General features: G+C 46.9%; 2 protein-coding genes across 2 annotated transcripts; one reads left to right on the top strand and one right to left on the bottom strand.

Moving 5' to 3' along the window:
- The first annotated feature begins 8,181 nt into the window (after positions 1 to 8,181).
- Positions 8,182 to 51,070, top strand: GYS2 (glycogen synthase 2). The gene is made up of 16 exons (XM_056845922.1): positions 8,182 to 8,302; positions 13,625 to 13,806; positions 23,782 to 23,973; positions 26,104 to 26,289; positions 30,647 to 30,791; positions 36,592 to 36,709; positions 37,663 to 37,783; positions 40,085 to 40,191; positions 41,360 to 41,419; positions 42,029 to 42,107; positions 42,795 to 42,908; positions 45,115 to 45,241; positions 46,534 to 46,629; positions 47,611 to 47,774; positions 49,815 to 49,895; positions 50,852 to 51,070. The coding sequence occupies exons 1-16, from the start codon at positions 8,182 to 8,184 to the stop codon at positions 51,068 to 51,070; spliced, it is 2,112 nt and encodes a 703-aa protein (XP_056701900.1).
- A 5,608-nt stretch (positions 51,071 to 56,678) lies between these two features.
- SPX (spexin hormone) lies at positions 56,679 to 66,019 on the bottom strand. Its single transcript, XM_056846612.1, has 6 exons — positions 66,014 to 66,019; positions 62,404 to 62,484; positions 61,902 to 61,959; positions 59,460 to 59,522; positions 57,644 to 57,730; positions 56,679 to 56,737 (listed from the first exon to the last, which is right to left on the bottom strand). Exons 1-6 carry the CDS (start codon positions 66,017 to 66,019, stop codon positions 56,679 to 56,681), a joined length of 354 nt encoding a protein of 117 aa, XP_056702590.1.
- Between the last annotated feature and the right edge of the window lie 5,419 nt (positions 66,020 to 71,438).

Genomic DNA, 71,438 nt, shown 5'->3' on the forward strand with positions numbered 1-71,438 from the left:
ATCGTGCGGCTAGAGGGGAGGGGAGGCTTTAGCCTCCCAACCATAGAGGGCAAGGGAAAGGGGGACCTGGCCATTCTCCACGGCGAGGGGGGGGGAGAGACAGCACGCCCGCTCGCCTGCTCTCTCGCGCTCGCTCTCTCTCTCATGCGCGCCGGCTCCGCAGCCCGGCTGCCGGCACGAGCGGGCGCGAGAGCAGGGGCTCCGAACCAAGTTCGGAGAGCCGCACTCAACGGGCCAAAGAGCCGCATGCGGCTCGGGAGCCGCAGTTTGCAGACCCCTGCTTTAGGGGAATCAATTTTAGTTGGCTTTGGGCGACCTCTGCTGGTATAAAAGATAAAAACAAGAGTCCAGCATTACCTTAAAGACTAACAACATTTACTTTAGCATGAACTTTGGTAAGTCAGAACTCACCCCATCAGATATATTGAGGAGGAAATATTTTTTCTTAGAATCATAGAGTTGGAAGGGACCACCAGGGTCATCTAGTCCAACCCCCTGCACAATGAAGGAAATCCACAACTACCTCCCCCCCACACCCCCAGTGACCCCCACTCCATGTCCAGAAGATGGCCAAGATGCCATCTTAATGTTTTCATTCACATTTCCCTTCTTTCTTTCAGAGCCAGAAGAGTTCTGGTGAACTCAAAAGCTCACGTACTATCTATTTATTGAAAACATTGATTTGCTGCCTTTCTACCTTACAGAACTCAGAGCAGCTCACAATGTAAATAACAAAAAAAAATGAAAAATACATTAGATACATAAAAAGCCACAAGTTAACATCAGTTTAAAACTGCCAATAGGTGGGGAAAAATAATCAAATGCCGTCCTGAATAAAACCATCTTCACCTGCCTCCCTAAAGACTGAGTGAGAGGATCATTCGCATTTTTCTCCAGCGAGGTGATTCCTATTTTCTCCATGCCAAACTGGGAAGACAAGAAGCATGAGAAATCTGTAACCAGATCATCCATCTCTAGGGTTGCCAGGTCCCTCTTCGCCACCAGTGGGAGGTTTTGGGGGCGGAGCCTGAGGAGGTGGAGGGGAGGGGTTTCAATGCCATACAGTCCAATTGCCAAAGTGGCCAGTTTCTCCAGGTGAACTGATCTCTATCAGCTGGAGATCTCCAGCAGGAGATCTCCAGGTAGTACCTGGAGGTTGGCAACCCTATCCATCTCTAAGCTTCTTTTCATAGCAGTTGATGAGAGGGTGGACAACTGGATCGAGACTACAGTGCTTGAAAAATGAGGAAAATGCTCACCTTTAGCCCTGTATTATTTTCACTCCAGTCATCTTTGGCGGCCCTGCTTCAGGTGCCCTTGCTGTCCGAGGCTAGGCAGGTGGCAACCTGAGAAAGGGCTTTGTTGGTCGTGGCACCAGAACTTTGGAACAGCCTCCCAAGTAGGGTTGCCAGCTCTGGGTTGGGAAATACCTGGAGATTTTTGGGGGCGGAGCCTGAGGAGATCGGGATTTGGGGAGCTGAGGAACTTCAATGCCATAGAGTCCAGGTACCAAAGCAGCCATTTTCTCCAGGGGAACTGATCTCTGTTGGCTGGAGATCAGTTGTAATAGCATATTATAAACAATGAAAATGAATTTATATATAGCAAATTCACAACGGGGATGTTATTATGGTAAATGTTTGTATATTTTGTAGAATAAGCACCAAATTTGCTGGCACAAGAGGATTTCCAAAATTGATGAAGCTATAAGCGAAATGGGATTGTACCGGAAGCCCATCTTCTGTTGAACAGTTGGAATCCAGTGTCTTCATGATTGACAGGGTGGTGCATTATCTGTTTTGATAGCCTTGGAACTTTACATTAACTGGCATAGTACAAGTGACGAGATTATGTATATATGGAACTATAATTTGCAATTCATGCAATTTGAATGTTATTGGAATTGTTCATAATACCCTTGCATTGATAATCTGGTCATATGTGCTGATTTGTGGGCAACCCTACTCCCCAGGGAGATTCATCTGGGTCCCTCTGTAGCGGGTGAATACTTTTTTTGTTTCATTGGGCATACCCCCTATAACTCCTATTGGCCTTCCTCCCTGGTTTTGGTGCTGTGTGTTTATATGTCTTTTACTGAATTGTTTTATATATTATTTGAAATGTTGTTTTATTGTTCCAATGTTGTCATGTTTGCTTTCCTGGGGATCCTATTTGGGTTGGAAGGCGGCATGTAAATAAACATATATAAAATATTATGCAAATATTTAAATAATAAATAAACAAATTCTCCCGTGCAACCAAATTGTCCCCTAAGCACCTATTCACCCTCACAGTAAAAAAAACATGTGGACAATACTTCTGGTGTTTTTTAAAATGTTTTTGGCAGCAGCTGCCACCACAGCACAAGAATCTTCACCATGTGACTGAAGGTAAGCTGCCATTTTGTGGCAGCTATATTGCAGCTATGTCCACTATGCTGTGCCGGAACTGAAAAGCGTGATGCTCGTTTAAATATTTTGGAATTGTATCATTGACAAGAGCAAAAAAAAAAAAGTGGACACGCTTCATTCAATTTTAGAAAAGAACGATCAGACTAGAAAATTTGTGATCAGTAGGGTTGCCAACCTCCAGGTACTAGCTGGAGATCTCCTGCTATTACAACTGATCTCCAGCCGATAGAGATCAGCTCACCTGGAGAAAATGGCCGCTTTGGCAATTGGACTCTATGGCATTGAAGTCCCTCCCCTCTTCAAACGCTGCCCTCCTCAGGCTCCGCCCTCAAAACCTCCTGCCTGTGGCGAAGAAGAACCTAGCAACCCTAGTGATCAGATCAATAGCGTGTCTTTATTTGCAAATAGCAGCCCTGGGGAGCCCTGACTGGGATTGGGACAGTGGTGTGAGCTAAAGGGTGTTAACTAGGGTTGCCAGGTTTCTCTTTGCCACCGGTGGGAGGTTTTTGGGTTGGAATACCAAGGTGCGACGTGGAGGCAGGCAATGGCAAACCACCTCTGAATGCCTCTTGCCTTGAAAATCAGAGAATCATAGAGTTGGAAGGGGCCATAGAGGCCATCTAGTCCAACCCCCTGCTTAATGCCGGATCAGCCTAGAGCATCCCTGACAAGTGTTTGTCCAGCCTCTGCTTAAAGACTGCCAGTGAGGGGGAGCTCACCACCTCCCTAGGTAGTTGTCGAACACTGTAAAAGTTTTTTTCTCTAATAGCCAGCTGGTACCTTTCCTCCCACAATTTAAACCCATTATTGCTAGTTTTGTCCTCTGCTCCCAATAGGAACAGCTCCCTGCCCTCCTCTAAGTGACAGCCCTTCAAATGCTTAAAGAGAGCAATCCTGTCCCCTCTCAAATGAACATAAGAACATAATAAAAGCCATGCTGGATCCATCAAGTCCAGCAGTCTGTTCACACAGTGGCCAACCAGGTGCTTCTAGGAAGCCCACAAACAAGACAACTGCAGCAGCAGCATCCTGCCCGTGTTCCACAGCACCTAAGATAATAGGTATGCTCTTCTGATCCTGGAGATAATAGGTATGCATCATGACTAGTATCCATTTTAACTAGTAGCCATGACTACCCTTTTCCTCCATGAACATGTCCACTCCCCTCTTCAAGCCTTCCAAGTTGGGAGCCATCACCACATCCTGGGGCAGGGAGTCCCACAATTTAACCTTGCGTTGTGTGAAAAAAATACTTCCTTTTATCTGTTTTGAATCTCTCACCCTCCAGCTTCAGCAGATGACCATGTGGTGATAATTTTTCATATTAACAATTAGTTTGGCTTAAGAAGAACCATCTTTATACCTTAACATTATAACCTGTAGTTTAGAAGCCACATGAAGGCCTGACTATGGCTTTTAAGGCGGCAGACCTCTAGCTGTCCCCAGCTTCAACTAGGCCCTTGACCTTAAAGGGTACAGGAGATTGCATTACTAGGAGTCAGTCAACCAAAACACATTAGGTGCCTCAAATTATGTTTAGGGAGAGCAAGGTCATTTAGACAGGCAGCAAGTTGTCTGCTTACGCATGGAGGGAATTAGAAAAGAGCAAGAGTCCAGTAGCACCTTAAAGACTAACAAAAATATTTTCTGGCAGGGTATGAGCTTTCGGGAGCCACAGCTCACTTCTTCAGATATCTGAAGAAGTGAGCTGTGGCTCACGAAAGCTCATGTCTGATATCTGAAGAAGTGAGCTGTGGCTCACGAAAGCTCATATCTGATATCTGAAGAAGTGAGCTGTGGCTCACGAAAGCTCACACCCTGCCAGAAAATATTTTTGTTAGTCTTTAAGGTGCTACTGGACTCTTGCTCTTTTCTACAACTGCAGACAGACTAACACGGCTACCCACTGTGAATGATCTTCATGGAGGGAATGGTTTTTGTACACGGGCTGACGGACCAACAAACAGTTGTCAGGGATCTTGAATCTGGGAAACTTATTTTGGAACAGGCTATTTTCCAAACAAGATTAGCCATGATTTGTGAAAACCCATCTCCTGAAGAATCTGAAAGGAGGTGTCCGGTTGGGACCCCTTTCTCACGGTTCAGCCTATAAAAGGCTAGTCCAGCCACCCAGTCCTTCGTCCTTCTCAAGGAGAGCCCAGGCTCCACAATCTGTGGTTGCCATCTCTGTCTCTTCTTTGGAACGACCCAGAGTACTCTGCTAGCTGTTTGTTGGGATGTCAACTTGCGTGTGGGTCTGTTAATTTCTGTCATATATATTCAGTCAAATATTGCTTCTTCCTTTGCCTTCTATTCTCTTGTAAGACCAATAAAACTGCATGGTTTTCTGTTATACGTTTGGTGTGCTGTATCTTGTGTGCAAGGTCTATTTTCCCTATCAAATCCTCTGGGCTCTGCTTTTGGGAAGTGAGCAGGCAGAGAAATCCAATCACAAAGAACCGGGAGGGGGAAGCAGAAATTCCCCCCGCAGACCCCGCATTCTAGTATTATGGGAGAAAAACGTCTCCCTGTCCACTCTCTCCAAACCATGCATAATTTTATAGACCTCTATCATGTCTCCCCTCAGCCGCCTTCTTTCCAAGCTAAACAGCCCTGTTTTAATCGCTCCTCATAGGGCTGTTGCTCCATTCCCCTGATCATTTTGGTTGCTCTTTTCTGCACCTTCTCAAGCTCTGTAATGTCCTTTTTTAGGTGTGGTGACCAGAGCTATGGGATCACCATTATTCACCTGTGACCTGATGGCAAAATATCAATCAGTAATTTATTTGCGGTGATAGACCATCAAATAAGACAAATTTGGATAGTTCAATAGCACAGGATGATGGCAAAATATATTTTCACCCACGTTCCACTAGAGGGACCCATTGGCATTTAGATCCCCAGTCACAGATGGGATAGGCAATATGGGTGCGTGTGGTGCGGACTTTGGTAGCCGTCAGTTTCATCTCACTTTCCTGGGGAAAAAATCTTTTTGTGTGTTTGACCTTGCAAAAAATTGAGCTTGTTTTGGGATTTTTTTTTAAAAAAAGTTATTTTACAGCCATGTATGTATGTGTGTGTAAAGTTCCGTCAAGTTGCAGCCGACCCTTGGGGGGGGGGATTCATGGCAAGAGACTATCAGAGGTGGTTTGCCAGTGCCTTCCTCTGCACAGCAACCCTGGTATTCCTTGGTGGTCTCCCATCCAAATACTAACCAGGACCGACCCTTTACAGCCATACACACCTTAATAAATATGATCTAGTTTGCCAAAGGAACCAGGAGTATGCGGGATCAGTCGGGTTGCCAGGTCCCTGTTCGCCGCCGTCGGGAAAAAAGTGACTATGGGTCATTCTCATGAACAGCAAGTTTGCTGTCAGAGATATTATCGCACAGTCTGAGGAAGCACATTGCACTTTTATGCGAAACAAGGAGATATAACCGGGAACTTGTCATCATTTATGTGCCATATATATCATAACAACAAAAACACATAGCCACAGAAGCTAGCGTTTAAAATCGGCTCAACCAGCAGTTAAGAAAGCAAAATCATCGGATTGGTCTACGCGGGATCAGCTGACCGCGAATGAGAACACTTTGAATTTGTATTGCTTGACTCGTGGCGAAGCATAATACATCTTAAAGACTTTGTGGACCTTGCTGCTGGTCGTAAGAAATATTCCCCCTGGGGGTATTATGATTTGGGGTGATTGTACCATAAAGAAAAAAACTGTGTAAATGTATAGAAGCCTAATTAACATGATTTCAGGCTTTCTGTAGTTTAGAACTTTGTAATTTATAACTTAGTTACATAGTGTTGAGCATATTGTGCATATTGCAGTAGTATATCAGTAAAGGTGCATATGGTAAAGAAAATCAGTGGCTGTGTACTGAGATCATTTCCTTAGGGATTCACTAACCTTATATCAGTACACCTCCAGTTTATAGTACCTGGAGGTTGGCCACTGTAGTGGTCAGTGGCACCTAATTACAGATGGAAAGACCAGAAGAAAGAAGGAAAGACTCTGCTAACAGATGAGAAGGAACAGGAGATGGTTAGTGGAGGGAAACAGACCAGGGAGTGTGTGATTTATGTTCAGACCACGTGCAAAAAAAAAAAAAAAAAAGATTTCTTCCTCTTTAAGGGGATCCATTATTTTGTGCAGGAAAGTGCAAAAAATGACAAACTTGGATGGATCCGGGTGAAATGTCAGTAGCAGATTGTAGGGAAAACAGTTACTTCAAAGTCTGTCCTTCCACCCAAACTTTTGTCAGAAGAAGTTTGGGGCAGCCCGGTCCTTTCCAAAATTGTATGTGTGTGTAAAGTGCCATCCAGTCGCAGCTGATTTATGGCGGACCCTTAGGGGGTTTTCAAGACCAGAGGCGGGTTGTCTGTGCCTTCCCCTGGAGCATGCATATTAGTCGAGGCATTATACCAGCGTGATGTGGTGGTTAAGAGCAGTGGACTTTAATCTGGAGAACCAGGGTTTGATTCCCCATTCCTCCACATGAACGGTGGACTCTAATCTGGTAAACCGGGTTGGTTTCCCCACTCCTGCACATGAAACCAGCTGGGCGACTAGCTTGGGCTAGTCACAGTTCTCTCCGAACTCTCTCAGCCCCACCTGCCTCACAAGCTGTCTGTTGTGGGGAGAGGAAGGGAAGGAGATTGTAAGCCGGTTTGAGACTCCTTAGAGGTAAAGAAAAGCGGAGTATAAAAACCAACTCTTCTTCTTTTTCTCCTCCAGGTGGGGCCTGGGGATCTCCTGGAATCACTGCTCATCTCCAGACTACAGAGATTTCCTGCATTGTGCAGGGGGTTGGACTAGATGACCCTGGTGGTCCCTTCCAACTCTATGATTCTATGAGATCTGTCTGTCCGTCCGTCTGCCTGTCTGTTGCCTGTCTGTCTGTCTAGCACGATAGATAGATAGATAGATAGATAGATAGATAGATAGATAGATAGATAGATAGATAGATAGATAGATACAAACAGACAGACAGACAGACAGACAGATGATAGATGATAGAGAGATAGAGAGATAGCGAAATAGAGAGACAGACAGACAGACAGACAGACAGATCACGATCGGGAGCTGTGTTAGTCTGTCTGTGGCAGTGGAAAAGAGCAAGAGTCCAGTAGCACCTTAAAGACTAACAAAACAAGATATATTCAGGACTCTTGCTCTTTTCTACTATATAGATGCCGGATATAGATATATTTCAAGTGCAGAGTGCAAAACTCTGGAATTAAGCGGGATCTGTGACCATGACATGTGTTTCACTGGAAAGAGAAAAGGGGCAGGGCTTAAGCCAAGTGGCATCAAGGGTTGGATCCTCCCCCTGAGGTTCGGCTGAAGGCGCTCCAGGGCAGTTTCACTTATTCCTGAGCCTGGGGGCTTTTGAGCGCCGTGCAGTAGGGGCCTGATAAGGATTTTTTTCAGCTGATTCTGGGCCTGTTTTCAGCCAGCTTGGAATTTTGCTCTCTGCCAGCAGCCGCCGCCACCCCTCTTCGCAAGCCTATGGGATTTCGCTGAGCTAATTTAAAGACTGGAGGCCAGACAGTTCTTTAAATCCATTAGCTGTCAAGTGCTCGTGGCAATATTTTTTAAATTTTTTTTAAATTTTGCTCCTGCTTGAAACTTCTCGTTGTTTTTTTTCTGGCAGACTTCTGCAGAGCAAAGCAGCAGTGAAGAAGAATAACTTTGAAAGGAAGACATAAAGATCATAAGACTGAGTGGTGCGGAACAAGCCGAAACACCAGATCTCCAGATGCCTCTGGCGAGATCCCTCTCCGTCACCTCCCTCAATGGGCTGCCCCTGTGGGAAGACGAGGACCTTCCGGTGGAGGATTTATTGCTCTTTGAAGTGTCCTGGGAAGTTACGAATAAAGGTTTGTATCTTGTTTTTTATCTATCAGATACTGGTGGTATTTAATTCTCCTTTGGCTGAAATGCAGAGAAGAGTTCATAAATGTTAAGGACTGAAGAAACAATGGTAGTTAAAGGACAGACAATCATCTTGTATGGGGGGGGTGTTTTGCCGTCAAGTCACAACTGACTTAGGGTGAACCCGTAGGGTTTTCAAGGCGAGAGACATTCGGGGGGGGGGGGCGTTTGCCATTGCCTGCCTCCGCATCACGACCCTGGTATTCCTTGGAGGTCTCCCATCCAAATACTTGCCACTGGGTTGAGGCTGAGAGTGTGTGACCGGCCCAAGTTCACCCAGCAAGCTTCCATGGCGCGAGTGGGGATTCGAACCTGGGTCTCCCAGGTCCTAATTGGACACTTTCCAGTTATGACACTGCTATGACACCAGCGGTGATATTCCCCATATTCTTGAATTGGGGGGAGGGGGGTGGAGAGAAAAGTGAGCTTTTCAGCTGTCTGGAAGAATTATTATCGGGGGGATGGATCCAAGTAGCTGTTTGTTTTTGGAGGAGGCTGACGCTGCCCAACAATGTGGAAACACTGGTTTGGGCGTCTACATTTATCAATCCGCTCCTGGGCCCAATTGGCAATGCCCTACATGGCTTGGGACTGGGGTATCTGAAGAACTGTCTTCTCCTACTGGGAATTAAGTTCATGGGAAGAGGCTTTCCTGACTGTTGAGCGCCAGCGTGACGTAGTTAGGGTTGCCAGCCTCCAGGTACTAACTGGAGATCTGCTGCTATTACAACTGATCTCCAGGTGACAGAGATCAGTTCCCCTGGAGAAAATGGCTGCTTTGGCAATTGGACTCTATGGCATTGAGGTCCCTCCCCTTCCCAAACCCGGCCCTCCTCAGGCTCCGCCCCAAAAACCTCCCGCCGGTGGCGAAGAGGGACCTGACAACCCTAGGCGTAGTGGTTAAGAGTGGCGGACTCTAATCTGGAGATCTGGGTTCGATTCCCCACTCCTCCACATGAAGCCTGCTGGGTGACCTTGGCTACTTACCCATAACCAAGTCTGAGCCTTTAACCACTACACCACTCTGGCTCAGAGAAGGAGCTAAGAAATATTGTACATGTCATAGCTCTTTTTTTGGCATGATATGGACACATGTAGCTTCATAAGGTAGTGATGGCTTTCTATCTCTGCCCTAATCTGCATGGTTCATATACACATACAATGTTTCATCTGTAAGACATAATTGTTCAAACTTCACACCTGTTTGCCCCCGAGGAATTTTCAGCAGGCAGGGAAATATACTGTGCGCTGAGTGCAAAGCTCTTCAGATGTTACAGTTGCGCATACAAAGAGCCTCCCAACTGAACATATCAGGAGCCCATACTTCGTTGGTCCTTCTGAATATCAGTCAATCGACCTTTATTGGCATGTTCTACCTTCTGTACATGTGTAGCTGCCATGTTGTCTGAATGGGGAAACACATGGTTCTTGCATGTACATACAGCCTCTGTGTGCATACAGCCTCTGTGTGCATACAGCCTCTGGGGAGCCAGTGTGGTGTAGTGGTTAGGAGCGGTGGTTTGGAGAGGCAGACTCTGATCTGGAGAACCGATTTGATTCCCCCACTCCTCCACGTGAAGCCAGCAGGGTGATCTTGGTTGGGTTGTCAGGTCCGTCTTTGCCACCGGTGGGAGATTTTTGGGGCAGAGCCTGAGGAGGGCGGGGTTTGGGAGGGGAGGGACTTTGATACTATAGAGTTCAATTGCGAAAGCGGCCATTTTTCTCCAGGTGAACTGCTCTCTGTCGGCTGGAGATCAGTTGTATTAGCAGGAGATCTCCTGCTACTACCTGGCAGTTGGCAACCCTAGATCTTGGGCTAGTCGCAGCCCTCTCAGCCCCACCTACCTCACAGGGTATCTGTGGTGGGTAGGGAAAGGGAAGGCGATTGTAAGCCGGTTTGATTCTTTCTTAAGTGGTAGAGAAAGTCGGCATATAAAAGCCAACTCTTCTTCTTCTTCTTCTTCTTCTTCTCCTTCTCCTTCTTCTTCTATACCAGACCCTGATTTTTCAGGATTCTGGTTTGCAAATACCAAAGCCAAAAATCCGTGTATTGTCTTTCAGACAACATGGCAACCGGCCTCCTGGTTTGTGTGAGCATAATATCTGGAAATGGACTTAGTGACATGACAATTTTGCACAAGCTAGAAATTAAGCAAAATGTAAGAATTCATATTTTTGAAAATAGTTTTTCAAAATTTTGCTTGTAAAATGTTGGCTTGTTGGGGAGTTAAAGACGCGTCAAAATCAAGGCTTGTGCGTTTCCTGACTGTAGCCTCCCAAACTGTATCAAGAATTGTATCAAGAACTGGGTCAAGAATTCTAATATAAATTAAAAAATTCTGCAAGCAAATTTCCAGCTAGAAACATACTGAGAGCCGAACATTACAATGCCGAAAATTCACCCCGCCTACAAATACAACTTGTGACTTTACTAGCTGGAGATCTGCTATTACAACTGATCTCCAGCCGAGAGATCAGTTCAACTGGAGAAAATGGCCACTTTGGCAATTGGATGTTATGGCAATGAAGTCCCCCGCCTCCCCAAACCCCACCCTCCTCAGGTTCCGCCCCAAAAACCTACCACTGGTGGCGAAGAGGGACCAGGCAACCCTACTGATGAACTTCTAATCAATATGGGAATTTGAGCCCTGGGTCTCCCGGATCTTAGCCCAACCACTACTCTGCACTGCTTCTCACCTAGGGTTGCCAGCCTCCAGGTAGTGGCTGGAGATCCCCTGCTATTACAACCGATCTCCACTCGATAGAGATTGGTTCATCTGGAGAAAATGGCTGCTTTGGAAGGTGGACTCCATGGCATTATACCCCAACTGAAGCCCCTCCTCTCTGCAAATCCTGCCCTCCTCAGGCCCCACCCCAAAATCTCCTGGTAAGATGTAATTCTGGGGGGATCCCCAGGTCCCACCTCGAGGCTGGCATCCCTAATTTACAATCTGTTGTGGTACTGCACTGGGACCCATATTTGTACTTTTTACAAAAGCCGCCGATTGAGAAGGAATTATTAATCTTCCACTAAACAGCCAGAGCCAAACTAGGGAATAAAGACCCTTAATGCAGGCGTGTAAATGAGTTACTATGAGTAAATGATTGACCGCAGGTCTCTCGCTCTGTGTGTGGCTAAAGATAAAGAGAAGATTAGTTGAGAACTAATTTGTCGTCAGTGAAAACTTAACCCCAGGAGGACAAGCAGAGGCTGGGCCTTTGAAGCCACCCTTGCTGAGACATTGCAGTGAGGGAAGTCCTAGGGTTGCCAGGTCCCTCTTTACCACCGGCGGGAGGTTTTGGGGGCGGAGCCTGAGGAGGGCAGAGTTTGGGGAGGGGAGGGACTTCAATGCCGTAGGGTCCAATCGCCAAAGCGGCCATTTTCTCCAGGTGAACTGATATCTATCGGCTGGAGATCAGTTGTAATAGCGGGCGATCTCCGGCTAGTACCTGGAGGTTGCTAGAAAAAGAAACCAGTACCACTCAATATATACAAATTCTATTAAATACGAAGTGCAAACATGAAACAACTATCAAAACACAACACAATTACAACAATAAACACATTATATACAAAGTGAGTCAATAAGCAGTAAACTGCAAACGGTGTAATACAAGCATAATAGCTATCTCCAAAGAACTAAACGTCAGTCCAATGTACAAAAGGAAGAAGAACGCGATCTTCTTATCCAAAAGTGGACAGTTGCTCCAAGGTAGGTAGCAGGAAAGTCCAAAGTGAACAGCAAAAAGCTATTATGCTTGTATTACACATTGGTTCTTGTAGGTTATCTGGGCTGTGTGACCGTGGTCTTGGTATTTTCTTTCCTGACGTTTCGCCAGCAGCTGTGGCCGGCATCTTCAGAGGAGTAACACTGAAGGACAGTTTACTGCTTATTGACTCACTTTGTATATAATGTGTTTATTGTTGTAATTTTGTTGTGTTTTGATAGTTGTTTCATGTTTGCACTTAGTATTTAATAGAATTTCTATATATTGAGTGGTACTGGTTTCTTTTTCTAGCAACTTTTATTATCAGTACTGTGAGTTTTTTCATAGTACCTGGAGGTTGGCAACCCTAGGAGGTCCTAAAGCAGTCTTTTACACTTTTCTTTGGGGTGAAGAAATATTAATATTAATGCTAATGATGTCCTTTGTAACAAGCTTCTTATTTTGCACACAAAAAGTGGGGGAGAGATGTACAGGATGAGCATTTTTTGCATTGGATCTTGTTTTAAACCAGAGAACCAGTGCAGTGCATAACTTGCCAGGACTTTGAATATTTTGAGGAGGGGAAATTGTGAGCCTAACCAGATGCGGAGAGATCTTTGATGGGATCCTCCCAGCATTTTTAAAAAGTGAGGTAGCCACTCTGAGGGGGAGCAAAATGTGGATCAGGGCCACAGCGCAAGAAGAAAGGAGGTTTAACTTTTTATTTTGCCCAGATTCAGCAATCAATACAGCAGGGGTCCCCAACATTTTTGAGCCTTTGGCACCTTGGAAAATTTGACACAGGGTGGTAGGGGCAACCACAAAAGGCTGCCTCAGGAGGTGGAGCCACACACACAGAGAGAATGTCCAAGTGCAGTGAAGTAGAGAAGAGCCAGCGTGGTGTAGTGGTTAAGAGCGGTGGTTGGGAGCGGTGGACTCTGACCTGGAGAAACGGGTTTGATTCCCCACTCCTCCACATGAGCGGGTCAGCTGTGACGTGTCACTCCACCACTGGTCAGCTGATCAGTGGCAGGGGAATGGCAATTGTAGGTAGTATGGGGTAGATGTCCTCCTTGGGGAAAACGTAATGTGTAGCTAAGCCCCGTTTGAGTTGTCGTAAGTGATGAGGTCTAATGGGGCTATGACCAGAGATCTGAGTGACAACTGTGTACCTTGAAACACCAATCTACTGCTGTGTGTAAAGTTCCTTCAACAAGGGTGATTGAAATAGGGTTTCCAACTTCCAGGCACTAGCTGGAGATCTCGTACTATTACAACTGATCTCCAGCCGACAGCGATCAGTTCACCTGGAAAAAAATGGCTGCTTCGGCCATTGGACTCCATGGCATTGAAGACCCTCCTCTCCCCAAACCCCGCCCTCCTCAGGTTCCGCCCCCAAAACCTCCTGCTGATGGCGAAGAGGGACCTGGCCACCCTAGCTTGAAAGCCACTAAATTAAGCTACAAAGGACTCTGGCTCCCACAAAGTGCTCTGCAAACTTCAGCCTAATGCTCATCTTGCCTTGGTTTACGGTGGTTCTTTTTTCAATTCCCTTCCAGTGGGTGGCATCTACACCGTGATCCAGACCAAAGCCAAAATCACGTTGGACGAATGGGGGGAGAACTACTTTCTCATTGGCCCTTATTTCGAGCACAACATGAAGACCCAAGTGGAGGTCTGCGAACCTCCCAATGCGGCGGTGAACAAGGCAATGGATATCCTGCGGGGAAACGGGTGTCAGGTAAATAAGATCTTCCTTTTGTTTCCCAAGGCAACTAAGCTGACTCTCGAGGAGATTAACGCGCTCAGATAATGCGCTTGTCATGCCACGCTAGCCTCCAACGGTACTACATACCAGGCCTATAAACCTGTTTGCGCAGGTGTTAGTGCAGCAAATTACTGGTTATTTTTGAGGAAGGCACCTGCTTATCCAATTATACATTTTAAGAGTCATTTATCAGCAAGGCCCTTTAATGGGATTTGAGTATTACGTTTCCAGTCCCCAAATAATACAGTCCGATTTCTGTAGACATATCACGACCTTAGGCTGACTGGACTGTTCCGTAATTCTCACTGTACTCGGACATCTTGAGCTAAAATAGAGAAATCATACACTTTAAAACGTTGGGTGAAAAGGTGAAAGAGTTAAGGGATCTCCCCAACAGGGAATGCCTTTTCAAGTGTCAGCATGGGGAAGGGCAAAATTTGATAATGTCCAAAGGCATTCGTGGATTTGTTTACCAGTTTTGCAAATCTGAACCCTGTATAAATATGGTTGCCAGCTCTGGGTTGGGAAATACCTAGAGATTTTTGGGGCGGAGCCTGAGGAAGGTGGGGTTTGGGGAGGGGAGGGACTTCCATGCCATAGAGTCCAATTGCCAAAGCAGCCATTTTCTCCAGGGGAACTGATCTCTATTGGCTGGAGATCAGTTGTAATAGAGGGAGATCTCCAGCCACCACCTGGAGGTTGGCAACCCTAGCTGGTACACCTGGCCCGGCCTGACCAAATGACATTTATGTCATATCTGGCCCTCGTAACAAATGCATTCGACATCCCCTGGGCTAGAGCATCTGGGAGAGTTGGATTCAATCCCTACTCTGCCATGAAGCTCTCTTGCCGATGTAGGGTTGCCAGGTCCCTCTTCGCCACCGGTGGGGAGCTTTTGGGGCAAAGTCTGAGAAGTGGAGGGTTTGGTCATAGCCCCATTAGACCTCACCACTTGCGATAACTCAAACGGGGCTTAGCTACACATGACGTTTTCCCCAAGGAGGACATCTACCCCATACTACCTACAATTGCCATTCCCATGCCACTGATCAGCTGACCAGTGGTGGAGTGACACGTCACAGCTGACCCGCTCATGTGGAGGAGTGGGGAATCAAACCCGGTTCTCCAGGTCAGAGTCCACCGCTCCCAACCACCGCTCTTAACCACTACACCACGCTGGCTCTCCTCTACTTCACTGCACTTGGACATTCTCTCTGTGTGTGTGGCTCCACCTCCTGAGGCAGCCTTTTGTGGTTGCCCCTACCACCCTGTGTCAAATTTTCCAAGGTGCCAAAGGCTCAAAAATGTTGGGGACCCCTGCTGTATTGATTGCTGAATCTGGGCAAAATAAAAAGTTAAACCTCCTTTCTTCTTGCGCTGTGGCCCTGATCCACATTTTGCTCCCCCTCAAGAGTGGCTACCTCGCTTTTTAAAAATGCTGGGAGGATCCCATCAAAGATCTCTCCACATCTGGTTAGGCTCACAATTTCCCCTCCTCAAAATATTCAAAGTCCTGGCAAGTTATGCACTGCACTGGTTCTCTGGTTTAAAACAAGATCCAATGCAAAAAATGCTTAACCTGTACATCTCCCCCCACTTTTTGTGTGCAAAATAAGAAGCTTGTTACAAAGGACATCGTTAGCATTAATATTAATATTTCTTCACCCCAAAGAAAAGCGTAAAAGACTGCTTTAGGACCTCCTAGGGTTGCCAACCTCCAGGTACTATGGAAAAACTCACAGTACTGATAATAAAAGTTGCTAGAAAAAGAAACCAGTACCACTCAATATATAGAAATTCTATTAAATACTAAGTGCAAACATGAAACAACTATCAAAACACAACAAAAACTCAGCACGGTATAATCCCACAAAGTCTACCCTCCAAACCAGCCATTTCCTCCAGGGAAATTTAATACTCTGGAGATCAGTTGTAATTCCAGGAGATCTCCAGCCCCACCAGGACTCAACGGCATTGTATCCTGCTAAGGTCCCACCCCAAACTCCATTTGTTCTTCTGATTTGTAGCCCTCTCTTCCTCCAAGGAATTCCAAGTGGCATACATGAAGGGATGATCCCATTTCTTTTTCGCAACAACCCTGTGAGATAGGCTAGACTGAGGGAGAAACTGGTCTGAAGTCAGGCAGTGAGCTTCACATAAGGTTGCCTTGCCAGCTTCTGGTTGAGAAATTCCTGGGGATTTGGGGGTGGAGCCTCGGGAGGGTGGGGTTTGGGGAAGAGAGAGACCCTCACTGGGTTGTAATGCCATAGAGACCACCCTGCTAAGCAGCCATTTTAGGGGAACTGATCTGTGGAGTCTGGAACTCAGTTGTAGTTTCAGGAGATCTCCCCACTCCACCTGGTGGTTGGCAACTCTAGCTCCATAGCACAGTCATGTGCAGGTAGGGTTGCCAACCTCCAGGTACTAGCTGGAGATCCTCTATTACAATTGGTCTCCAGCCAATAGACATCAGTTCACCTAGACAAAATGGCCGCTTTGGCAATTGGACTCTATGGCATTGAAGTCCCTCCCCTCCCCAAACCCTGCCCTCTTTAGGCTCCACCCCAAAAACCTCCCACCGGTGGCAAAGAGGGACCTGGCAACCCTATGTGCAGGGGATAGGGTTGCCAACCTCCAGGTAGTAGTGTCGAGATCACGTGAAGTCTAGTGTCCAGATCACGCGAAGTGATGGTATCGCTTTACTCCGCTCTGGTTAGACCCCAACTAGAGTATTGTGTTCAGTTTTGGGCACCACAATTTAAAAAAGATGTAGACAAGCTGGAACGTGTCCAGAGGAGGGCACCAAAGATGGTGAGGGGTCTGGAGACCAAGTCCTATGAGGAAAGGTTGAAGGAGCTGGGTATGTTTAGCCTGAAGAGGAGAAGACTGAGAGGGGATATGATAACCATGTTTAAGTACTTGAGGGGCTGTCATATTGAGGATGGTGCCGAGTTGTTTTCTGTTGCCCAAGAAGGTCGGACCAGAACCAACTGGTTGAAATTAAATCAAAAGAGTTTCCGTCTAGACATTAGGAAGAATTTTCTAACAGTTAGAGCGGTTCCTCGGTGGAACAGGCTTCCTCGGGAGGTGGTAAGCGCTCCTTCCCTGGAGGTTTTTAAGAAGAGGCTAGATGGCCATCTGTCAGCAATGCTGATTCTGTGACCTTAGGCAGATGATGAGAGGGAGGGCATCTTGGCCATCTTCTGGGCATGGAGTAGGGGTCATTGGGAATGTGGGGGGGAGGTAGTTGTGAATTTCCAGCATTGTGCAGGGGGTTGGATTAGATGACCCTTGTGGTCCCTTCCAACTCTATGATTCTATTCTATGATTCTATGGAGATCTCCTGCTATTACAACTGGTCTCCAGCCAATAGAGATCAGTTCACTTGGAGAAAATGGCCGCTTTGGCAATTTATGCATGGTCAGTTTTGATGCTCGCTCAAAGCTCTTTTTTTAAATGTGACTTTTAAAATGCCTATTCACGGTCCCGATGCAACAGGAGACATTCCACCGCCCCCACTCGCCTGCTCCTTCGCTCCTTCGTTTGCATAGGCATTGGCAATGGGGAAGAAGGACCTGGCAACCCTAGCAGGGGATCCACAATATGAACGGTAAAACGTCAAGGAGCATCGAAGACTGAAAATGCTTTTGTCAAAGCGATGTAACTGTGCGGCCTTGGACACATTTGGACGCCCACCAAATGTGGGGAGCGAGTTCAGCACAGTCGTCCAAGATTTTACAACTGTTCTCGTTGTTTTGAAATAGTAGCAAAGCTGTCCAAGGGAATTCATGAAATGTGTCCTGCCACGATGTTGTTTGGCTGTTCAGAGAGCGGATTTCGAGGAATACAGTTCCCATAGGCGTGTGCCTGAAGATGGGGCCTAGCCTCGTTTTGCAGTCTGCTGAGGGCAGAGTTGGGTTCTCTTACGCAATTGCTTAAAATTCTTAAAATCTGTGGTTCCTCTGGTCCAGCCGTGAAATATGACTGTTATGTCCGCGTGGGAAGGATTCACGAGGTCGGAGACGGAGTTCAACAACAACCGCTTTATTGTATCTCAGCACAGAACTAGTTAACACAACGAGCAAACCCTGTTTATATGCCCCCCTGGCCGCCCGCGGCCACTCCCCCCTTGATCCGGGTTAGGGGGAACATAACCTCCTGGTGACCAATGGTACATGTTGGCTTAGAGCCAATGGGGTCCGTTTGCTTAACCAATAGGGCGAGCAGGGGTTAGGATCCTTCGTGCAGAACTCAAGCTCCTAAGTCTCCCTTGCTGACTACCCAACTATATACATACACAACATAAGACACCCAGGGTAAATGCAGGAACCATCAGTGTGCGGGATGAGTTGTTTTACGCACATGAACACATGAAACTGCCTTATACTGAATCAGACCCTTGGTCCATTGAAGTCAGTATTGTCTACTCAGACCGGCAGCGGCTCTCCAGGGTCTCAGGCAGGGGCCTTTCACATCACCTTCTTGCCTAGTCCCTTGAACTGGAGATGCCTGGGATTGAACCTGGGACCTTCTGCATGCCAAACAGATGCTCTACCAATGAGCCGCAGCAACACAACACATTAAATATCTGCCCAACGGTTGCAAAATTGCTTACCTAAAGGCATTTCATAAGAGAACGCTCTAATGAAATTATGTCTCTTTGGAATCTTCTTGTATTAGGGTTGCCAACCTCCGGGTGGTAGCTGGAGATATTCTGCTATTACCACTGATCTCCAGCCGATAGAGATCAGTTCCCCTGGAGAAAATGGCGGCTTTGGCAATTGGACTCTATGGCATTGAAGTCCCTCCCCTCCCCAAACCCCGCTCTCCTCAGGCTCCGTCCCAAAAACTTCCTACTGATGGAGAAGAGGGACCTGGCAACCCTATCTTGTATGGTTTCGCCCTCTTCTCTGGAGATCACATCCTTCAGAGTTGCATCAGGTTGCAAAGAAGTCTTTTACCAAACCTGTACATTTTAGTTTAGGGTTGCCAACCTCCACTTGGTGGCTGGAGATCTTCTGGGATTACAATTGATTTCCAGACTACAGAGATTAGTTCCCCTGGCGAAAGGGGCTGCTTTGGAGGGCAGACTCTATGACATTATGGCTCATTGAGGCCCCTTCCCTCCCCAAACCCTTCCCTCCCCAGGCTTCACCCCCAAAATCTCCAGGTATTTCTCAACCCGGACCTAGCAACCCCATGGTTAATTCTAGCCCATAGGTCAGATTCAACCGCCTGGCTAGAAATTGCTCTTTGTGACAGAGGGCATGCTGTGTTCAGTTCTTGGTATCTCCAGTTAAAGGATTTCAGATGCCACTAGGGAAAAACACTTCTCAGTCTGAGATTGACCAAGTTACTGTCAATCAGAAAAAGCAAGGCTTTTATTTATTTGTTTGTTTGTTTAAATATTTATTTCCATCCATTCCCTTTGTAGCTCAAGGCAGTTTATGATTCACAGTTGTAATGGCAATATAGGTCTTTTCCACACCATGTTTTTGTTTCCACTCAGTTTCTTAACAGTGCTGTTTTGGCCACTTTGGCAATACGTAAGGTTGCCAACCTCCAGGTACTAGCTGGAGATCTCCCACTATTACAACTGATCTCCAGCCGATAGAGATCAATTCACCTGGAGAAAATGGCCACTTTGGCAGTTGGACTCTATGGCATTAAAGTCGCTCTCCTCCTCAAGCTCCACCCTATCTCCAGGCGAAAGAGACCAGTTTCCCTGGAGAAAATGGCTTCTTTGGCAATTGGACACTATGGCATTGAACCCCCCTTCTCCAAACCCCACCCTCCTCAGGCTCCACCCCCAAAATCTCCACGTATTTCCCAACCCGGAGCTGGCAACCCTAGTTGCCACCCTCCACGTGGGGCCTGGAGATCTGCTGTTACAATTGATCTCCAGGCAATAGAGATCGGTTCCCCTGGAGAAAATGGCTGCTTTAGAGGGCAAACTCTATGGCATTGTACTCTGCTGAAGTCCCTCCCCTCCCCAAACCCCACCTTCCACAGGCCCACCTCCAAAATCTCCAGGTATTTCCCTACCCAGAGCTGACAGCCCTAGCTGTAACTGGTTCCCCCCCTTTTCCCAGTGAATCAGTCTTGCTACTTGTAATGTTGTGGGTCAAATGCAGCATGGTTTATGGCATCGTAGCAATCTCCACTATTTGATCCAGCGGGGCACAGCCTCCGAATCTCCTTGGCTGTCCATACCCTTTGTGCTGACAGCAACCTGCCCAATGTATCGTTAGGCCCCGTGTAAAGTCCCCCCACCCAGTTCCTCTTTCTTGTTAACTCTTTGCTTCCTATAATCCCCCGTCTCCTCCATTAATCTTTCCATCAAGTCCCTCTTTAATCCCGTTCCTTAATCCATCGCTGTCCTCCAGCTCCCATAGCTGCCTTCTGTGCACATAAGACGAAATCCGCTTGATTAACCTCTCTGGTCCCAATTTATCTCGGTTGGGGGTCCTTTGTACCTAGGATTCTGCCAGATGTCAGGGTAGGTGGGTGGAACTGATGGCCTTCAGGTACTTGGCAGGTAAATAAATCTAACGATTCAAGAGCTGTTTAATCACATCTGTTCCAGTTTTTTTTTTAAAAAAAGGTAAAGGTCCCCTGTGCAAGCACTGGGTGATTCCTGACCCATGGGGTGACGTCACATCCCAACGTTTACTAGGCAGGCTTTGTTTGCGGGGTGGTTTGCCATTGCCTTCCCCAGTCATCTTCCCTTTACCCCCAGCAAGCTGGGTACCCATTTTTACCCGCCTCGGAAGGATGGAAGGCTGAGTCAACCTTGATACGGCTACCTGAAACCAACTTCTGTTGGGATCGAACTCAGGTTGTGAGCAGAGCTTGGACTGCAGTACTGCAGCTTACCTCTCTGCGCCACTGGGCTCCTACAATTTACCAACACCTAATTACCCACAGTTATCAGATTATCTATTTTCTCACCTTCAATGTCTGCTGATTTATGTCAATAATATGAGAGCCAGCATGGCATAGTGGTTAAGAGTGGCAGACTGTAATCTGTTGCACTGGGTTGGATTCCCTGCTCCTCACCATGAAGTAGGGTTGCCAACCTCCAGGTACTAGCTGGAGATCTCCTCCATTACAACTAATCTCCAGCCGAAAGAGATCAGTTCACCTGGAGAAAATGGCCGCTTTGGCAATTGGACTCTATGGCATTGACGTCCCTCTCCTCCCCAATCCCTGCCCTCCTCAGGCTCTGCCCCAAAAACCTCCCAGCAGTGGGGAAGAGGGACCTGGCAACCCTACCATGAAGGCAACTGGGTGACCTTGGCTAGTCACGCTCTCTCAGCCCCACCTACCTCGCAGGGTGTTTGTTGTGGGGAGGGGAAGAGAAGGTGATTGTAAGCCGCTTTGAGACGCCTTAAAGGTAGAGAAATGGGGGGGGAGACACAACACAATGACGGCACTTCTATTTTTGCACTGGTAGTGAAGTCACTCATCGGTGCCATGCAAGAAGAAATTGTCCTCAGGTTTCCAGTTACGGTTTTACCACAAAGTTTCTAGCAATTCCTGGAGCCAGTGTTACCAGGTTGGAAACAGTGCTGCCACTGGGGGCAGGGGATTCCTCCACCCAGCGCCAATCAGCTGTCCAGCAGGGGGACTTACCAACCGAGTAAGGAGGCCTAGGCCAGCGTCGCCAGCAATGCATTGGTGTCACTTCCAGCGCACACCGGAAGTGATGTCACTGCATTGCCAGGGACGTGGGATGCTGTTATTTGGGGGAAAGCTCTATGGTAAAAATGACTCCTACCATAGTTCTTTTGCCCAAATAACAGTGTCCCCAGGTTGCCAGTGACACAATGAGATCACTTCCAGTGACTTCAATGCCCTAGAGTCCAACTGCCAAAGCGGCCGTTTTCTCCAGGTGAACTGACCTCTATCGGCTGGAGATCAGTTGTAATAGCAGGAGATCTCCAGCTAGTACCTGGAGGTTGGCAACCCTATGTATGCTTGCTGAGCCGTGCAGCTGGATAACTCTATCTTTGCAGCCTCTTCCAATTCATCATGTAGGTTTTAAAAGTTGCACATGGAAGCCTTTCTGTATGCAGGTAGATATGGGAACGGAGGAATCTGAATGATAGTTTTGAGACTGTTGAGCCTCTGGGACAGGCTTCAGCATGCATTCGTTTTCACGGTTTGATGAGAAGACAAGCGTGAGCAAAACGGGTTTGAAACTCAGGTGGATTTTTGCCTGCTCTGCTCACCACAAACGGGAGGAGCTGTTTCAAAAGTGTGCAGAATTTCTCCTTGGCACCGCTTGAGAGCTGTCTCTACAAATTCTCCATTGCCCCCAGCAAGAGAGCCTCTTTGTTCTAATTATTGTTGCTGTTTAGATAGTAAACTATAAAATCACACTGTAGCTCCCCAGAATCTTAGAATGGTCTGTGCTTTAATATTAGTACAAGCGCCACAATGAACTTATTACTTATTTTTTACATATATCCCACTTTTCTCCCTGATTGGGGGAGCCGAAGCAGCTTTTCACATTGTTCCCCCCTTCCCTACTTAATCTTCTCAGCCACAACCTTCAATTCAAGTCCAGTACACCTTAGAATCCAATAAGATTTTCGGGAAATAAGTATTTGATATTGAATAATATTCAATTGGTGCATGATGATATTGAAGAGCCCCGTGGTGCAGAGTGGTAAGCTGCAGTACTGCAGTCCAAGCTCTGCTCACGACCTGAGTTTGATCCCGACAGAAGTTGGTTTCCGGTAGCCGGCTCAAGGTTGACTCAGCCTTCCATGCTTCCGAGGTTGGTAAAACGAGTACCCGGCTTGCTGGGGGTAAAGAGAAGATGACTGGGGAAGGCAACGCCAAACCACCCCGCAAACAAAGTCTGCCTAGGAAACGTTGGGATGTGACGTCACTCCATGGGTCAGGAATGACCTGGTTCTTGCACAGGGGACCTGTACCTTTTTATACATATAACAGTGTATATCAGAAATAAGATATCTGACGAGCGGAGTTTTGACTCTTGAAAGCTTATACCTAGGGTTGCCAGGTCCCTCTTCGCCACCAGCGGGAGGTTTTTGGGGTGGAGCCTGAGGAGGGTGGGGTTTGGGGAGGGGAGGGACTTCAATGCCATAGAGTCCAATGGCCAAAACGGCCATTTTCTCCAGGTGAACTGATCTCTATCGGCTGGAGGTCAGTTGTAATAGCAGGAGATTTCCAGTTAGTACCTGGTGGTTGGCAATCCTGTGTGGTGGCGTGGTGTAAGTGCTGGAATAGGACGTGGGACGGCCAGCTTGCCAGGTGACTTTGGGCCCATCACAATCTCTCAGCGTAACCAACCCTCACAAGGTTGTTGTTAGTTTCAGAGGGTAGCCTTGTTGGTCTGGAGTAGAACACCTAGATTCAAGTCCAATAGCATCTTAGGACCAGCAAGATTTTGGGGGTATAGGGTTGCCAGATCCCTGCCAGAGGTGGGGGTTGCCCTGCTTTGGGGTCCTCCCCCCACCAGTCTCTCACCACCGGTGGGAGGTTTTGGGGGCAGAGCCTGAAGAAGGCGGGGTTTGGGGAGAGGAGGGACCAATGTCATAGAGTCCAATTTCCAAGGCTCTATCAGTTGTAATAGCAGGAGATCTCCAGCTAGTACCTGGAGGATGGCAACCCTAATGTCACAGGCAACAGAGACCTAGGCCTCAGTTTTCTTCTGGCAAGATACCCCCATGGTCCGCCGGCTGCCAAGGGATACCTGGCAACCCTACCCTTTAGGACTGAACCCTGTGGCATTCTGGGGGAAATGGAGGCGACATTTAAAGATGGCACTTAGCAGACTTCAGCGCTGCAGTGATTTTGGTTCTGAAAGTGTTTCAGTTGCTGTTCGGCGTGTTCTCAAGTCCACATTTTCTACACACCTTGCCTTTTCCTCTGATTGAAGTGTAACATCCTTGCATTTCTGTTTCCGTTTAACAGGTGCATTTTGGCAGGTGGCTGATAGAAGGGAACCCCTACGTGGTGCTGTTTGATATAGGATCAGCTGCTTGGAATCTGGACCGTTGGAAAGGGGAATTCTGGGATGCGAGCCAAATCGGAATCCCGTACCACGACCGAGAAGCCAATGATGCGCTTATCTTTGGGTCGTTAACTGCCTGGTTCTTAAAAGAGGTACGGTGCTAAAATTTGCAGATGGCGTATCTAGGGTAGCCAACCTTCAGGTACTAGCTGGAGATCTCCTGCTATTACGACTGATCTCCAGCTGACAGAGATCAGTTCACCTGGAGAAAATGGCTGCTTTGGCGATTGGACTCTATGGCATTGAAGTCCCTCCCATCCCAAAACCTCATCCTCCTCAGGCTCCGCCCCAAAAACCTCCTGCTGGTAGCGAAGAGGGACCTGGCAACCCTAGGCATATCTGTATTTGAGATTGTCATTAGAAGCTTTGCTCTGGGTCCTCCTTTTTTCAGTGGTGAGGTACACATGTGAAGCTGCCTTATGACGAATCAGACCTTTGGTCCATCAAGGTCAGTATTGTCTACTCAGACTGGCAGCAGCTCTCCAGGGTCTCAGGCTGAGGTCCTTCGCACCACCTACTGCCTGGTCCTTTGAACTGGGGATTGAACCTGGCGCCTTTTGCGTGCAAAGTGGAGGTAGGTAGCAGCTAGGTGCGGGGCCTTTTCAGCAGTGGCCTCCCTTCTTTCGAATCCTCTTGGATGTTTGTCAGCAAGATCCTAGAGCTTCCTAGAGGCACCTGGTTGGCCAATGTGTGAACAGACTGCTGGACTTGATGGGCCTTGGTCTGATCCAGCAGGGCTTTTCTTATGTTCTTAGGATGGTCTAAGCTACTTTGAGACCCAGTTGGGGAGGTTAGTGGCATATAAATAAACAAAATAAAATCCTACCAACTTCCTCACCACCCTGAAGCCCCACCGGCCGCTACTGCCTCCTCCTCTCCCCCCACACAATCCGCAGCCCAACCCTGCAATTCATAGCAACAGCCATGCCTGCTGCAGTTCCTCTTCTGGCTCATGAGTAGGGTTGCCAACCTCCAGGTGGGGACTGGAAATCTCCTGGCATTAAAGCCGGTCTCCAGATGACAGAGATCAGTTGCCCTGGACAAAGCGGCTCCTTTGGATGGTAGACTCTGTGGCACTGTACCCCTCAGTGGTCCCTCTCCTTCCCAAACCCTGCCTTCCCATACCTCACCCCCCAAATCTCCAGGAATTTCCCAACTCCAGGAATTTCCCAACCTACCTCACAAGCTGTCTGTTGTGGGGAGGGGAAGGTGATTGTAAGCTGCTTTGAGACTCCTTAAAGGTAAAGAAAAAGTGGGGTATAAAAACCAATTCTTCTTCTTCTTTCATTGGTGGTAATTGTACAAGCTCCAGCTTGCTGAAGCGCCACAGTTTGGCTATCACTACAAACTGCTATTAGATTAGGGTTGCCAGCCTCCAGGTACTACCATGAGATCTCCTGCTATTACAACTGATCTCCAGCCGATAAGAGATCAGTTCACCTGGAGAAAATGGCCGCTTTGGCCATTGGTGTTGGATTAAACACTGGAGCCTAATTTGATTGACTGAGGGCTCTGTGCTCCTCTAGAATCAGCCCCTCCATTCTGGTGACAGTTACTTGTAACCAACTGACGCTACCAACTGTCTCTGTCTCTCTCTGCCTCATACTCTCTCAAGATGTCACACTGTTTCAGTTAAGATGAGGTAAATGTTATAGAAACCTCTAAAGGAAAATGTTGTTTATTTTAAAACACTTTATGGACATTTATTAAAAACAGTTTTCTTCAATTTTAATATGTGTGCAATTCGTATTCCTCCACATTTATAGTTTTGGCTATTTTTGAACTCTGCTGCTTGAAACAGGTGGAGTATCCCGCACCGAGTGAGTGCTTGGATATTGCCCCACAGAAGGGATTGGATTCATTTCCTTCCCCCCCCCACAATTGGACTCTATGGCATTGAGTCCCTCCCCTCTTCACACCCTGCCATCCTTGGGTTCCACTCAAAAAACCTCCCGCCAGTGGCAAAGAGGGACCTGGAAACCCTATGTTAGATCGAAGAATGCCTTAACTAAGAAGTCTTCATTCTTGGCCTCAGCCATGAAAGGAGGAGAGAGGAAGGGTCGAACAGGAGAGGCCAAAGATTCATTCACTTCATGACCAAACTGTGGCTCATTTATGATGGCTCGGCAGAGGTCTAATGTCCTCAAGTCTTTAAATTGTGGAGCAAAGGAAGCGATAAAATCAGGTGACAATAATAACGGTACATTTCCACCTTTTTGCAGCTGTCGGATCAGTTGGAAGACAAGCCGAACATCATCGCTCACTTCCACGAATGGCAGACTGGACCGGGGCTGATCCTGTGTCGGTCCAAGAAGCTTCCCGTGGCAACGGTCTTCACAACCCACGCCACCCTCTTGGGGAGGTACCTGTGTGCCGCAAGTATCGATTTCTACAACCACCTGGACCGTGTAAGGAGAGCTGTGTTTTTCCCCTTTCCCTTCTGCCCATGTGATAGGCCGTTCTGTCTCTCTGTGCTACTTATTGTCTGCTTTGCTTTCGGAGTTGCTGCTTGGATTTAAAAAAAAAGCTTTTACAACTATTTGTCAATTTATGGTTCTAATTGGTATTGCAGGGGTCCCCAACGAGGTGCCTGAATTCTCAAGATAGCAGCCCGTTAGGGAGCTCCAAATTAATCCTAGGAATAGTAAGATTAGGACTTTGTGGCTGATGAAGCTACTTTTGTAGCGAAAACGCTGGAATAAGTCCGGAGCCGCGTTACCATCTGCATCTCCGTTGCCTGAAGATACATTGAAATTGACTAGAAAATCACTCCACGCCTTACATGAACTTTTTTGCACTTATTATCAGCACTTAGCTGAATCTTATCGCCTTTGCTACTTCTTCGCTTTGTAACCTCGGTTGCCTAGCTTGGTTTGCCTATTTATGTTTATTGCAATACAGTGGCAGCTTTGCTGTTTGTGCTGCTTGCTATCTTTTGCCTATTGCTTTATTACTTTTGCCTACTACTGTTTTATTTGTATCAGTACCTGGAGGCTGGCAACCCTACCAATGAAAAGTGCTTTCATGCAGGGGACTGAGGCGGAACCGGAGATTACGGTTGGTCCCCACTTGGAAGGCTGACATTTAAAGGGTGCTCAGGCAAGAAACGATTCCCGATCGCGGCGGTCACTGCCGCCCCTCTGATGCTTACTGCACATTAGAATCCTTTCTGACAATCGCTAGCATTCAGTAAGAGATCAGTTGCTTTAATGAGGGCATCTCTGACCGTGAAAAGGTCACTCTGGCCCAAAGGCCCAATGGGGGGGGGGGGGACCCAGACCCTTGTTAAACAAACAAGATAGAACGGCGAGTCTACGCAAGGCCCCCTTGGCTTTGTCCCTCATCAGAAGACGATGAAGGTCAAGTGAGTGATTTGTCCAGAACTAAAAGACGCCCGGGCTCCAGGGCATTCCACTTCCCTCTAACCTTTCGGAGGAGACAACCACTTTTTCAAAGGGCAGATCTGTCTCGATTCCCCCCACCCCCACTTTCGAAGGATGAATTATGATCTGCGCCTCTTCCCTTGTATGTTGTTGATATATTTTTTTTTAAAAAAACACCCACACACACACACACACGCACACTCTGAATTGGATTGCTCGCTCTGCATCGTTGTTTCTTGGAAAGTCCACATTCTCAGTCAGCTCTCAAACACGGGCCATTTATGCAGGACCATTTCCCAGTTAGGGTTGCCAGGTCCCTCTTTGCCACCAGCAGGAGGTTTTTGGGCGGAGCCTGAAGAGGGCGGGGTTTGGGGAGGGGAGGGACTTCAATGCCATAGAGTCCAGTTGCCAAAGCAGACTTTTTCTCCAGGGGAACTGATCTCTATCGGCTGGAGATCAGTTGTAATAGCGGGAGATCTCCAGCTAGTACCTGGAGGTTGCAACAGCCATCATATGGGCTCAAATTGAAGATAAGTGGTGTACAAAATACTCTACCACTACATGAACTCTATAATAATGAACACAAACTGATTAGATAACAGATAATTAGTGTTATTGTCATATGTAATAATCTAGAACGGTGTTGAATTCACACACATGTCAATTACATATACATAAACACAATCCCAAAATACCATCAAGGCACAAACAATGAACAAAGTCCAAACAAATTGCTATCACATGGACAAATATACTGCAGTCCTTTTTGTTAAGTACCTGGAGGTTGGCAACCCAATGTATGTTTATTGTGAGCTGCTCTGAGCCCTGCTAGATAGGGGAAGGGCGGGATATAAATATAAAACAATGAACAAACAAGCAAATAAACAAATAAACTTTGCTTTGCATATCAGACACTATGGGGCACGGGAGAAGATGCTCTCTCCCTCCCTCCCCTAAACTTCACCCCAGCTACTTAATGAGCTGGACTGAAGAGGAAGAAGGGAGGGGTCATGGCTCAGTGGGAGAGCATCCGCTTTGCATGCGGAAGGTCCCAAGTTCAATCCCCAGCATCTCCAGTTAAAAGGATCAGGTTGGAGGTGAGGTGAAAGACCTCTGTCTGAGACCCGGAGACCTGCTCAGTCTGAACAGGTAATACTGACCGTGATGGACCAATGGCCTGACTCACCATAAGGCATCTCCATGTGTTCATGAATTATGGTTTGGCTTCTCTCCCTGACCTCGGCCTTAGCAACCTTGACTTCCCAGCAGTAAAACATATAAAAAAGACTAAGAGGATTGTAACTGGACCGTAGACTACATAATCATTGGCACCTAATTAGAGTTAAGAATTCCACCACATTGTAGAGCTTTGTAGAGGACAGTGGCGGTGACCATTTGAACTCCCTGGTCGGATTCCATCCCGTTCTCCTGTCGGATTTCAGCTTTACTTCCCTTCTGTGTTACCTTTCCTTTCCCCTGTAGCGTCATTATGAATCAGGCTGGCTTGGCCAAACCAATCTCGATCTCGTTTTTTAAGTGAGAACCTTTTCCAGATACTCCATGAAGTTTGCTTAGCAGAATCATTGGGTGAATAGATTTTTTTTAAAGGTTTGCTATATTTGGATTAGAACATAAGAACGTAAGAAGAGCTCTGCTGGGCCAGACCAGGGGCCCATCTAGTCTAGCATCCTATCTCACGCAGTGGTCAGCTTATTACCCTGAAGGGCCAACAAACAGGGCATAGAGTCCAAGGCCTTCCCCTGATGTGGCCTCCTAGCATTGGTAATCAGTGGTTTGCTGCCTCTGAATATGGAGGTTATGATAATGACTAGTAGCCATTAACGGGCCTCTCCTCCATCAATCTGTCTAACTCCACCCATGCTTATGGCTATCGCTACATCCATCGACAGTGACTTCCACAATTAAATTATTATTTAAATAAAGAGTTAGTCCTTTTGTTCTTCCTGACTCTACTGCCCGTCTACTTCATTGGGTTATAGTATTACACCTCTGAACATTTCTTGCCTTGAAAACCCTACAGGGTCGCCATAAGTCAATTGTGACTTGACGGCAACCAAAAAATGTCTCGCCCTTAGTCATCTCTTTTCTAAACTGAGAAGTCCCAGACTTTTCAGGTTTACATGCCAGACGGCACTTTTTGCTGCTGCAGCAGGTGGTATTCAAGCTCATGATGTTCAGATCAATAGCTTTGGTGGCCACCTCTTTAAGCTCCCTGTCACAAGCTTGATACATCTACATCTTTAGATGTTCTAGTTCTGGACTGTAAACGTAAAAGTTTTGATTAGCTGATTCCGAGAATGAGTGTGCTTAGTCACCCCCTCAGAACACTATAGTTTTAAGCAAAGCAGTTGAACTGAGGACCTGTAATGTAATGTTTTGCTCTTTTTCCAAGATCCCTTGTATGTAACACCTGTAACGGTACCTCTCCGTAGTCTTCTGAGGTGAAGTGTGTTATGCTGGCTCCTTGCCTTCCTTAGCATTTCCTACATATTTTCGCAGCCAACAAAGGCTTAGAATTTAGTTAGACCCAAAGCCTTAGAATTTAGTTGGACCCAAAGAACTGGATGGCTTAGTTGTATAAGGTTTATACAACTAAGGTAGTGGATCACTCGATGAAGTGCTAGTGGATTGCTCGATGAAGATGTCAACCCTGCTGTAAAAAAAGGCAAATTCCATGCTGGCCATAATTTGATGAGGAATAGAGAATAAGACTGCTGCTGCCGTTGTACAAATCTATGGTGAGACCACACTTGGAATACTGTGTACAGTTCTGGTCACCACACCTAAAAAAGGATGTTACAGAGTTTGAGAAGTGTGCAGGAAAAAGCATCCAAAAGGATCAGGGAACTGGAGCAACTGCCCTATGAGGAGCGGTTAAAATGCTTAGGGCTGTTTAGCTTGGAAAGAAGGTGGCTGCGGGGAGACATGCTAGAGGTCTATAAAATTATGCATGGTTTGGAGAGAGTGGACAGGGAGAGGTTTTTCTCCCTCTCCCATAATACTAGAACGCGGGGTCATCTGCTGAAGCTGGAGGGTGAGAGATTCAAAACACATAAAAGGAAGTATTTTTTCACACAACTCTTGGTTAAATTGTGGAACTCCCTGCCCCAGGATGTGGTGATGACTGCCAACTTGGAAGGCTTTAAGAGGGGAGTGGACATGTTCATGGAGGAGAGGGGTATTCATGGCTACTAGTCAAATGGACTCTAGTCATGAGGCATACCTATTCTCTCCAGGATCAGAGGAGCAGGCCTATTATCTTAGGTGCTGTGGAACACGGGCAGGATGGTGTTTGTATGTGTGTGCACAAGTATTGTTTCAGGGTCTATATAATTGTCTTTCTCCTTTTGCCTTTCAACAGTTTGACATCGACAAAGAAGCAGGCGAGAGACAGATATACCACCGATATTGCATGGAACGGGCTTCGGTACATTGCTCCCATGTGTTCACCACAGTCTCTCAGATAACTTCCATAGAAGCCAAGCACATGCTGAAGAGGAGTCCTGGTAAGGACGGCACGGCGGCCCTGGGAATAGAATTGATTGTGCAGGATGAGTTTTGAGTTGAGGTTAGGCCATTGGACACCTATGAACCTTCAGGGCTCTCAACCAAGCCCAGCATTTTTAGTTGACTTCTAATATGCATTTTAACAGATGAATTGAGAAATGGATCTGTTGCAATTAAATACTTAGGGCTGCCAACATCCAAGTGGAGCACTGAGATGTCCTGGGATTACAACTGATCTCCAGAGATCAGTTCCCCTGGAGAAAATGGCCACTTTGGAGGGTAGAGTCTATGGCGTCAAACCCTTGCTGAGGTACCTCCCCTCCTCAAACCCCACTTCCCGAAGCTCCACCTCCAAAATCTCCATGGATTTCCTAACCTAAAGTTGGCAATCCTATAAATGTAGCTGGATATTACTGAATTTTCATCATAGAGAGAAGACAGATGTACATAGATTAGGGCTGCCAGTCTCCAGGTGATGGCTGGAGATCTCCTGGGATTGCAACTCGTCTCCAGGTAACAGAGATCACTTCCCCGCTGGAGAAAATGGGCTGCTTTGGAAGGAGGGCTCCATGGCATTATACCCTACTGAAGTCCCTCCCCTTCCCAAACCCTCCCTCCACAGGCTCCACCCACTAAATCTCCAGGAATTTCCCAACCAAGGTCTGGCAACTCTAACATAGATTCATGGGTAGAAATGCACTGCACACATAGAACTCAGGGCATGTGGAAACGGCCCTCGATTAGAAGCTTCTTCCCAGAATTGGGGTCAGGAGAAACCTGTTCTTAACGGTTCTCAGCACTGGTTGGCTAGCCCTTCTGTCAGTCTCAATGTTACCTCCCTCCTTGATTGATGCAATGATATTCAGTTGCTGATAAAAAAAACTCCCCTACTTTAGGGGAGGGTCCGTGGCTTGGTGGTAGAGCCTCTGCTTGGCATGCAGAAGGGCCCAAGTTCAATCCCTGGCATCTTCAGTTAAAGGGACCAGGCAAGTAGGTGATGTGAAAGACCTCTGCCTGAGACCCTGGAGAGCCACTGCCAGTCGGAGTGGATAGTACTGACTTTGATGGACCGAGGGTCTGGTTCAGTATAAAGAAGCTTCATATGTTCATATTGGTGGGGGGAAGAAATGGCTGCCATGATATCAGAGGCAGAGAAAATGGCAGTCGTGTTGGCCAGATGGAAAAATCTGAGCTTTCCCACCCACATAGCAGCCACCCACTGTGATCTTCCCTAAAACTTCTCAACAAAGCAGGCTTGGGAAGGATCAGAGAAAAGCCAGGGCAACTCTAGGAGTTGCACGAATGTACCGAAATGCTGTGGGGAACCGAGGGGAAGAAAACATTTTCCAACAGCATAGAACTAAGGGCATGTGCAATTGGCCCTTGGTTAGAAGAAGAAGAGTTGGTTTTTGTACTACCTTTTTCTCTATCTTAAGAAGTCTCAGTGGCTTAAAATCACCTTCCCTCTCCCCCCCACACAACAGGCACCTTGTGAGGTAGGTGAGGCTGAGAGAACTCGAAGAGAGCTGTGACCTGCCCAAAGTCACTCAGCAGGCTTCATGTGGAGGAGCGGGGAAACCAATCCGGTTCTCCAGATTAGAGTCCACCGCTCTTAACTACTACACCGTGCTGGATGTCAATCTGCAACATTGTGAAATATGCCTGGACTGTTGATCAAAATAAGGCCAACGAACCCTGCCACAGTAGATCATTAAGCCTGGAATCTAGGCAAGGTCATGATCATAAAATCAGAATGGCTGTCGGAGAGGGCAAAACCCGTGCTCCAGAGTAAGATGCCTGAGTGTCTACATGCGGACAGCCGCTGTGCTTTGGGGACCAGAATTTCTGTGCGCCTCTTGGCTGGTAGCAAAGTTTACTCAACGAGGAGTCCACAGCGATATCAAGCCAGTGACTCACGCGTCAGTCCTTCCATTGCGAGCTCTTCTTTGTAGCCAAAACAAACACCTGTCTTTGAACTCCGATCATGGTGGCTGTGGAACTGCACCTGTGTTTTCAAGCAATAGCCAAAAGAGGAAAACTCTGGGTCTAACTGGATATTACAAGAGAGACAGAGATATGGTGAATTTGTGTGTGTTTAGGGGCACGTGGTCCAAATCCCCGCTCTGCCGTGGAAACTTGCTGGGTGACCTTGGGCCGGTCACACACTCTCAGCCTCGACCCTGGCAAGTATTTGGATGGAAGACCTCCAAGGAATACCAGGGTTGTGACGCGGAGGCAGGCAATGGCAAACCACCTCCGAACGTCTCTTGCCTTGAATCCCCCATGCCCTCTGAATGTCATAGAAGCATAGAATCATAGAGTTGGAAGGAAACACCAGGGTCATCTAGTCCAACCCCCTGCACAATGCAGGAAATTCACAACTATCTCCCCTCCCATGCCCCCAGTGACTCCTACTCCATGCCCAGAAGATGGCCAAGATGCCTTCCCATTCATCATCTGCCTAAGATCACAGAATCAGCATTGCTGACAGATGGCCATCTAGCCTCTGCTTAAAAACCTCCAGGGAAGGAGAGCTTACCACCTCCCGAGGAAGCCTGTTCCACTGAGGAACGGTTCCAACTGTTAGAAAATTCTTCCTAATGTCTAGACGGAATCTCTTTTGATTTAATTTCAACCCGCTGGTTCTGGTCCAACCTTCTGGGGCAACAGAAAACAGCTCGGCACCCTCCTCTCTATGACAGCCCTTCAAGTACTTGAAGATGGTTATCATATCACCTCTCAGTCTCCTCTCCAGGCTAAACATACCCAGCTCCTTCAACTTTTCCTCATAGGACTTGGTCTCCAGACCCCTCACCATCTTTGTTACCCTCCGCTGGACACCTCTCTCGCCTTGAAAACCCAACAGCGATGACATAAGTAAGCTGTGAATTGATGGCAAAAAAAAAAGGAGGGCATGAGGGATTCAATGAAAGGCGACCTAGGGCTTTTTAACCGTCACTGCAGTGGTTCCTGAGAGAACAGGAGCTTTCTAGGGTTGCCAGCAATGGCAAACCGCCTCTGCTCACCTCTTGCCTCAAAAGCTCTATGGGATTGCCATAAGTTGGCTGTGCCTTGACAGTCTTTTCCCAGGGTTGCCAGCCCTATGCAGGCAAACACTGGGAACTTTGGAGGGGGAAGCTTGGAGGGGGGAAGCATCACTGATGCTGTGATATCACTTCTGATTGAATACCCAGACGAGACACCATAGCCCCCTTCTGATACCCCTCTAGGAATTCCCTCAGTCTCTATGATGAAGGCCATAGAGATTAGAGGAGATTCCTATAATGTCTCGGATGGTGACACAGAAGTGACCACGGTGTCTGTGCCTGATTGTCTCCCTCATTATTCTCCTACCGCTTGTTGGGGAGGGGCCATGGCTCAGTGATAAAGCATCTGCTTGGCATGCAGAAGGTCCCAGATTCAATCCCCGGCATCTCCAGTTAAAGGGACTAGGCAAGTAGGTGATGTGAAAGACCTCAGCCTGAGACCCTGGAGAGCTGCTGCCGGTGTGTGGACAATACTGACTTTAGTTCTTGTAGGTTATCCGGGCTGTGTAACCGTGGTCTTGGAATTTTCTTTCCTGACGTTTCACCAGCAGCTGTGGCCGGCATCTTCAGAGTAGTAACACTGAAGGACAGTGTCTCTCAGTGTCAAGTGTGTAGGAAGAGTCAGAGAGGGGTTGGGTTTGAGCTGAGTACTGTCCTGCAGACATAATGTGCTAATCATTGTCCTGTAAGTATCAAGATAATGTACTAATGAGAGTGTGGTATATTGTCGAAGGCTTTCACGGTCAGAGTTCATTGGTTCTTGTAGGTTATCCGGGCTGTGTAACCGTGGTCTTGGAATTTTCTTTCCTGACGTTTCGCCAGCAACTGTGGCAGGCATCTTCAGAGTAGTAACACTGAGAGACACTGTCCTTCAGTGTTACTACTCTGAAGATGCCTGCCACAGTTGCTGGCGAAACGTCAGGAAAGAAAATTCCAAGACCACGGTTACACAGCCCGGATAACCTACAAGAACCAGAGTGTGGTATGTTAATATGGAAGCATTGTATCCTGAAATGATCTGGTAATGTGTGAAATCTGCATGGCTATTGTTGACTGTAGCCTTTGTTAGTCTGGAGGTTTTTCAGGGCAGGAAGCCAAGCCTTATTCATTCTTAAACTCTCTTCTTTTCTGTTAAAGTTGTGTTGATGTTTATGAATTTCAATGGCTTCTCTGTGCAATCTGACAAAATAGTTGGTAGAATTGTCCAGTCTTTCAGTGTCTTGGAATAAGACCCTGTGTCCTGTTTGTGTCAGTCCATGTTCAGCCGCTGCTGATTTCTCAGGTTGGCCAAGTCTGCAGTATCTTTCATGTTCTTTTATCCTTGTTTGTATGCTGCGTTTTGTGGTCCCGATGTAAACTTCTCCACAGTTGTAAGACTGGACACTGAAAGACTGGACAATTCTACCAACTATTTTGTCAGATTGCACAGAGAAGCCATTGAAATTCATAAACATCAACACAACTTTAACAGAAGAGAGTTTAAGAATGAATAAGGCTTGGCTTCCTGCCCTGAAAAACCTCCAAACTAACAAAGGCTAGTCAACAATAGCCATGCAGATTTCACACATTACCAGATCATTTCAGGATACAATGCTTCCATATTAACATACCACACTCTCATTAGTACATTATCTTGATACTTACAGGACAATGATTAGCACATTATGTCTGCAGGACAGTACTCAGCTCAAACCCAACCCCTCTCTGACTCTTCCTACACACTTGACACTGAGAGACACTGTCCTTCAGCGTTACTACTCTGAAGATGCCGGCCACAGCTGCTGGCGAAACATCAGGAAAGAAAATTCCAAGACCACGGTTACACAGCCCGGATAACCTACAAGAACCAATGAACTCTGACCGTGAAAGCCTTCGACATTACTGACTTTGATGGACCAAGGGTCTGGTTCAGTATATGGCAGCTTCGTGTGTTCATGTGCTTGTGTGATCAAGCGAGTGCAGGTAATGGAGTGCAGAGGTGGGAACTTGCCTGCCACATGTGGGCAACTGGTAACACTAGCCCTTTGCCTGTGCTATTTTGCAATTGCAATTTCCCCCTTCCTGGGTGCTGGAAAGATATACAGATATCATATGGATGCCTGCACGATTCCCTCATGAAAATTAAGCCTGGGTTAAATGAAATCAAGAAAACAGCATGGTGGGGAGATAGGTTTGCTAGGCAGGATGGTTGCAGGGGGCAGTGTTCTGGGAGAAAGATTTAAAAGAAAAATAAGGCCTTGACTTGAGGTTGCCAGGTCCCTCTTCGCAACCGGTGGGAGGTTTTTGGGCAGAGCCTAAAGAGGGCAGGGTTTGGGGAGGGAAGGGACTTCAGTGCCATAGAGGCCAATTGCCAAAGCAGCCATTTTCTCCAGGTGAACTGCTCTCTATCGGCTGGAGATCAGTTGTAATAGCAGGAGATCTCTCCAGGATCAGATGAGCATGTCTATTATATTAGGAGCTTTGGGACACAGGGAGGATAATTCTGCTGCAGTCGTCTTGCTTGGGGGCTTCCTAGAGGCACCTGGTTGGCCACTGTGTGAAGAGACTGCTGGACTTGATGGGCCTTGGTCTGATCCAGCAGGGCTTTTCTTATGTTGTTCAGAACAGCACTGTCCCTGTTGTATATGGCACATGTTTCTGGAGTTGGAACTTTTTACCAGCCAACCCTGCAGAGAAGTACAGTTAGCCCTCCTTTACCCCTTTCTTCGAGATGTGTTGAGGTATCGCTGCTTGTCTTCTGCCTTTTTTCTAGATGTCATCACTCCAAATGGCCTGAACATCAAGAAATTCTCAGCCATGCATGAGTTTCAGAACTTGCATGCCACTTGTAAGGCTAAGATCCAAGAGTTTGTCCGCGGCCATTTCTATGGGTAAGAGTCAAAATGAGTAGATGTGTGGTCCATTTACACGCTGTCTCCTGTGTACCTCAAACTCTGCCCTCCATTCCCAAATCTCCAGGAATTTCCCAACCTGGAATTGGCAACTCTAAGAATCTCTCTCTTTTGTACAGACTTTCTTCTCCCTTCAGAAGCAAATCTATGGTCAGTTATGCATGGGAGTTTTACCTGAAGTTTATTGCTCGCTGGACCCGCACTTTCTTCTTTAGAAGCTATTTACCAGCAGTCTCCAAGCTCAAAACAAGAAGCCCACCCCTTGAAATGCCACTTTGTGATTGGCTGTAGTTATTTCTTTGAGAGAGGTCTCCCTCCTGCGGAAATCCAAGTGCCCCGCCGAAATGCATTTTAAAAGACAAAAACGAAACGGCGTACCCTAAAAGGAATTTGGGGGGGGACCCAAGACTTGTTTTAAAAGTCCATTCTTCTGCCCAAAACGAACTCCCAGGAAGCAGGAAGCATTTGAATCCCTCCCTCTTTACACACTGCTTTGTAATTGGCTGTGAGAGAAACTACGCTTGCGTGCCCCACACTTTGCCTGATGCACGGGGATTTCACCCGGGCTGAGCTCAGGGGAGAAGGAAGAATCGGGTTAACAGAGGAATGGGAAGTCCTGGGATTTGTCAGGTCTGGCAGCAAAGTCATCTCTAATGGAGGGAAAACTCATGCATCACTCCAAGGAATAACTGAGACAGACTGGGGGTGACCGTGAGTGAAAGCACCCATGCATAAATGACCTATGTAACTCCCCCACCCACCCATGAACAAAGTTACCTAATGACTATTGGGGTTACCCACATGAAAAAGCTAGGATGGGAATGCTGAGTTTCCTGTAATGTTGCAGGAGTAACCTTCCCTCTGTATGGTACCAGCTGCAGGAATTGTTTGACCAAGGACCACCACTTTCTGTTTATTTGTTCCCTTTTCAGCCATCTCGACTTCAGCCTGGAAAAGACCTTGTTTTTCTTCATTGCTGGGAGATACGAGTTTTCAAACAAAGGAGCGGACATGTTTTTAGAGGCCTTATCCCGATTAAATTTCCTACTGCGGGTAAGAAACATTATGAGCATGCCTTGTAATGAAGGTGACGCTGGGTCCATTGACCCCCTACCACCTTCTCTGGCTGGTGACAGACCTCCAATACAGAGCTGCCAGTCTTGATATTGAGAATCCTTGCAAGGCGATTAAGGGGACTGAAACAGGGACCTTTTGCATATAGGGCATGTGTACCATTGAATTATGGGCCTTGCCCACCCATAACTGCAACAAAGATAAAAAATGAACTGACCTGTCTTGAGCACCCTGGATTCCTACTTTTCCCATTTGACCCCTTCAAATGCAGTAATCCAAGGGAAGGTATTACGTTCAGCTGACTGAATATTTGGAAAAAATGGATATTACCAAATCATGGGGCTGAGCTGTTTTCTGTTGCCCCAGAAGGTTGGTTGAAATTAAATTGAAGGTGTTTTCGGCTAAACATTGGGAAGAACTTCCTGAACAGTTAGGTTCCTCGGTGGAACAGGCTTCCTCGGGAGGTGGTGGGCTTTCCTTCTTTGGAGGTTTTAAAGCAGAGGCTAGATGGCCATCTGTCAGCAATGTTGATTCTGTGACCTTAGACAGATCATGAGAGGGAGGGCAGGAAGGGCTGAGTCAGTGCTTGGCTCTCATGGCCCTTTCTTACAGAGAAATGCCGATCGCCACTTTGGGGCCAGGAAGGAATTTTCCTCCAGGCCAGATTGGCCAGGGATCCTGAAGGGTTTTTTTGGTGTTTTTGCCATCTTCTGGGAATGGAGCAGGGGTATGGGAGGGAGGTAATTGTGAATTTTCAGTGTTGTGCAGGGGGTTGGACTAGATGACCCTGGTGTTTCTGTGGTTTCTATTATTTGAGTTCAGTGGATCCCAGTGGATCCCTGTTATCGTCCATCCTCCACTGGAATGAGTGTGGAGTGAATAAAGATGGGAGAAACCGATGGTTAAACAGAGTGACACATTTCTTGAGAGAGCACACCCATACTCACACACGCCCATGAAATGTGAGCCCATTTTGGCAGTTGTTTGGGAAACCTGAAAAACATGGCAAAAATGTTTGTCCTTTCAGAAAAAGGGCAGGAAGCATTGCTGTTTGGCTTCATATCATCCCATAGCTGGATTTGGAGCACTACCTGGCATTGTCCGGAAGCACCTGGGACTGTCCGGAAGCACCTGGGACTGTCCGGAAGTACCTGGCATTGTCCGGAAGCACCTGGCACTGTCTGGAAGCACCTGGCACTGTCCAGAAGCACCTGGCACTGTCCGGAAGCACCTGGCATTGTCCGGAAGCACCTGGGACTGTCCGGAAGCACCTGGCATTGTCCGGAAGCACCTGGGACTGTCCGGAAGCACCTGGCATTGTACAGAAGCACCTGGCACTGTCCGGAAGCACCTGGCATTGTCCGGAAGCACCTGGGACTGTCCAGAAGCACCTGGGACTGTCCGGAAGCACCTGGCATTGTCCAGAAGCACCTGGCACTGTCCGGAAGCACCTGGCATTGTCCGGAAGCACCTGGGACTGTCCGGAAGCACCTGGGACTGTCCGGAAGTACCTGGCATTGTCCGGAAGCACCTGGCACTGTCTGGAAGCACCTGGCACTGTCCAGAAGCACCTGGCACTGTCCGGAAGCACCTGGCATTGTCCGGAAGCACCTGGGACTGTCCGGAAGCACCTGGCATTGTCCGGAAGCACCTGGGACTGTCCGGAAGCACCTGGCATTGTCCAGAAGCACCTGGCACTGTCCGGAAGCACCTGGCATTGTCCGGAAGCACCTGGGACTGTCCAGAAGCACCTGGCATTGTCCGGAAGCACCTGGGACTGTCCAGAAGCACCTGGGACTGTCCGGAAGCACCTGGCATTGTCCGGAAGCACCTGGGACTGTCCGGAAGCACCTGGCATTGTCCGGAAGCACCTGGGACTGTCCGGAAGCACCTGGCATTGTCTGGAAGCACCTGGCACTGTCCGGAAGCACCTGGCATTGTCCAGAAGCCTGATCAAGTGATGGCAGCGCTTCCTAACCTCCCTCTCATTAACTTTTTGTATAGTCAAAGCTGATTGGCTTTGTGATGTTGAGATAATCATGCAGTATCTTTAGCTAGGATTGCCTTTGGAGGAAGCCCATTAGAAACATTCTATCAAAATTGTGGATCAGAGAAAGAAGTGGCTGCGCATTTTGCTTTGGGAAAAATCTGGTGGCAGCTCTCCAATGGAGAGTTATGAAGAAAACAGTGCGCTGTAGCTATCTTAAGCATAGGCAATTGATGCCTGGTTGCTGAGGTGTTGAGGAGGAGAGCTGAGAAAAGGATCTTATCCTCTTTCAGGTGCACAAGAGTGATATTACCGTCGTCGTGTTCTTTATCATGCCAGCAAGTACTAACAATTTCAACGTGGAAACCCTGAAAGGACAGGCCGTCCGAAAGCAGCTCTGGTAACCTTCGCTTTCTTCCTCTTTCAAAATTTTCCATTTGTTCTGGCAAGAGGCAGGCTGGTGTCTCTTCCTTTTGACAAAATGCCATATTGCACAGTCCACAGGGGCTTATACCTTCCTCTGTGCCAGTCCTAAATAGACCCAGGGGGGCACTGTTTGCTCCGCTGGGGACTGCACATGTACTGATGAGCTAAACATAATGGGACAAACAGTTCCCGGGGGGTCATTTCGGTTCAGGAAAAGGATGCAGAAGGAGTTCTAGGCCCGTTCTCTCCATGCTGTATGGTCCAAACCCAAACCAAGCCTGTTCACACCAGGGAAACGAAGAACTTCAGAACACTTCTCTCCCCTTGAATCAGGGTCATCCCACATGGTAAATATACTGTGAAAGAGTCAGGCCATGAGTGTCAGCTTGTGTGTCAGATTACGATATACAGTTCTGGTCACCACACCTAAAAAGGGATATTATAAAGCCTGAGAAGTGTGCAGGAAAAAGCATCCAAAAGGATCAGGGGACTAGAGCAACTGCCCTGTGAGGAGCGGTTAAAATGCTTAGGGATGTTTAGCTTGGAAAGAAGGCGGCTGAGGGGAGACATGATAGAGGTCTATAAAATTAGGCATGGTATGGAGAGAGTGGACAGGGAGAAGCTTTTGTCTCCCTCTCATAATACTAGAATGCGGGGTCATCTGCTGAAGCTGGAAGGTGAAAGATTCGAAACAGATAAAAGTAAGTATTTCTTTATACAACGCATAGTTAAATTGTGGAACTCCCTGCCCCAGGATGTGGTGATGGTTGCCAACTTGGAAGGCTTTAAGAGGGGAGAGGACATGTTCATGGAGGAGAGGGCTATTCATGGCTACTAGTAAAAATGGATACTATCCCAAGGGAACTGATCTCTATTGGCTGGAGATCAGCTGTAATAGCAGGAGGTCTCCAGCTAGTACCTGGAGGTTGGCAACCCTAAATTCCCCAGAGTCTCGTCCTTTCCTCTTAAGGAAAGAGGCTGTGTAGCAGCGGAGGAAGATCTGTGCAAACGCAGCAATACCACTCTTACATCCACCTTGACAAACATTCAGGAGAAGATATGAATTAAAAATAATGAACACTGAAAATACGGTGAGGTGGGAGAAACGAATATCATTAATAATGCCTCACTTTCTCCCTTAGGGACACTGCGCATTCTGTGAAAGAAAAGTTTGGGAAGAAGCTCTACGAAGCACTGTTAAAGTGAGAATTGGTGATTTCCCTCAGATGTGGTGATGGCTGCCAACTTGGAAGGTTTTAAGAGGGGAGTGGACACGTTCAGGGAGGAGAGGGCTATCCATGGCTGCTAGTCAAAATGGATACTAGTCATGATGTGTACCTATTCTCTCCAGGATTTGAGAAGCATGCCTATAATATTAGGTGCTTTGGTACACAGGCAGGATGGTGCTGCTGCAGTCGTCTTGTTTGGGGGCTTCCTAGAGGCACCTGGTTGGCCACTGTGTGGACAGACTGCTGGACTTGATGGGCCTTGGGCATCTCATCCAGCAGGGCTTTTCTTATGTTCTTATTACGATGCAAAGTTCTGTGTCCAGTGTTGCAAGTGCAGAGATAAGTATTCGTGAAGGAGAGATCTCGCCATGGGTTTTTGTTGCTATATGAGTATAGTGCCTATACAACGAGAAAGCAGGGCAGATCACAGCTTATCATGATGTGCCATCCTGAGTAAATTAACTCCTGCTTAAGTCCCAGCGATGCTGGCTGGAGAAAGGCCACCCTTTGAATGAAATCCGAAAGATCTTGTCGAAGCCATGTTGGTTCTTCACTAAAAGGCTTCCCTTTTTGCATCTACAGAGGAGAAATCCCTGATATGAACAAGATCCTGGATCGTGACGACATGACCATCATGAAGCGAGCCATCTATTCTACCCAGGTGAGAAAAAACGGTCCCTTATTCTTGTTCTTGAAACCTATATACACACCCGTAGAGAAGATAAAACACATCTTACAGACTGACTTCTCATTGAAAAGGTAAACCTGTGTTTACCTGAAGTATACTACTTCAGACTGAATGTGGGCATTCACCATGCAAACAAAATCTCCCTAAACAGAAATGTCAGGCTATTTGTTTATTTACTTTGTTTATAGTCTGCTTTTCTCACTCAAACTCAAGGCAAATTACATAGTTTAAGTCAATGCAATTAATCTGATGAGACATCTTGATTGCTCTAACCTTCTCTGTGAATGGAGTTTCATGGAGATGTGGCCACTACTAAGAAGGCCTCCAAAGGAATGCACTGCCTCGGAGGGTGGTGGAATCCCTGTCTTTGGAGGTCTTTAAGCAGAGGCTGGATGGCCGTCTGTCGGGAGTGCTTTGATTGTGGGGAGGGTTGGGGTCACTGGGGATGTGCGGGGGAGGTAGTTGTTAATTTCCTGCATTGTGCAGGGGGTTGGACTAGATGACCCTGGTGGTCCCTTCCATCTCTATGATTCTATGATTCTAAGGTCCTGCTCCTTTGGAGAGCAGGTTCCCCATTGACAGTGAGCATAATCTAATCTCCATGCTTTTGTCCACCACTGGGGCTCTCTCACTTCTTTTTCTTCTTTTGTTCCGCTGCAGCGACAGAGCCTCCCGCCGGTGACAACACACAACATGATTGACGATAGTAATGACCCAATCCTCAACACTATCAGACGCATCGGGCTTTTCAACAGTCGGATAGATCGCGTTAAGGTAGAAGTCTCACATTTTGGATATTATACATCGATATAAATTGAAGTGCCTTTTAAACCTGTGCCTTAGGAGCAATTGGCCCTGATTATTTTATACAGGGCCCTGGATACACATTGCCTATCTGGTTCATCCGGGGAATCTAGGAGTTGTAATTCCCATGAAGTCCAGCTTCCTGAGACATACTATGAGCATGGGACCCCAGTACAAGCTGAGGTCTCTAGGCTGCAAGAGACAGATGTCAAATCAGCCCGATCAGTATCGGTAAGCTTTGGGGTCTGCAGGATCCCTAGAAACGTTCTTGCTGACCCACATCTGTAGAGGACCCCTTTGCCTCGGTGTGACTACATCCAAGGACTGAGGTGCAATGTTCTGGACCCCTTTTGCATACTGCTTTTTGCTTTTACTTTGCTTTTACTAATGATTAAAAAATACAGCTCAGGGGTGGGTTTCCTTGCACGGGAAGCTGGATAATTAAATAATCTTCTAAAGTATTGTCGAAGGCTTTCACTGTCAGAGTTCATTGGTTCTTGTAGGTAATCTGGGTTGTGTGACCGTGGTCTTGGTATTTTCTTTCCTGATGTTTCACCAGCAGCTGTGGCAGGCATCTTCAGAGGAGTAACACTGAAGGACAGTGTCTCTTCTAAAGATTTCCTAAATTTAGCATTGATGTTTGACAACATTAACATATGGAATTCACTGCCAGAAGATGACCACAAGAATAAATGGTTTTTACAAGAAAGAACTTGTGTTAGGGTGCACCATCACCATAATATCAATTTTTTATATATACTTTTATTTACAGCCATTGGCCAGCATACAAAATTCAATACATCCATAATTTAAATAAAAGCAAGAAAAGGGGATCGAGGAATTATTACATTATTTCAATAACATTTGCAGAAATAACATTTCAATAACATTTGCATATTAGACATTCTAATATTTGTTACCAGATCGACACCCTACAATTAAGGTTCAGTCATAAATAATATGAAATTTATTTTATTTCCATAAAGTGATTAAACGCCCTTCTTCCTGAGTACAGCGTGGCAGAACTTTGCTACCCTGAGGGAAACAGTAGAATTCCTGTCTTCCAACAGAAATTTTACCAGTGAATCATTAGCATGGTTAGCACTACAATCATACCCGGGATACTTGTGTAGTATAAGTGGCAATATTAATTGCTTTCTGGCATCCCTATGGGTTTTGCAATAAAAAAGAATGTGTTCCATTGACTCAACAGCCTTATCAGGGCAGGAACATGAACGCATATCCATGGGCTGCCCTTGGAACCTTCCTTTTAGTAGAGCCGATGGGAAAGCATTAAACCGGGTTCTAGAAAAGGCCTACCTGAGCTTTGAGAAGGTAATGGTGGACAAGTATGGGGCAATAGAAATTCCTGTCCATGACTTTAAGGGCCTATAAAACCTTGGAAGAAGTGCTGTTTCAGTTTGCAAGTCAATGTCAGTGAGGCGTTGGTATTATATCTAATTCTAAACCAGTCTGTAGAGCATGGATCCATAAATCCACAGATTAGGGCCATGAACAGACATTTCTAAAAACCTGAGAAAAGAAGCCCCAGGTTTACAGAAGAATCCGAAATCTAAAAAGGACACCTTGGTCTTGGTGTGACTACATCCAAGAACTGAGGTGCAGTGTTCTTTCGGATCCCTTTTGCATACTGCCTATGCTTTTACTAATTATAAAAAATGCAACTCATGGGTGGATTTCCTTGCATGGAAGCTGGATGTCAGCCCTGGGCTCACCAGATAAATCCCACAAACGACTTCTAGGCAGGTTCTCCTTAGAAAGTTGATTTAATGGAAAATATACAGCAAGTGACAGCAAGGATACTACTGGGGGGAAACTCTAAGGATACAGAAGATATACAGTGAGAGTGAACATTCTGGATGACTACTGGTTGCTACAGAAACCCCTGATAACACTTGCTCTTCCCAGGGTAGAGCAAGACATAACAACCTCAGATCAGAATAACAGTTCGAACTTGGAACACCACCTGGCTGAATCACTGAGTACCAGGCTGGTGCCTGACACTGGAGAATTAAATAATCTCCTAAAGATTCTGGTATCCCATGGGTCATGCAGAACAGCTGTTGCATGTGTAAGCAATGGCCCAATTGTACATGGCACAGGTTTGTGAAGCTGGAGACTTTCCCCCTCTAACTAACTTACTTTAATTTTCCAGGTTATCTTGCACCCTGAGTTCCTTTCTTCAACAAGTCCATTATTACCAATGGACTATGAAGAGTTTGTCAGAGGTTGTCATCTCGGGGTATTTCCTTCTTACTATGAGCCCTGGGGTTACACTCCTGGTAAGGAATCTTACCTGTTTTCATATATTTAGCACTAGTGTTTGATAACATTAACATATGGAATTCACTGCCAGAAGATGACTGCAGGAATAGATGGTTTTGAAAAGAAAGAACCTGATGTACCATCATCAATATATCGAATTCTATACCAGGCTGTAGAGTGTGGATCCATAAGTCCACAGATTAGGGCCATGAACAGACATTTCTAAAAACCTAGAGAGCCAGCATGGTGTAGTAGTTATGAGCGGCGGACTCTAATCAGGAGAACCGGGTTCAATTCCCCACTCCTCCACATGAAGCCTGCTGGGTGACCTTGGGCCAGTCACAGTTCTCTCTGAGTTCTCTCTCAGCCCACGCGGAGGCAGGCGATGGCAAACCACCTCCCAAAGTCTCTTCCTTTGAAAACCCTACAGGGTTGCCATTAGTCAGTTGTGACTTGACAGCACGCACACAGACATAATTATCCTCGTTCACTATTCTCTGTCCTCTTCTCTGTTTGGGATGCCTCTTCATCTAACATTCACTGCTCTACATCCATCTTTACATTCAGGTTCTTCCATTACAGCCTCTTCTGTTTATCCTGGCTTTCCCTGATTGATTCACCTTCCCTTTGGTTTCCCTTCCTTCCCACCCTGTGTTTTTTCTTGTTGTTTCTTTTTCTTATATTGCAAGCTTGCAAGCAAGGAGTGTCTATTGTTTAAATGGGGTGCAGCACCTAGCTGTCTTAGGTGTTTATAAATAACAATTGGTGGTGGAAAGTGCAATCAAGTCACAGCTGACTTCTGGCAACCCCATAGGGATTTCAAAGCAAGGGGCGTTCAGAGGTGGTTTGTCATTGCTTGCCTCCATGTCACACCCCTGGTATTCCTTGAAGGTCTCTCATCCAAATATTGACCAGGATGGTTAGTGGTTAAGAGTATTGGACTCTAATCTGGAGAAACGCATTTGATTCCCCACTCCTCCACATGGGTGGTAGCCTCTAATCTGGTGAACTAGGTTGGTTTCCCACTCCTCCACTTGCATCCTGCTGGGTGACCTTGGGCCAGTCACAGTTCTTGCCAAACTCTCTCAGCCTCACCTACTTCGCAAGGTATCTATTGTGGGGAAAGGAAGGGAAGGCAATTGTAAGCTGGTTTGAGTCTCCTTAAAAGGTAGAGAGAATTGGGTATAAAAACCAATGCTGCTGCTGCTGCTTCATCTTCTTCTTTTTCTTCTTCTAGCTTCCAAGATCAGATGAGATCAGGCTAGCATAGTCAATAATAAAATCTCTCTTTCCCTTTCTCTTTTGCTAGCCGAGTGTACCGTCATGGGCATTCCCAGCGTGACCACCAACCTCTCTGGATTTGGCTGTTTTATGCAGGAGCACGTGGCTGATCCGGCAGCTTACGGTGAGGCTGTTCGAACATGAACCCTATTTTAAGCATGCTGGAAGCTGGCTTCACATGTGGACTTGCATCAGCTGATTTCACATTGGCTCCTCGCTTAACTTGCGATGACTTGTGATAAACTGCAGAGCTTCTGCACTCACAGTAGCACTGCTGACCTGCCAAGTAGGGCAAATCACTGTGTGCTGCGTTTTATTTATTTATTGCATATTATATCTGCCTTCCATCAAAAAATCGTCTTCCAGACTGGCTCGTATCCATTCAAATTCAATATGTAGTGCTGATGGCAGACATTGGCCATTTATGCTTGGTAATTAGCAGCGCGTTCCAGGCTGAAGTGCCCCACACTTTTTTTTGCGTTTTTCATGCTGAACCGTCATTCAGGAAGTGACTGCGAAGCCGGCACATACCTGCTTCGCATTTCTTAAGAGCCCTTTTAATGCGACCTTTTGTGTTTGCTCTTCACTGAGGACTCTTTGGGTTTGCTAGACCTGAGAATGACATGGAAACCTTCCCACAAATCTTCCCAATATGCCCTGATCTTGATAGAGCGATCTCATCAGATCTCAGAAGCGAAGCAGGGTCAGCCCTGGTTAGTGGGATGGGAGACCACTAAGGAAGTTCAGGGTTGCTATGCAGAGGCAGACAGTGGCAAACCACCTCTGTTAGTCTCTTGCCTAGACAACCCTCCAGGTTGCCATAAGTTGGCTTTGACTTGACGGCACTATCCAACATCATTCCTGCAAACCAGTGGTGCCGCTCAGTTTTAGCATGTAGAATGTCAGCATTCTACTGCAGTAAAAACTGAGAAGATAAAGAAGAGGATAGTAAAGACTGACTACCCTGAACATGAATGCCTCCAGTTTACGGGAGAGGGAGTTTTTTTAAAAAAGGTTATGATATATAACGACAGATGCAAAGGAAGTCTCCAAAGGTCAAAAGCATCTGTGTCTACATCTACCTAACCTGGCTTTTGTCCGACAGGTATTTACATCGTGGACAGGAGACACCGCTCTCCAGATGAGTCTTGCAACCAGCTGACGCAGTTCCTCTATGCGTTCTGCCAGCAGTCACGACGGCAAAGGATCATCCAGAGAAACCGAACGGAGAGACTCTCAGACCTGCTGGATTGGAGATATCTGGGCAGGGTATGTCAAACGGTTTTTATGAGTCTCCAGCCCCTCGCCGCTTTTCTGAGAAGTCTCCTTATAGCTGTGCATAATAAGTTGAGGCTATCATACTTCGGTCACATTATGAGAAGACAAGAGTCACCGCAAAAAGACAGTGGCCATTTATGCAGGGCTGTTTCTCTTGAAGTCGCCTCGCTCTCCCCATGCGTTTCCACACATTTTGCCCCGGTTTTCTGGATGCTGTTTTAGCGAGAATCTGGAAAATGCAGGCAAAACATGCAGAAATGCACAGGGAGAGCAAGGCGACCTCTGACGGCAAGGAAAGGCAGGCATGATCAAAATGTCGCACCAGAACAGTTGGCTGGGGTGACTGCGTGGAAACAGCCCTGCATAAATGGTCAATCATGCTAGGAAAAGCTGAAGGCAGCCAGTGTGGTGTCGTGGGTAAGAGCGGTGGACTCTAATCTGGAGAACCGGGTTCAATTCCCCACTTGTCCACATGAAGTTTGCTGGGTAAATTGAGGCAGAGAGGCTGGGAGAGGTGAATTTTAGAGCATGCTGTTTCCAGTGTTGCTACTAGACCCATGGGGAAAAAATACACAGATAATATAGCTACCTAATTATCAGTCTCTCCCTGATCTGGATGGCCCAGGCTAGCCCAATCTTGTCACATCTCGGAAGCTAAGCAGGGTCAGCCCTGGTTACTAGTAGCAGTAATAATGGTAGAAGAAGAAGAGTTGGTTTTATACCCTGATTTCCTTTACCTTTAAGGAGTCTCAAACCGGCTTACAATCACCTTCCCTTCCTCTCCCCACAACAGGTACATTGTGAGTAGGGTTGCCAACCTCAAGGTGGATACTGTAGGTAAAAACCAGCATGCTACTCAAAGTACAATATGCAAAATGGTGTATTACAAATAGACAAAGCACAAAACAAACAATGACAAGAACAATACTGTGTACAAAACAATCCTAGGTAACCTAGGAACAATAATTCCCACTTAATAATTGACGTCAAGACCTCTAACATGGGTAGATTCAAAGTTCCACAAAGGTGGTATAGGAGAGAACGCTCCTTGGTAAAGTGAGAGTTTGAAACAATGGCAGAGCCCCGAAGGGCGGTGGAAAGGAAAGGAATCTCCAAAGCCGCAAAAACGAAGAGGTGGAAGGGAAACGTCTTCCGGAATTGTAACGCTTTTCGCAAATTACATTGCTTCTTCAGCCTTCAACTCAATCTCTGTTTTATTGATGGAATCTTCCTATCTAAATTAATTTTCAAGCACTAGAGACAAGCTGCTTACTTCTTAGAATCATGCATAGGAGTCAAAACAGTGTTTTTATATGTGCCGATTTAATTGGTCCGCCGCAGCACAAAACGGGCAGCTTTTCCAGCGCCTCACAAGTGACTGTTTTGATTGTAACAATGGACTTTCCTCCCTTTTTGGGAGATCATACGGGACGACGTTGACATGTTGTTCTCATCAGATGCATTTTTGTTTCATTGATGGTACCATAGGGATAGGGAAGGCAGCATGGTACAGCCCGATCTCGGAAGCTAAGAAGGGTCAGCCCTGGTTTGTATTTGGATGGGAGACCACCAAGGAATACCAGGGTTGCTGTGCAGAGGAAGGCACTGGCAAACCACCTCTGTTAGTCTCTTGCCATGAAAACCCCAAAAAGGGGTCACCAGAAGTCGGCTGAGACTTGACGGCACTTTACACACACACCATAGGGATAGATTTGTAGATTTTGTAGATATTAGGTCATGTATAGATTTATTCGTTGAAATATATTATAATTATTTGGTCTATCGTGTTGTGTTTTTGGGATTCGGGAAATGAGATTAGGCAGCTTCCGCATGTCAGCTGCCTTGGTCCCTTATTCGCCTGCCAACGAACTGTGAAAGCAGAGGAGATCTCTCGCTCTCTTTTTTTAATTTCTTTGTATTTCAAAGTGTATTGGTATCTTTCTGTCTCTGAATTGTCTACTCTTCCAGTTGTCCAATCAGTTCATTGTTCCTTAATGTGGGTTTTCTCTCCATCCTCCTTCCCCGTTGCAGTATTACTCGCATGCCCGGCATGTGGCTCTGAGCCGAGCGTTTCCTGAAAAATTCGAGATGGAACCAAATGCTCCTCCAAAGGTAACTTCCCCCCCCCCTTAAGAATCAGCTTAATAAAATATGAAGGGAGGTGAAAGGGAAACAGGGAGCGACTGTGATCTGTCTCTCAGATTTCCCTCATTTTATTTCTGACAACTGCAATGGTGGAGATTTTGGGAGCACAACACAACACATACCCGGTGAGGCAGGTGGGGCTGAGAGAGCTCTCAAGAGAGCTGTGACTAGCCCAAAGTTACCCAGCTTGCTTCATGTGGAGGAGTGGGGAAACCAACCCACTTCACCAGATTAGCCTCCGCTGCTCATGTGGAGGAGTGGGGAATCAAACCCAGTTCTCTAGATTAGAGTCCACCGCTCCAAACCACCGCTCTTAACCACTACACCATGCTGGCTCTAGTCAAACACCTGATCAAGTCTCAAGAAAATGGAAAGTCTCTCTGTTTTTGCCACAGACTTGGATGCTCACTGGGTGATACTGTGCTGATCATTCTGTCTTCTTCTTCTTCTTCTCCTTCTCCTTCTCCTTCTTCCAAAGCATCTCCTTCTTGGAGCGTGCACATTTGGATATGAAATATCAAAGCTCCCCAAATTCAGCTCAGTTTTAGGCTAGAGTGATAGACCCTGGGAGCCTTAGGACCTAGGATAATCACACAGACACTTACCCATCTCTTATTAAGACCATTGGCCTGGGCAGAAGAAATGCTGGAAAGTGGGCCAGCTCCATCTTGGGAAATTCCTGGAGACTCAGGAAAATGCCTAGGGAGGATGGAGTTAGGGGAGGGAAAGGAGCTCAGCCAAGCTGTGGCGCCTCTCTATGATTTCCATTTCTCCTAGACTCCTAGGTATACCACAGGAGCTTATGGGAACTGATCTCTCGTAGCCAATACTGATCTTGATGGTCAGAGTCAGCGTGAGGCAGATTTGTGTGTGTTCGTGCGACTGTGTTTATATTTGTCTTCTGCTTTCGTTTCTCTTTTCAGACCGAAGGATTCCGGTTTCCCCGCCCATCGTCGGTACCCCCTTCGCCCTCTGTGTCTCAGCACAACAGTCCCCACCAAAGTGACGACGAAGCCGAAGATGAGGATGAAAGGTACGACGAAGAGGAAGAGGCCGAGAGGGATAGGCAGAACATAAAATCTTTCGGCCTCAGCGCTGTGCCCCAAGGGAAGAAGAAGCAGCATGGAGAATACAGGAACTGATCGACTCTCTTATCCTCGTGGTCTCGCGTGGGCCCCATCCGCTCAACCGTACATGTATCATCTTGCAGGTCAAATGGCTTGCCACATGACATTAGGGGAGTGTTCCTGACGCTACATAAGTTAAATGTCTGAAATATCTCGCCTTCCTCCTTCTTCTGAAATAGTTTGGATGATATATATTTTTTCCTTCCATCCCTTTATTGGAGGTAGAAGACCTTGCATCCAGCTTCAGACAATATTTATCGGTAGGGTTGCCAAATTCCAGGCTGGAAATCTCCAAGGACACATGAAGCTGCTTTATACTGAATCAGACCCTTGGTCCATCAAAGTCAGTATTGTCTACTCAGACTGGCAGCGGCTCTCCAGGGACTCAGGTAGAGATCTATTCGCATCACCTACTTGCCTGGTCCCTTTAACTTGAGATGCCGGGGATTGAACCTGGGACCTTCTTCATGCCAAGCAGATGCTCTACCACTGAGCCACAGCCCCTCCCCATAAGATTAAACCATACACTTAGAACACATGAACACATGAATACATGAAGCTGCCTTATACTGAATCAGACCCTTGGTCCATCAGACCGGCAGCGGCTCTCCAGGCTCTCAGGCTGAGGTCTTTCACATCACCTACTTGCCTAGTCCCTTTAACTGGAGATGCTGGGGATTGAACCTGGGACCTTCTGCATGCCAAGCAGAGGCTCTAACACTGAGCCACAGCCCCTCCCCCTATTATCTCTAGCTATTACAACTGATCTCCAGGTGATAGAAATCAGCTCCCCTGGGGAAAATTCGACTCTGGCATTGAAGTCCCTCCCCTCCCCCAACCCCGCCCTTCTCAGGCTCCACCCCCAAAATCCCCAGGTATTTCCCAGCCCGGAGCTGGCAACCCTATTTATCAGTCTGAGCTAGTCCAGATCCCTAATAAACTATACACTTATTATGAGTTTCTGGTTTCTGTGTGAATTGTTTTGACCTGCCCGGAGAGTTCAAGATAGGGTAGGCTACAAGCTGAAGAAACAGACATAGTTGTTTTTACCTTTTTTATTTAATTAAGTGACCAATCAACAGAGGTGGAACCCCAAGCTCTCGGCTTAGGTGTGATAATAATTCCCCCCAGTCTGCAGTCTCTGGTACAGCGCATGGCGAACCAGAAATTGACATAATGGAGATAGCAATACGGCTGAAAGTTTTACTGAGTTCCAATGGTAACAAAGACGAAATGCAAAAAATGGAAACCCAAAAATACGGAAACATCCACAGTACAGAATAAGAGTAATAAGCAAACGAAGGCCTTTTATGCACGTCTGTTTCCCTCGCGGTCACCCCCTGACTACTTGCCGGCTTTGTTTGGATTATGCTTGCGTTTTACGACCTTCAGAGGTTGCCTCGCTCTCCCCACTTGTGTGCCACGCATTTTCTGGATGCTGTTTAGCCAGCATGCAGAAAATGTGGGGGAAACGCTTAGGGCTGTTTAGCCTGGAAAGAAGGCTGTTAAGGGGAGACATGATAGATGGCTATAAAATTATGCATGGTTTGGAGAGAGTGGATGGGGAGAAGCTTTTCTCCCTCTCTCATAATACCAGAACGCAGGGTCATCTGCTGAAGCTGGAGGTTGAGAGATTCAAAACTGATAAAAGGAAACATTTCTTTACACAACACATAGTTAAATTGTGGAACTCCCTGCCCCAGGATGTGGTGATGGCTGCCAACTTGGGAGGCTTTACGAGGGGAGTGGACATGTTTATGGAAGAGATGAGTATTCATGGCTACTAGTAAAAATGGATACTAGTCATGATGCACACCTATTCTCTCCAGGATCGGAGGAGCATGCTTATTATATTAGGTGCCGTGGAGCACAGGCAGGACAATGCTGCTGCAGTCGTCTTGTTTGTGGACTTCCTAGAGGCCCCTGGTTGGCCACTGTGTGAACAGACTGCTGGACTTGATGGGCCTTGGTCTGATCCAGCAGGGCTTTTCTTATGTTCTTAAATATGCGGGAAGAGCGAGACGACCTCTGAAGGTCGGAAAATGCAAGCATAATCAAAGCAAAGCCCCCAAATAGTGGGGGAGTGACCACGAGGGAAACAGCCATGCATAAAAGGCCTAAAAAAAAACATTAAATGAGCATTGCACACAAATATTGTCTGGAAGTCTGGGAGAGGGAATGTCCAGCCCCCCACTACACACACACACACACACACACACAAATCTTTTCACTTTTCATATATTCCTTCACGGTTATTCATAGATATTGTTTCTACGAGCTGCTGTGTAACTTGGAAGTAGCAGATCCCTGCGTGATTCTAGCCAATCAGGGATCACCAATATGATGATGTCTTGGCACTGTCTGCCGAAGGAATCCCCAACCTTTTTGAGCCTATCAGCACCTTTGAAATTTAATAGTGTGGTGGGCGCAGCTGCAAAACGGCTGCCGCGGGAGGGCTGCCACAGCTTACCTTCAGTCACACGGTGAAGATCCTTATGCTGTGGTGGCAGCTGCTGCCAAAGCAATTATTTTTAAAAAATCTGCACAGCCAATCCAAACTCCGACGGCCAGTCGGAAACATTGCTGGACAAAATTTCCACCTGGCCCCACCCAGTTCCTAAAAGTACTTGGCGGGCACCATGAGAAGCATCGGCGGGCAGCGCGTTGTGAACTCCAGTCAAATGTACCGCTTTGTGCAGTATCTAGGACTGCCAACTTCCAGGTACTGTTAAGACAATAGCACGAAGGCTCAAGAATCATATACAGACTTAAATAGACATTAATCTGTTTAGTATATAAATGAAAAATACAAACGCTAATCCAACCAGAAAAAAAAAAACAATAAACAGTCTGGGCATTACTTTCATGCCTCTTTCCAAATAAACCTGTACTATCTAAACTGAACTGGTTGGATTAGCGTTTGTATTTTTCATTTAGATTATATATTAAACAGATTAATGTCTATTTAAGTCTGTATATGATTCTTGAGCCTTCGTGCTGACTATTGTCTTAACGGTGTGTTATTTCAGCATAGGTCTTTATAGGTTTGTAACCTCCAGGTACTAGCTGGAGATCTCCTGTGAATGGGGTATGTGTGAATGTATCTGATGCACGTAATGCTACAGAGATCAGTTCCCCTGGCTAAAATGGCATCTTTGGAGCATTATTTGCTGCTGAGATCCCTTCCCAAATCCTGCCGTCCCCAGGCTCCACCCCCAAACCTCCAGAAATTTCCCAACTGGAAGTTGGCAACCCTACACCGCAATGCTTGAAAAGAACTTCCCTAATGTGTTACCAGGGTCAAACAAAATCCAACTTAATCATAGTTCTTTTTAAAAAAATGGGTATTTGGCAACGATCCAAATTTTTTTAAAAGACGTTTTGCAGAACAGGCACGATTATACTTCGGTATTTTCTGGAGTCCATTCTGACCACCAATGTGAATTCCTAAACCTATGGGGTCTCCAACACTCTCTGACACCATCCCTGGCATATAGTTCTTCCTTTGGTCAAAAATCTCCTGCTCCTATGGGTTTTTCCCCCCATTGTTATTACCTGCTTCTCTTAACTAAATTATGCACAAGTGTATGTAGTGGAGCCCTGATATCAAGCTGGTTTTTTAGGGAAAGTAGCTTAGGGCCCTTTATGCAAGGCTGTTTCCCTGCAGTCACCCCCGCCAGCTGCTCCGGTGCTTTGCTTTGATTATGCACTCCTTTCCTGGCAGTTCAGAGGTCGCCTCGCTCTCCCCGCACATTTTTGCATGTTTTGCCGGCGTTTTCCAGATTCTCGCTAAAACTGTATCCGGAAAACACTGGCGAAATGCACAGAAACCCACGAGGAGAGCGAAGCGACCTCTGACAGTTGGGAAAGGCGTGCATAATCGAAACAAAGCACCGAAGCAGTTGCGGGAGGTGACAACGGGGAAACAGCCCTGCATAATTGGCCTAGGAGGAGGCAGTTTTGAAAAGAGAAATGGGAGGTGGAGGTGTTTAACTCTTTAAATGCTTATCCTTTTCTATATTCAGGTCAACTTCTTCAGCAGGTCTCCCTGGACACTTTCGCACGTGCCAAATAATGCACTTTCAAACCACTTTCAATGCACTTTGAAGCTGGATTTTACTGTGTGAAATGGCAAAGGCTGTTACCGCACTAGGTATTCCCAGCGATGTATTAAGAGTTTGAAAATGTTATTAAAAATGCTGTTCGCACTTTCTATGTATTCCCACCGATGTATGAAGAGTTTGAAACTGTTATAAAAAATACTGTTCGCACTTCGTTTGGCCCCTTTAGCTGTGAAGACGTCTTCCAACCATTTTTTAGCCGTGGCATCCAAAAACCCTTTTAAAGCGATGTTTTTTATAACATTTTCAAACTCTTAATACGTCACTGGGAATACCTAGTGCGGTAACAGCCAAAATCACTTGCAAACAATCGTTAAAGTGTACTGAAAGTGGATTGAAAGTGCATTATTTGGCATGTGTGAAAGTGCCCCCTCCCCTGGTATTCATCATGGGGCAAGGACACACTTTGAATCTCACAAAGGGAAAGTTATTACAAGGAGAACTGAGTTTTGCGGAGAGGAACGGTAGCCAGACAAAGAATTAAGCCGCTCACTCCCAACTCCTTTTTCCTTTAAAGAAAGAATGATGTTGGACTTCTGCTACAAATGTCTGCACACAGCATAAAAACGGGTCTTTAGACTTGCCGATGGGATTCTTCCACCTCAGGGTGCTCTGAGAACTGTAATTCTACAAAAGGGATCTCTAGCAATGAATTCTCGGTGCCCCCATTAAGCTACAGTTCCCCATAATTTTTGGGATAAACCCTGACAGCTAAACTCATATTTAAAAAAACAGCCGTATGTTCATAGCTGAAATATGCCCCAGGCACCCAAAATTGCCCGCTGTAGAAGGAGAAAAGATTAACTGGAGATTTTATCTAATTTTGTTGTGACAAATTCTTTCTGGTTCAAATTTTCAGTGGGCTTTTATGCATGGCTATTTCACTCGCCGTCACTCCTCCACCAACTTGGGGTCTTTGGTTAGATTATGCATGCCGTTTCTGACCGTCAAAGGTTGTCTTGCTCTCTCTCTGCGTTTCCCTGCATTTTCAAATTTGAGATAAAACGGGTCCCTCAAAACATGGGGAAATGTAGAGGGAGAGCAAGGCGACCTCTGACGGTCAGAAACGGCACGCATAACCCAAACAAACACCCGAAGTCTTTGGAGGGGTGACAGAGTGAAACAGCCAAGCATAAAAGACCGACGATCAAAGCTTCGGAAACCTATTATCTCCCAGCGCATGCACGATGGTTAGGATTTTTCATCATTTACTCCGAAAGGTTTGCGAAGCCAACGAGAAAACAAAGACTTGTGATGTAGGACATAAGCTCGGCGCTGTACTTAAGTGCATGCAAAAGAGGTCTCGAAGCTAACAACAGCAATTAATTAACACAGTGCGTTCATACTGCCAGATGATTCATGTGAAGAAGATACAGCAGGCAGCTGAGGCAGGAGAGCTCGACAGACGAATGGGAATAGTTGAGGTTTCCTCTTAGATAGACAAGAAAATATGTTCTGAGTACGTCTAACGTGGGGTCATTTCTATCTAATGCTGCAACTTTTCACCAGTTTAAAAGGCCATCGCCGACGTATCCAGGATTCTCATTGGCCTCTTCTTCATCTGAAAAAAAAAAAAACCCAGACAAAAGGATGTAGCATTCATGGTAGCTGCAGAAAGAACCAAGGAAAGTGATTCCAGTGAATCTAGATCAGGGGGTCCCCAATATGATGTCTGCTATCACCTTTTCTCATTCCAGCATTTTGGCTAGTCACAATAGGGTTGCCAATATCCAGGTGGCGGCTGGAGATCTCCTGCTGTTACAACTGATCTCCAGCTGATAGAGATCAGTTCACCTGGAGAAAATGGCCACTTGGGCAATTGGAGTCTATGGCACTGAAGTCCCTCCCCTCCTCAAACCCCACCCTCCTCAGGCTCCACCCCAAAAACCTCCCGCCGGTGGCGAAGAGGGACCTGAGAACCCTAAGCCGCAAACAAAAAAACCTATTTGTTCAGGCTGAGGTCTGAAACTGACACACTCCCTGTGAAACTGACCAAATAAGCAACCCCATAGTATTCCAGCTTCAAGGGAAGGAGTTGGATGGGAAGGAGAGACAATTGGGAGGGAGAAGTGTGAATGGCCATGGGGAGAAAACTCTGAATTGACAAGTATGCACAGGACCACCTTTCGAGGCAGACATTAAACTCGGGGTAAAACAGCATCAAAACGCAGGAAATGCGAGGGGAGAGCAAGGCAACTTCTAAAGGTCAGAAAATATTTGCATAATGAAAATAAAGCCCCAAAGTACTTGGGGCTTGACAGTGACGGCAACAATCCGTGCATAAAAGGCCACAGTAAAATCCATTTGCAAAGTGGATTGAAAGTGCATTATTTGGCATGTGTGAAAGCGCAGTTTAATCCACCATCTGCAGGGAAGTTCCAAAGGAATCCAACCCCATGAAAACAAGTTCTTTTGCATCTACAATGAAATGTCCAGGAACGAGTAAAGCCAATCACGGTCTTCTTACCTTCCTCTTGTGCTTTCCGTAGAGAAGAGAGAAATAATGCTGCAGCTTCAGAAAGCGTTAACGGGTTTGTATTTTGGCTGCGGGTTTCTGCGGACACAAAAATAATCCAAACGTTTTGTTCTTGTTGCAAATGCTAGAGAAAGACAACCAGCCGTGATTGCAGAAAAGAGCAATCAAAATGATTAGGGGACAAGAGCAACTGTCCTATGGGGAGTTGTTAAGACTCTTAGGACTGTTTAGCTTGGAAAGAAGGCGGCTAAGGGGTGACATGATAGAGGTCTATAAAATTATGCATGGTTTGGAAAGAGTGGACAGGGAGAAGCTTTTCTCCCTCTCTCATAATACCAGAACGTGGGGTCATCTGCCGAAGCTGGAGGATGACAGATTCAAAACAGATAAAAGGAAGTATTTTTTTCATACAACACCTAGTTAAATTGTGGAACTCCATGCCCCAGGATGTGGTGATGGCTGCCAACTTGGAAGGCTTTAAGAGGGGAGTGGACATATTCATGGAGGAGAAGGGTATTCATGGCTATTAGTTAAAATGGACACTAGTCACGATGCGTACCTATTCTCTCCAGGATCAGAGGAGCATGCCTATTATCTTAGGTGCTGTGGAACACAGGCAGGATGGTGCTGCTGCAGTCGTCTTGTTTGTGGGCTTCCTGGAGGCAGCTGGTTGGCCACTGTGTGAACAGACTGCTGGACTTGATGGGCCTTGGTCTGATCCAACATGGCCTTTCTTATGTTCTTATGTTCATATACTGCGAACTTCAGCATAAACAGGATTGCCTGGCAAACTCAGTTAGATACGAGGAGAGCTCCCCATCCGAATGCCTCAATGTTTTTGAAGATCATACAGAAAAACGTTGTGCCTATACAGTGGCCATTTATTCTACAGGCCCAGTTGTTGCAATTTGGATTGCCAACTTTTAACTGCCAAAAGTTATAATCAAGTTACACCTAAATGCTCATTGGCATACAGGTGTTCGTTTTGCACTGAAACTGGAATTGGAAATAAAAAAAAAAAAATTGAAAAAATCACCCCATTACATCATTATGAGTTCCATTTCCATTTCAGCCATTAGGTGCTATGATCGATGTCACAGCCTGTGTGTGTGTGTTTGTGTGTTTGCTGTCAAGTCAGCTGACTTATGGCAACCCTATAGGGTTTTCAAGGCAAGAGAAGTTGGGAGGTGGTTTGCCATTGCCTGCCTCCGTGTCACAATCCCGGTATTCCTTAGAGGAGTCCCATCCAAATACTTGCCAGGGTTCGAGGCTGAGAGTGTGTGATCAGCCCAAGGTCATCCAGCAAGTTTCCATGATGCTAGTGGGGATTCAAACCTGGGTTTTCCAGGTCCTATCTGACACCTTAACGACTACACCATGCTGGCTCTCTCATAGAAGCAGTGTAATTGTGTAAGAAAGCAGCATAATCATGCAAAATTAACACATCCAATTTTACTAATGGAGATCATAAGAACATAAGAAAAGAATTTCCTGCATTGTGCAGGGGGTTGGACTAGATGACCCTGGTGGTCCCTTCCAACTCTATGATTCTATGATTCTATGAATTGTGGCTTCCATGTTGTCTTCAAGGGCAGCCCCACATAGAATGTGTTATAGCAATCCAGTCTTGAGGACACCGTCGTACTGATTTAGCATGCTGAGGTCAGTCAATTTCTGAAAACAGAAGCCCCCGCCATTGCATCTCAGTAACTGGTATACAGAAAGGAACACTGCCTCTGAAAATGGAAGCTCCACTGAGCCACTGAAGGGACAATCTCATCTCCATTTACTTCCGAGACCCCCTTACCTAGCTGCAACCTGTCATACAGATCCTTCCTCTGGCTCTCCTCTGAGATGAAGCGCCGACCTTCTGAAAAGCAATGACATGCAGCTAAAATGGGTATCACATCATGTTTTCGGCTAAGCAGTAGAGTTTTCAGTTAAACATTAGGAAGAATTTTTGGACAGAGCAGTTCCTCGGTGGAACAGGCTTCCTTAGGAGGGGGTGGGCTCTCCTTCTTTGGAGCTTTTTAAGCAGAGGCTAGATCAGGGGTCCTCAAACTTTTTAAACAGGGGGCCAGTTCACTGTCCCTCAAACACTGTTGGGGGCCAGACTATAGCCCAACCCTCTGCACAATGCAGCAAATCCACACCTACCTCGCCCCCACACCCACCCACAGGGACCCCTACTCCATGCACAGTCACATGCACACAGAGGGCAATTTCACATTTACTGAATAACGCACTTTTAATCCACATTCAATGCACTTTAACAATCATTTGCAAGTGGATTTTGCAGTTTCACACAGTAAAACCCAGCTGCAAAATGCATCGACAGTGGACTGAGAGTGCATGTGTGAACGCAACCCAGGAAGAGCCCGCCCCGTCGCTACACATGGGAAAAAAAACCCCAGCAGACACCGCCACAAGACATGCGTCAGCCGCTTCCACACGTGCACCCCCTCCTCCATGGCTCGGTCCCTACCCAACACTCGCCCCACCCAGCTCAAAGCTCTGCCCCTTCCACGAGACATGCGTCAGCCCCTTCCACACTTGCCCCCCCACCCCTCGGTCCCTGCCCAACACTCGCCCCGCCCATCTCCAAACTCCGCCCCTCAACAGGGGCACACAGAGAGACACGCAGGCAGGGCCCCGTGCACGCATCCACACGTTATGCGCACCTTCCCCACTCACGCAGCGCAGCACCTCGGTCGCTTTGGGCGGGCATCGGCGGTTCCCCTCCCGAGAAAGGTCAGAGTGGTGGTGGCTGCTGCTGCTGCTGGCGTCGGCCGAGGCTGTCCAGCCAGCTGGGCCCCGGCGGGCAGGCGCGGCAGCAGCACCCGGGCCCGCCAGCCTCCTCCTCCTCCTCCCGCTTCTCCTCGCGGCCGCCCCGGGGGCGTCGCCTCAGCCCCCAGCCCCGTCGGAGCAACGGCGACGCCGCCAACACGGACGCTCGGGCGCCCAATGCCGCCAAGGCCGTGGCCGCCACCACCATCTTCTCGCAGCCCAAAGACTAGGCGCGCGCGGGCCTCAGACGGCCCCGCCCCTTTCTGTCGCCGGCGAGGCCGCTTGTCGGGCTCCGCCCCTTCTCGCCTTTTTATGTGGACTTGAGGAAATGCCACGCCCACTCAGAAGAACGGGAGAAACTAGCCCCCCCCCCAATAATATTAATCGGCAGTGAAAAGCCTCACAGCGCCGTTTGTTTTTCCTTCACGCGCGGGTGTGCGCGCACAATCTGTGCGAGAGAGAGAATGTCTCTCTCCCCCCCACACCCCGAGTATTTAAATGGACTTCCTCCCAGCATTACCTTGTGGCTGCAATTTTTTAAAGGGGCCGGGTTCAGGACCCTGATGGGCCGGATCCGGCCCACGGGCCGTAGTTTGAGGACCCCTGGGCTAGATGGTCATCTGAGAGCAATGCTGATTCTGTGAACTGAGGCAGATCACGAGAGGGAGGGCAGGAAGGGTTGCATCAGTGTTTGGCTCTCTAGAAATCAGTTCACCTGGAGAAAATGGCAGCTTTGGCAATTGGACTCTATGGCATTAAAGTCCCTCCCCTCCCCAAACCCCACCCTCCTCAGGCTCCACCCCAAAAACCTCCCGCCGGTGGCAAAGGGGGACTCTTTATATCTCGCAACCCTAGCGAGATATAGGCTCCACCTGGAGGTTGGAAAGCCTAATTGGGCCTTTCCTCTTGTAGTGATAGCATTTACAGTTTACAGACATTCTGTTATATTTTACAGTGTTAGGAAACTGGTAGTGCTACCTGGAGGTTGGCAACCTTACCCTAGGCCCACTGTAGGATTGCCAACTTACAGCTGGGGCCCTAGAGTTCTCCCAGAATTGCAACTCGTCTTCAACCTACAGATAGGGTTGCCAGCTCTGGGCTGGGAAAATTTGGGGGTGGAGCCTGAGGAGGGTGGGGTTTGGAGAAGGGAGGGACTTCAGTGCTATAGAGTCCAATTGCCCAAGCAGCCATTTTCTCTAGAGGAACTGATCTCTATCGGCTGGATATCAGTTGTAATAGCGGGAGATCTCCAGCCACCATCTGGATGTTGGCAACCCTAGCTACAATCATTAGTTTCCCTCGAAAAAATGGCAGATTCTATGGTATATCATAGATTCTGTGTGAAATCCCTCCCAACTGCCCCCTCCACAGGCTCTGCCCCTAACTCTCCATGAATTTCCCAGGCCAGAATTGGCAACCCACTTGGAACAACTTCCAAGGAGAAATTGTTAGCAAGACTTACGTGCACCTTTTAAATACAGCATAGCCTGCGGAGTCCAGTTTCTTCTTTGGAAGTGAGCCTTTTCATACCAAAACGAGAGAGAGAGAGAACATAACTTATTGTAGATATAGAAGAAGAAGAGTTGGTTTTTATATGCTGACTTTCTCTACCACTTAAGGAAGAATTAAACCGGCTTACAGCCGCCTTCCCCTCCCCTCCCCACAACATACACCCTGTGAGGTAGGTGGGGCTGAGAGAGTGTGACTAGTCCAAGGTCACCCAGCTGGCTTCATGTGGAGGAGTGGGGAAACCAACCTGGTTCACCAGATTGGAGTCCGCCGCTCATGTGGAGGAGTGGGGAATCGAACCCGGTTCTCCAGATCAGAGTCCACCACTCCAAACCACCGCTCTTAACCACGACACCACGCTGGCTCTCCAGCTTGGACTCTGAAGGCCTGCAATGCGCATGGAATTCATTTTCTGCTGGGCTCTTGAGCCACTGGGCATCCCAAGATGTTCTTACCTGAGGAGCGCTCCAGGAGTAAGAGATGAAAGAAGCAGAAAGCAAGAGGGCGAGGGCTGTTGCCGTCCCTCTGTGGAGCCCCTGAAATGGGAAAAGCGGCCAGAAGGACTTAGCATGGATCATCACATCCCTTATTGGCACTTCCAGTGTTAACTTGAACAGATTTCCGCTCCCATTGACAGTACCAAGAATATAGTACATCACACACACCGTCTGACATTTCACAGAAGAAAATGGGGAACTTAACAACATAAGAGGCCCTGCTGGATCAGACCAAGGCCCATCAAGTCCAGCAGTCTGTTCACACAGCGGCCAACCAGGGGCCTCCAGGAGGCCCACAAAGAAGACGACTGCAGCAGAATTGTCCTGCTTGTGTTCCACAACACCTAATACAATGGGAGTGCTCCTCTGATCTAGGAGAGAATACGTATGCATCATGACTAGTATTCATTTTGACTAGTAGCCATGGATAGCCCTCCTCTATGAACATGTCCACTCCCCTCTTAAAGCCTTCCAAGTTGGCAGCCATCCCCACATCCTGGGGCAGGGAGTTCCACAATTTAACCATGCGTTGTGTAAAGAAATACTTCCTCTTATCTGTTTTGAATTTCTCACCCTCCAGCTTCAGCAGATGACCCTGCCCGCGTTCTAGCGTTATGAGAGGGACATGCAGCATCCCAATTTTTGTAGCAAGGATTGCTCTACCAGTCCTCTGATCACTCCCAACTAGGGTTGCCAACCTCCAGGTGGTGGCTGGAGATCTCCGACTATTACAACTGATCTCCAGGTGACAGGGATCAGTTCCCCTGGAGAAAATGGCCGCTTTGGAAGGTGGCATTATACCCCATTGAAGTCCCTCCCCTCCCCAAATGCCGCCATCCTCAGGCTCCACCCCTAAAATCTCCAGGTATTTCCCTAGCCAGACCTGGCAACCCCATTGGCAACCCTAGAACCTCCATGAATAAGGGACTGCAGAAAGGCTGTGAATTGACTGAGAATAAACAAAAAATCTGACTGGATCCAACCCATATAATTTACCCACATAGGGGCCCTTTTGGCTATATGACTCATACCAATATTATTAATATTAATAATATTGTGCCTTAATCAGATTTGATATGTATATCACAAATATGCCTGAAACATATTGTCAATTGGATCATATTTATACCCTAGCCTACCTCACAGGGTTGTAGTGAGGGCAAAAGAGAGGAAGGGAGAAGTCTGTCTGTTACCCTGATCTCCTTGGAAGAAGGACAGGATAAAAATGGTTGGGTGGAAGTAGATGCTTCTGGAACATTTTGTTAAATACTCAATTAGACGGACCAATCAGAAATCTTTTGGCCAGCTAAAAAGGTGTCCCTGATTAATGAAGCAGTAAGATTGTTAAATAAAAATTTAATGACTTCTAATACGATTCCTCACAAAATTCTCCGGATGCCTTTTCCCTCGTCACAGTCTCTTCACTCATGCAGCAAATGAGTTAATTGGTGGAGTAATCCGTCAAAACACACACAATTAATATTTGTTTTTAATTGACATACCTAATATATAAATTTGCAGCTAATTATATTAAAGTATACATCGTGGCTAGATCACGCATACAATCTATTCAAAATAAGCATGTTTAGGATCCATTTATTTCAGGAACAGAGATTTAAACATGGGGCTCTACTCTTCCACTGTAATCAGAGAGTTACATGGGACTCAACTAAGGTTGCCAACCTCCAGGTGAGACCTGGAGATCTCCCGGAATTACAACTGGTCTTCAGGTAACAAAGTTCAGTTCCCCTGGAGAAAATGGCTGCTTTGGAGGGTGGACACAATGGAATTGTACCCTGCTGATTTCCCCTTCCGCCCCAAATCCTGTCTTCCCCAGGCTCAACCCCCAAATCTCCAGGAATTTTCCAGCCAGTTGGCAACCCTAGGCTCAGCTCGTCCACTGGGGATCCTGACTGTTCTTCCCCTGGCTGGCTGCAGATAGGATTGCCAACCTCCAGGTACTAGCTGGAGATCTCCTGCTGTTACACCTGATCTCCAGCCGACAGAGATCAGTTCCCCTGGAGAAAATGGTCTCGTTGGCCATTGGACTCTATGGCATTGAAGTCCCTCCCCTCCCTGGCCCTCCTCAGGCTCCATCCCCAAAACCTCCCACCAAAGGCAAAGAGGGACCTGGCAACCTTAGCTGCAGACCTGTGTGCTGATGAATCGGCGCCAATTGGATAAATGTCAGAGAATGTTGGTTTTAAATTGAGTTGGGAATATTTTTGTAATATTTCCCCCCGTTGATTATTATACAATGTTTTTCATGGATGGTAGCGACTCGGAGCCCAGCCTTGGCTGGGAAAGAGAGTGGGATATAAGTCTAAAAATAAAAATAAAATAAAAGGGAGTCTCTATAAAGGAAGCCACAGCCTTCAATTTGCAAGATCTGAACAAGGCTGTCAAAGATAAGACATTTCGGAGGACATTGATTCATAGGGTTGCCACGGGTCAGAAGCGACTTGACTGTACTTAACACACACACACACTCACACATTAACAAACTTTGGCCAGGTCAGCGTGTGTGGAGCTTTATAGAGTTACATTAGTGAGTTTCCTGTCAGATCTTGGAAGCTATGCTGGGTTGCCCCTGGATAGGTGGGAGACCACCAAGGAAGACCAGGGTCACTCACGACACAGAGGCAGGCAATGGCAAACCACCTCTGAATGTCTCTTGCCTTGTAAAGACTTTTAAAAAATGGCCAACCCCCCACATCCTTGAAATGAAAGCCATTACACAGAGATAAGCATACACTTGACGCAATGCTTACAATGCAATCCTAAACAGAGTCACACCCTACTAAGCCAGTTGTCTTCAGTGGCCTTAGAGGGGTTTCACTCTGTTCAGGGTTGTACTGTTAGATTGCCTTTCCAAACCATGAAGAGCTGGGAAGTTTCTTTTCATCGTTTCTGACTGTAATCTTCATTCATTCATTCTCGATATTTCACCTGTTTTCCCACTTATTTTGATTCAACACTATTGAATCTATTTAACACTATTGAGAACTATTAAAAAGAAATCCACCTTTAATTCGATTGAAAAACCCAGCATAGATCTGCTGAGTAGATTTATTCTTTAGATTTTGCTGGGGTTCAGATTTAGAGAGAAATAATGGAAAGCAGGGAAATTTTCTTGAGATTTCAAGAAATCATAACTTTTTTTCTTGCTCTCTGGCATATACTTTCATTATTCAGTCGCAGTCCTATTCATTTAAATATGCTTACTGGGGAATAACTGGAAATAAAAGCGATTTCCATTGATTTCGCTGGATTTCTTCTAGCCTTAGATGTCATTATACTCTGGAGAAGTGAGCTGTGACTCACGAAAGCTCATACCCTGCCAGAAATTTTGTTAGTCTTTGAGGTGCTACTGGACCCTTGCTCTTTTCTATGTCATTATACCGTTATTTATGGTTTAATCTGTGAGTTTACTGTACGCAAACAGTTGTTGCTAACATTTCTGTCCAAGCCTTTTGAAAAAATGCACAAAAGCAGCCCCTGAAATGCCTCGAAACAGCCTACTTGATCAACTGGAAATAGAGAGGACACAAATTCGTTATCCACCTACCTTCATCCTCTGCTCTCTCGCTGATCCAAAGCTTTTGGTAGCTACGGACCCCCTGCAATATGATACATGGTGTGGTTGTCATGTAGGAATCCCTATTTAAGCCTTCCATGTGAAGACGCCCTCCCCTCGGAGGCAGAATTGAGTGCTCTAAAGGGACTCCTTGTCAACCTTGGACAAGAAGGCATGGAACGGCTGACGTCTCCTGGAGACGGGGGAGGAGGAGGATTCAGAGACCTTCAGGGAAAGGATGGACACTTCTGACATCTACGTTCACCACCGCATCAGGAGAATGCATCAGCCTCAAGCACCCTGCAGGCTCCCAAATAAAGCTATCAAGCCTAATGACCAAGCATCAAAACCGACAGCCATCACAAGTATTAATGAGAACTTTACCCTCATCTAGCCACAAGGTAGCATATTATTCTCAGCATGCTCCCAGATTATCCAGAGTGTTCCCAATGTATTGATTTATTTGTTAAAACCATTGATATCCCACCTTTCCTTTTGGTTCAAGGCTGTTTGCAAGGCTACAAGAAGAACCCAGCTCTTCAGGCCAAGGGTCCATCTAGTCCGCCATCTTGTTCCTCAAAGTGGCCAACCAGATATCCTTTAAGGCCTACAAGCAGGGTACAGAGGCCAAAGCCTTTCTCTATTAATGTTGCCCTAGAAAATGACACTCAGAGGTGAACATGGAAGCTGTGTTTGGTGGTGGAAAATGATGTCCCATTAGCAGCGTGGTGTAGTGGTTAAGAGCGGTGGTTTGGAGCGGTGGACTCTGTTCTGGAGGAGCGGGTTTGATTTCCCACTCCTCCACATGAGCAGCGGAGGCTAATCTGGTGAACTGGATTTGTTTCCCCACTCCTACACACAAAGCCACCTGGGTGACCTTACGCAAGTCATTCTCTCTCAGCCCCACCTACCTCACAGGGAGTCTGTTGTGGGGAGGGGAAGGGAAGTTGATTGTGAGTTGGTTTGAGTCTCCGTTAAGTGGTAGAGAAAGTCGACATATAAAAACCAACTCTTCTTCTTCTTGTGGCGTCCGTCCCCAGCAAGGGGCTTTCAAGGAAAGTGAGAATCAGAGGTGGTTTGCCATTGCCTTCCTCTGCAGAACCTTCCTTGGTGGTCTCCCTTCTAAGTACCGACCCTACTTAGCTTCCAAAATCTGACGAAATCAGGCGATTCCATGCTGCCTTCCCACCCCATCGCTTACTACCATCAGTCCATCAAGGTCAGTATTGTCTACTCAGACTGGCAGCGGTTCTCTGGGGTCTTAGGCAGCGGTCTTTCACGTCTCCAACTGCCTGGCCCTTTGTACTGCAGATGCCAAGGATTGAACCTGGGGCCTTCTGCATGCTGCATGCTGAGCAGCTGCTCTGCCCCTGAGCCACGGCTTCTCCCAAACCTAATGAGCAAACAAGTGACAGAAATCTCTCGCTGTTACACTTGATCTCCAGAGAACAGAGATCACCTGGAGAAAATGGCTGCTTTGGAAGGTGAACTCTATGGTGCTATACCCCATTGAGGTCCCTGCCCTCCCCAAACCCTGCCATCCTCAGGCTCCACCCCCCAAATATCCAGGAATTTCCCAACACAGACCTGGCAACTCTAGTGGTCTCCCATCCAAGTATTTACTGAGGCTTCCCTGGCTTAGCTTCTGAGATCAGACAAGATCAGGCTAGCCTGATACAAGAACATTTATCCATGCACATTAAGAAAATACTGATCATCATCCAGATCCCCAGTCATAGACATGAAGCTGCCTAGTATCAAATCAGACCCTTGGTCTATCAAACTCAGTACTGTCTGTTCAGACTGGCGGCAGCTCTCCAGGGTCTCAGGTCAAGGTCTTTCACATCACTACCAGAAGGGTGTAGTGGTTAGGAGGACCAGTAGACTCTATAATCTGGAGAACAGGGTTTGATTCCCCACTCAAACGCACGAAGCCCACTAGGTGACCTTGGGCTAGTCACAGTTCTTTCTGAACTCTCTCAGCCCCACCTACCTCACAAGGTATCTGTTGTGGGGAGCGGAAGGGAAGGTGATTGCAAGCTGCCATGTGAAGCGGTGCTGGCTGCACCAAGAAGGTGTGAGTTGCATTCATGTGTGGGAGTTCTTCCCACTGGGAATTACATAATCATTCTTGAGGCCGTACATTGCCACAGAGACCTCCGGCCCATGCTGCTTTTAGACCAGCTACTCTGGTTAATGGAAGAGAAAATCAGGGTATAAAAACCAACTCCTCCTCTTCTTTCTCTTCCTCTTCTTCTTCATCTTCCTTGTCCTTTTTAACTGGAGATTCCAGGGATTAAAGCTGGGATGTTCTGCATGCCAAGAAGATCCTCTATCTCTGAGCCATGGCCCTTGACCTGAACGGAACTGTCACAGGTAGCTGCCTTATACTGATCAGACCATTGGTCCATCAAGGTCAATATTGCCTACTCAGACTGGCAGTGGCTCTCCTGGGTCTCCAGGGTCTTTCACATCAACTACTGCTTGGTCCTTTTAACTGGAGAGGCCAGAGATTGAAGCTGGGGCCTTCTGCATGTTAAGAAGATGCTCTACCACTGAGCCACGGCCCCTGTCCATAATAAAATATATAATGTTTCAAAAGAAATTAAAGATCCTTTGTTGTTTTGTTCCCAGCCCTTACTGATGTGTTCAGCGTTCAAAAACGCCTTGCGTCAAACTTTCCACCTTCCCACTGGTTGTCCTATGGACGAGAGATGCGCTCTGTCATGTAATCAATATCCTCAAGCCAGCCTCATGAAGAGAAGATCACCGCATCAGCAGGGTCTCTTGTTAAAGGGAACTCCAGGCTTGCTTGGTTCTGAGCGAATGACCTCGGAAAGGGCAGTGTCCTATCTTCCTTGACGCTGTCCATCATCAAGTCCCAACTGCTGGAACAAAACTATTTGGGTGAGTTCGTTGTGGTTTCGGAGTAAACACTGACCTTCGCAGACAAGGCAAATACAAGCAAAAGTATGAGTCAGGGCTGATCCAGTGAGCCCCGCAGAACATATGCAGGCTCTAGGGTTGCCAGTGTGGTGTTGTGGTTGAAAGCAGCAGTTTGGAGCAGCGGACTCTAAGCTGGAGAACCGGGTTTGATTCCCCGCTCCTCCACATGAGCAGCAGACGCTAATCTGTTGACCTGGATTTATTTCCCCACTCCTACACATGAAGCCAGCTGGGTGACTTTGGGCTAGTCACAGCAATCTTAGAGCTCTCTCAGCCTCACCTACCTCATAGGGTGTCTGTTGTGGGGAGGGGAAAGGAAGGAGATTGTAAGCTGGTTTGTGTCTTCCTTAAGTGGTAGAGAAAGTCGGCATATAAAAACCAACTCTTCTTCTTCTTCTTCTTCCCAACTCTAGGGAGGACAGAGTTTGGGCAGGAAAGGTACATCAGGAAGGTACAACCTAGGGTTCCCAACTGCCCGGTTGTGGTGGGCAATTGCCCACCAAGCAGCTGATGGTCGGCGAGCGGAAGCAGGAAGGGGATAGCGAGACAGCAATAATTAGAGTTGCCAGATCTTGGTTGGGAAATACCTAGAAATCTTGGGGGTGGGGCCTAAAGAGGGCAGGGTTTGGGGAGGGGAGAGATCTCAGTAGGGTATAATGCCATCAAGTTCACCTTCCCAAGCAGCCACTTTTTCCAGGGGAGCTGATCTTGGTTGTCTGGAGATCTGTTACAATAGTGGGAGATCTCCAGGAACCACCTGGAGGTTGGCAGCCTTAGTGATAATGCCCTCATGAAGTTCGGTGTGTTCTCCACTAAAGTGAATTGAGACACAGGGCAAAAACGCTCGGTTGCTTTAGCCTCCTGTTTCAGCAGGATTCAGCCAGGATCGAACGCATGCGTTTGGCTGAAACAGGGAATAAAGGAGGCTAAAGCGACCATGCATTTTCACCCACACATGCACACCCCCGCATGCAGGAGTGTGTTCATTGCGATAAACACGGAGCTCTGCATCACTGCTGATTTTCCGTTGGACTTCACTTCCACTGTGGCACATCCCCTACAGGCTGAAGCGTTACGTGACCTTCTCTCCTACCTCGGCGAATGTGGAAGAATAAGGGTACAACCTGAGGGCTTTGAACCAGATTCAGCACTGCAAAGAGCATGTTCCCCTCTCAGTTAAGGGCTAAGTGCGTCATGCATCTTTGTCCAGTGAGCCAGCCAAGGAATGCGCAAGCGCAAACGATTTCTCTATTAATGCTGGCCTCCCTATCCTAACCTACTCTACCTGCCAGGAAAGCTTCTACTCCATCTTCAGGCTGCATTTTTATGTGAACTATCTACAGTCCTTACTGTTAGGGTTGCCAACCTCCAGGTACTAGCTGGAGATCTCCTGCTATTACAACTGATCTCCAGCCGGTAGAGATCAGTTCACCTGGAGAAAATGGCCATTTTGGCAATTGGACTCCATGGCATTGAAGACCCTTCCCTCCCCAAACCCCATGGTTTGGATTTCTTTTTTTAATGGTTTGGATTTTTTTTTTTTTTAAAGGAAAGCAGAAACAATGCCAGAATGCCTATTTTCAAATTTCAGTACCTTTATTGGCATACCATCAAGCAGTCGATCAAATAAAACCAACCCTCTAAACATCATTTAACCTCCACCTCTTAACAATTTCATCAAAAAATTTAGCCACAGCTTCAATAATCTCCGAATCTTGGGAGGATAACGACAATTTGATCTTACTATCATCAGCTTGATCTACATGATTTGAGAGAAAGGGATCTAAAAGGACCGCACAAATTTCACAATAAAATGGGCAATACAAGAGCATATGGTCAATACTTTCAATCTCCCCCAGGGCACATTTACACACCCTGGCAGAGTATGGAATTTTCTTATATCTCCCATACAGAATAGCAGAAGGGAGAACATTGAAACGGGTTAACATGAATGCCCTCCGGAGATGAGGGACAATAAGACAGGACCAGTACTCTGGCATGGGATTTGGTATTCCCCATCGCAGCGGTGAGCATCTTCCAGAAGCTAGACTTCTAAGTTCTTGCATTTCAAGAATGCCTATTTTCAAAAGCCAGCAACTGCAGAGGGGAAGACAGAGAATGTAAGGGGGTGGGAAGAGAGTTAATTAGGCACAAGGGAAATTGCAGGTGTTTCTGGTCATGCAATTTTCCCCAGCTGGGGCTGCGATAAATTCAAACTCTAGAACCGCAGCCAGAAAGCAGATAGAGATTCCCAGGACCGGCGTGGAAAGGAAATTAGAGTGGTTTGGTTGTTGTTTTTTTCAAACAGAAGAAAGTATCTATTCCCTTTTTGTGCATTTTGGGTATGCTGCGGTTTATAGTTTTCTCTCTTCCCTCCCTCCCCGTTATATTGATTCAAAGCTTAGAGATCTTTTAAGAAACTTACATTGTTTGTGAACCATCTTTACAGGATGTGTAAATGCTAGTGCGC

This window comes from Euleptes europaea, chromosome 3 (assembly GCF_029931775.1).
Source record: "Euleptes europaea isolate rEulEur1 chromosome 3, rEulEur1.hap1, whole genome shotgun sequence".
Taxonomy (NCBI): Eukaryota; Metazoa; Chordata; class Lepidosauria; order Squamata; family Sphaerodactylidae; genus Euleptes; species Euleptes europaea.

Excerpts from the sequence above, each read along its gene's own strand:
- GYS2 (XM_056845922.1), top strand. The coding sequence starts at position 8,182 with ATGCCTCTGGCGAGATCCCTCTCCGTCACCTCCCTCAATGGGCTGCCC. Across the intron at positions 13,807-23,781 it reads TGCGGGGAAACGGGTGTCAG|GTGCATTTTGGCAGGTGGCT; the intron begins GTAAATAAGATC and ends TCCGTTTAACAG. Across the intron at positions 46,630-47,610 it reads GGCTGATCCGGCAGCTTACG|GTATTTACATCGTGGACAGG; the intron begins GTGAGGCTGTTC and ends TTTGTCCGACAG.
- SPX (XM_056846612.1), bottom strand. Across the intron at positions 59,523-61,901 it reads GCTGTATTTAAAAGGTGCAC|AAGGTCGGCGCTTCATCTCA; the intron begins GTAAGTCTTGCT and ends ATTGCTTTTCAG. Across the intron at positions 57,731-59,459 it reads GTATGACAGGTTGCAGCTAG|AAACCCGCAGCCAAAATACA; the intron begins GTAAGGGGGTCT and ends TTGTGTCCGCAG.